General features: G+C 35.3%; 1 protein-coding gene across 2 annotated transcripts; it reads right to left on the reverse strand.

The window, feature by feature from the left end:
- Positions 1-653: 653 nt before the first annotated feature.
- Positions 654-23,701, reverse strand: POU1F1 (POU class 1 homeobox 1). 2 transcript variants are annotated; one of them, XM_037830380.1, is made up of 6 exons: positions 23,560-23,701; positions 20,645-20,716; positions 4,763-4,987; positions 2,538-2,702; positions 1,701-1,761; positions 654-864 (listed from the first exon to the last, which is right to left on the reverse strand). In XM_037830380.1, the coding sequence occupies exons 1-6, from the start codon at positions 23,699-23,701 to the stop codon at positions 654-656; spliced, it is 876 nt and encodes a 291-aa protein (XP_037686308.1). The 2 variants fall into 2 exon arrangements, with proteins under 2 accessions (XP_037686308.1, XP_037686239.1); XM_037830311.1 differs by having other exon boundaries at positions 20,645-20,794.
- Positions 23,702-72,089: the final 48,388 nt, after the last annotated feature.

The following is a 72,089-nucleotide window of genomic DNA, read 5'->3' on the forward strand; positions in this document are numbered from 1 at the left end:
AGCAAATGTCTGGAAAGAACAAAGCAAACAAACAAAAAATTACTGTTTCCACAAATCTCTTAAAAAAACACTTCTTTGGGCTCTGTGCTTTAAATATTGGCGTCAAAGTTGTCAGTTCTGATTGGGATTTATTCTTAAATGCAATAATAAAATTCTAAGGCATCTCTGGCTCTTAAATTCAAATCTTTCAGTTGAAACAAACTACTAGAACTAATGGTAAGCAGGACATTGGTTAATAAAATTTCTAACTGGACCTTCCCTGGTGATATTCCTTAACAATGGGACATTACCAAGATATTAATGAACTAATGAACAGTCTTGCAAAGGACCCTTTATAACTAAAGACGCATGTGCGGGCTCATGTGGGTGTGTATATGAGGGGAGAGGTGTGGGGGAGAATGGTTTATTCTTATTAGCACATTTGGCTTTAAATGTATAATGTGGTTTCCAAACACTATTATTTTAAAGAAAGTAATTCATCCATATAATTTAAATTTTCGGCTTCTTTTTAAAAAGTAGAAAGGAAAAACTTCTGAAAAAGTTATTGGTATAAAATGATCTTTGAAACCAACCAAACAACTAATTCCCATTTTTGTTGGGAAAGAGAAGGGAATGAAATATAGAAAAAATTGCCTACTATACAGTAGGACATCTTATCTGCACTCAAGATGCTCCTTAGAAATAGTAAATAAACTCTGATTCAGACTTGTTTTCACCCGTTTTTCTCTCTGCCTTCGGTTGCAAAACCAAACCCTTACTACTTCTTTCTCAAGATTCAGTTCTTCAGCCATCCGCATGATCTCCTGAGAGGACGGTTTATTCTGTTCTCCAAAGTGTCTCTCCAGAGCATCCTTAGCAGCAATACTAGAGGGCGAGATGGGAATGAAATTCTGTCTTTAGTGACTTTTTTTGCAGATCAAAATTAAATTAGGTTGAATTTCCTAAACATAAATATAAAAGGAAGCTTAAAGACTCTGGAAACACTTGCAAAGCTTATCAACAAAGAAAAATGAATAATTTTGTCAAACATTTAGATGCTTGCCTTCAGTGGAGTAGTGCTAAGAGTCCCAAGGAAGAGCTAAGTAGACCAGGCTTTCTTTGTTTATTCCACTATTTGCCACAAGAGGGCACCAAGTTCTTGGAAAGGAAAGGAATGCTTCTGTAGGCATTTCAAAAAATGTTTAAAAGAAAAACCATCTAGGTTATTGACTATAGATAAAATGTTCCGTGGACCACTAATCAACTAAAACAAAACACATCTTTTAGCATTTACTACGAATGCCTCACAGAAACTTCAAAAAGATCAACTAACACTCTTCCTGGGTTGAAAGGTAAAGGGTGAGTCGTTGGATTTTATAATTAGACGGAAATGTTTAGTACTAGTTTTATTTTTATTAATACACAGATACCATATATCCAGAGCAAGGGCAACATACTCGATCACTCTCTTAGAAGTAATTGTTGAGTTTCTGTCTTTACCCAAAATTGTAGAGCAAAAATATTCTTATATCAAACAACACATACTTTTCCACCAAATGTTAAAAATTACTAGCTCTCTGAGTTATTAAATCATGCTTTTTTTTTACTGCTAAGTTTCTTCATATGTGTATTAGGCTGCATCTATATTATATTCAAATATGCATCCACTTGTAAAATGTCTTTTTCTTCCTTTAATAACCTTTAATACTTCAAAAGGATACCTTATAGTTGTTCTCCGTTTTCTTTTCCTTTCATTTGCTCCCACTTTTTCATTGTATAGAGCTGTAACAGGGAAAAGAGCAGTAACTACTTTTTCTAATTAAGTATTTAAAAAAAAAAAAACTATTAGATTTGGGTTTCAAATTTTCTCTATAAAACAATAAAAATAAAATCACCACAATTTTTAGTTAAAGTTTTTTGCAGTCTAGGTCATTTTATATTAGAAGCCCTAAAGAACAATTTTAATGCAAAATTTTAACTTTTTAAAGACAATTGTCTGTAAATAATACCCCTACATTACTTTGTTGGAGTGTTTCCTCTAAATGCTCTCAAACCTTGTTCTTTATCCATCTTTGTTGCTTATTTAGTGTGATTAGAGAATTTTATCACATTAAATTGATCATCTAGCAATTGCTCATGTTATTCACTTAATAGATGTGTACGGTGATGTATGCAGATGCTCTACATGAATACTAAGTTTTTTAGCGTAATCCATGTGCAGTTACTTACTACAGTATAGCGTAGAGGCCAAAAATTTGGATATGTCATGGAAAAAAATGTTTTCACCATCTCATGCCTATGCCACAAATCTAGAAAGCTTTCTTGATACAGTTTATTTTCTCATTATTTACCTTCCAGTAAACTTATTTCTACATTTTTGGTGGCTATCATTTTTTAAATGTTATATAACAAGATATATTTTTTTCATCTAACAAAAAAAAGAAAAATCAAAAAGCAAAACACCATCAAATCCCTTGATTTAGCATTTATCCTACCAATTGAAGCCATTATCTATAGGTTAAAAAATAGCAGACCCTTCTGATACATAACTTTAGTACCTCCTACTTGCTCTGCTTCTTCCAGCCACTTAGATAATATTGCTTTTAGCTTGCATGCATTTTTAAAGCTGAGCTGCAGGTTTTCAAATCGGCAGATAGTTGTTTGACTGAATTCAGAGCCATGCACAGCTGCCAGAGCCTCCCCGACATTTGTTTGGGTGTATCCTGTGAAAGGACAATAAAGACCTTTACCCCCAATTTCTAAAACATTAATTTGGGCCCATTATCACACAAATTTGTATATTTTTGTCTGCCAGTTATTAACTATTTTTTTTTTAAGCATATCTTTGTTGGTAATTTAGAATTGTTTAATAAGGTCCAATGGAGGATTATCCAGGACTTTAAACAAGATTACGTCTAGCTGATACATGACTTTATCCTAGAAGTCAAAAGATTTCAGATAGGAGCATCTATCATTCATAATATTTAGCAAAACTGGATACATGTGTAATAACCACTTTCCAAAGCACTTAAAAATAATTGCTTGCTTCATCATTATCATTAAATACTTCATGATATATGTTGAGGAATCTTTAGCATATTTGATATAATGCATTAAATTTATGGTTATTTATCATAAAATATTTTATCTCAACTACAGGAGTGAAAAATTCAATTATATTGTTGAAGAATATCAAATAAAACTAAGAATCATGCTAAGTTTTCCTAAAAAACATGTTTATTATGGGGTTATGATCACACAACATTTTATGTATAGCTCCAAGAACATTTATTCTGTCAGTTGATAATGCTTCTATCTTTAGGCAAAAGAGCTTCACTGATTGTCCCAAATATTTTGAGTACAAGTTGATATAAACCATCAATACCTAATTTGAAACATTCACAGCAATATAAAAAACAGAAAATGAATGCTATAAAAATTTGCGGGCTGCTTTGTTTATTATATGTGGTAAACTACATACTATTTCAGCACCTAAGGCAAGAGACATGTATATATAAAATGATTACATATGATGCCCATCAGTGAATATCATTATGAATTTACTATGGTCCATTCTGTAAGTGAGAGGATTGAACTATCATCTTCAATCTATTTAAAACAATACATACTACTACAGAAATTTTAACCAAAGTTAACTGTTACAGTTATTTTATATCAAAAAGTTTTCAATAGAAAGTGAGCAAAGGCTAAGAATAATTCACAGAAAAGGAAACGCAAATGACTGTCAAGCTCATGAAAAAAGGCTCTTACTCTTCACTCATTACAGAAATTTAAAACGAAATTACAGTAAGGTTTTGTTTTAACCTACCCGGTTTGCAAAGATCCAAGGATTAACAGCATATTTTGCTTCTATAACAACTATTTATTTATTCTATGTGCCAGTCACTGTTCTAGGTGCAGGGGATACAACATTAAGTAGAGAAATTTAAAAAGCGAACAAACTAAAAACCTCCTACCTTGGTGGGACTTAACAGTCTGAGGGTAGTGAGACACTCTCATGAACTGCTTATGGTAGTAAAATGTGGTACAACTCTATAAAGACTGATTTAATGTCCATTAAAATTACGAATTCACATATTCCGAGCAAGCAATTCTTCTAACTCTTTTCCTATGAATATATACATATAGGTGCAAAATGACATTTATAAGGTTAATTACTGTAGCATTGTAATAGCATAAGGTTGTAAACAACCAAATTCCATTAGTAGGGAAATGGTTATGTAAATTGTGGTATATGCATAAAACAGAATGCGACAGATCCATAAAAACAAAAATAAAAACAAAATAAAAAAGTGTGTTCCGTATACATACTAATGCTGGAAGCTCTCCAAGATACATAGTTATATGTATGCTTGCATGTGTATAAGATATCTCTGGAAGGATACAAAAGAAACTAACGTTGATAAAGAGGAAAGACAAGCAAAAGTGAGACATTCCACTGTACACACTTTTATATGTTTGATTATGGATATAGTATCTATTTAAAAGTTCAAACAAAATAGAGATTTAAAATCTGCCCTTCAAAACTTATTTTGAGTTGGGAAAATTGGAAAAGGTTGCCAATAGTTTAAAATTCGATGTGTTTAAGCTATTAAGAATTTATAGAGAAATAACGATTTTTGTTGGAGTTTCATAATTCGACTAGCTTAAGTCCACAATAGACATATACAATGAAAACTGCTTGGATATCACAGTATAAAAGTAATAAAGTAAGGTTTCACAGACCAAGTTATTTGCCCCATTGCTCATAACAAGTGCATACCTAACTTAATTCTTCTCACTTTAAATTCATTGGCAAATTTTTCCAGTTCTCGGATTTCCGGAGAATCCATGTCTATTGGCTCTTCAACCAATTTACTTTTTCTTCTGAGTTCCTGCTTGAAGTCAGCGGCGGTGGGGTCCTCTGCCAGGAGGGGCTGGTGCATGGGAGGAAATCCATGACTCAAGGTGTGGTCAGGAAACTTATAGAGGCAAGGGGTTAAGCTACCTGTAAACAAAGAGAGAAAAGGAAAGAGGCATATGTAATTAACCTCATTTCTATACTACAAACAAAGGTTTTGCCGGTCGAGTCCATTATTCTGCTACAGCCAGTCTCAGTTCTTAAAGGCTCCTCCGATTCAGGAGCGGGAGCAGCTATTATTTCTTTTCCACCTTCTCCGGAGAAAGAAAAACAAATAAAATGGCAAAGGAAAGAAGCAGAACATTGGAAAAAATTGAAAGAGAAGTAAGCAAATCCTCTCAGAAGTGTCAATTTTCCATCATTTTTTTCTCTCTTAAAATACACCTATTCGTGGGAATCTGAGGTTCAACCCTAACCAGAATGTACGCGTTTATCTCTGTTTCCTTAAATCATTGAACAAATAATCTGTGATGTCTATTCTAATCAAACAACTGGGTTAAGGACTGTGCCAGGAAGTTGTATTATGCTCCTGACCTTGATTTTACAATATTCAAAAGCCCCACTGTTTTATCAGTAAGTGCCTAATTTCAAGGGGACATAATCATGATTTTAAAAAATCTTTAACAAAAGCAGGTAAAAGAGATTATGAGAACATAAAATAAATTAATCTGGCTAAATGGAGTTGAGAATTAATAGGTATTACCACAAGGTAACTTTAAAAAGTTCTATTAAAAAGTCAGCAGCAAGATTTCTTGAAGAGTATAAAATACAATGGAATCACTTCTTTATTATAATTTAAGGAGAAGCAAAAAAGGAGTGGGGTGCTCAAGGAACGGTGCAATTTTAAATATTATATGTAACTAACCCATAAAAAATGAAGCATTAACTCTATTAAGTGAGTTAATAAATCACAAAGGATGTAAAAGATTCTAAAATACAGCAAAAAAAATGCTTCCAGATTTCTTTCTTCACTAGGAAAGGAGAGTTTATCTCAGTTGGGAAAGATGGGTGAGAGGGTGGTATAAAAGCCAAATTCCAACCCATTTAGTTTATCTTTTCTTCATCAATATATTTTTGTTTTTATTGGTAAATATTTCACTTCAATTTATATTTAATGACACATTGTATAACCAAGACATTTTGATATAAACAATATATTAAGTAATTAATCATTTTGCTAAGTATAAATAAACTAAAAATAAATTACTATAGAATATACATAATAATTATTAGCAACTTATTTAAAAATATATCAAGATTCTGTATTGCCTATAATTTCTCCATAAATGTTTTCATAAATTAAATATGTATGTAATAATGTATTTTGCCTGAATGTATTACTCTTACATTAATATGCAAATATGTAAAGAATAGCATATGTCAGCAAATTGTCCACCTATATTATTCATATGAGAATATGTAATTACAAAGTGCACCCCTACCCAATAGACTGTATTATTTTTCTGAAGCAAAGGAGACATACAAGTGAGAGAGAAAACAAAATAGGATAAAATAAGCAAAGAATAACCAATGTTACTTTTAAAAATATTAGTTAACAATTCAGTTCACATTTTAGTTTTATATTGACCTGACCAGAGAGAAATAAAAAGAGCAATTGTATCAGTTTTTAATTTACTAAATGTTCATTTCTGAAAATGTTTCTTGTTTTTAGGGCTCATTTTTGGCTTTCTATTTTAGATTTTTGTTAGTTGAAACAGAAGACCATTATGTATACAAAGAAAACTGATCAAGTTTATTTTAGCATTTACTTAGTATTTATCTCAACTCTTCTTTTGCTTGTACTTTCAGAATAGTATCTTATATATATGAAAAAAACTTCATTCCTTTCATCATTCAGAAATATCAGGCTTCATTTAATATGCTTAGTGATGAAATACCTTGAGTAACAGAAAAAGCAAAGAGAAAAAAATCAGGTTGCTGATTGATTTTGCTAAGTTAATATATTTAAGACAATTCAGATAACTCATTTAATTTGTGTCAAATCATTTTGCTTTATGTAAGTAATTTTTTGCATATCTTTTACATAGACATACCATAAGGTTGGAATTTGTTAGCAATCTTGATAGTTATTTTTGATTTTCTTGCTGATAATAATCATATACTACTACTACTACAAATCTTCTATGTGACACTTTGTGCTGTGTTCATTTCACAGTTGTTATCTGTTATTCTTACATAAACAAATAAGTTAGGAAAAGTATGTATATTTCTCCATTTACAAGTTAGGAGATTTAAGTAGAAAGAATTTAAAAACTCTCCGAGTGCCCCATGAATTAACCATGCAACTTAAACTAGAACTGACATCAGTAAGCTTCGCATTAAGCCACATCAGAATAATTACTAGATCATTTTTCAGTCAGTCTGAACTCCTATAAATTAAGTCATTTTCCTTTTTAGGTTTTTCCTGCAGTTTAAATACATTTGACTACATTAAAAAATATTTTCAGGCAAGAGTATTATGATAATTTATCAAGATATTAAGTGTGTGCCACCCATAATTCCAGAAAAATTTAAACTTAGTTTACACATTATTAATACACTGGAAAATTCGATGTTTAGAATGTTTTGAACAAAGTTCCCTAAAAGTACCCAGGAAATACTGTGCTCAAAAGTTTAGCATCTGAACCAAAGAGAAAAACATGATGTGTGATGTTAGTTTTATTTTCCATTAAGTGAAAGTATGCCCAATTATCTGCAAGGGCACTGTTTTCCTGGAATTAGCCTTAAACAGAAATTCGTCACAGTAGTTACAAGCATAGACAAACAAACTGCTTTTTGTGTTATATGATTTCTTTTTTTTTTAAGTCTGGGCTAGTTAAAAAGAAAACAAAAGGAAGAAGACAAAAGATTTGACAAGTTATGTGCAGAAAAGGTCTCATAATCATTTCCAAACATTGATAAAACAAAAACCTGTAGGTTGTTGACAAGTGCACACTAACTATGTTTGGAAGTGTTTGCACATTCTGCATAGTACTAAGTATATCTTCAGCATAGCAGATTCATAACCCACATCCTTTCTGTATTGTTCTGTATGTAATTCTGTGTGGCAGAGGTGCGAGAGGAAGAGAGGTAAATCTTTTAAAGCAGGCAATGGAGATGCAATTTTGAGTCTTGCCTTGCTAGACTTCCACCATGGCATGCGGGAAACTCCTATTCTGCAGCATGAACTCTGTGAGATGCTAGCTGCCAACTCTCTGAGGTTGTGGGTTTGATGCCTTAAGAGGACAAAGAGTGGGAGCAGAGGGACACATTAAAATATACCATTTAGCTGTAGACATGATCGGGGACATGCATTTTAATGTCTCCATTTATTTTACTCTTTTTCCCAAGCACCATGGTTTACAAGGTAAATCTGAATTGTGATTTTTTAACCTTCATGCATTGGCAAATCCTATCCATGTAAATAAAACTGGGGTATACTGCTGCCTGTTTTTATAATTAAGATTATGGGAATACAGCCACACTCATTCTTTGATATAATGTCTATGGTGCTTTCCTGCTACAATGGCAGAGTTAACTGATAGTGACAGAGACACTAAAATATAAAATATTTGCTATCTGGCCCTTTACAGAAAAAGTTTGCCAAACCCTAGTCTACAAGGGAAAATCTATCATGTTACTGCTACTGGAAGACTTTTCATGATTCAGAGGCAAAAGATATTCAGAATTACTCCTTCCTTTAGAGTTGACACAACCATGAATAAGTTAGTGCAAAATAAAACCAAGCAAGGCCAGAAGAACGAAAAGGAGGAGAAGAAGGAGGAGGAAGAGAAGAGGAAGAGGAAGGAGAAGGAGGACGAGGAAGAGGAGGAGGAGGAGGACAACACCTTGAGAATCATTGCTGCAAAGTACTGCATTTCTCCACATCAATGTCAAACTGATTTCTGTTACCTTTTGCATTAGCTTAGGTGGGGAGGGCAGTTTCAACCATAAAAACCTCTCCCTTATTAATCACTTCTCATCAAAAAAGAATGAACGCTCACCTTCATGGTTAATTCCCAAACAACAAGGTTGTTTGTTTGTTTGTTTGTTTTGCCTTTCTCTTAAAATTGATTTTTTAAAACATATACTTTGACAACAACTGGCTTGTTCTTGTGTCATAACTATGTTGGTTTTAACATGTATTACCTTGAAGTTGATTTACTCAGTTTCCACAGAACAGTAGACAGGGTGCACAACCTATTGAACTTATTTCCTAATTTCATCCCACTTTAGAAACTGGAGAATAGAATCAAGTCAATTGTCCAAGAATCAGAGTTTTGTTAGTTTTATGTTTATGTAGAAAAGACTTTGAATAACATCCATAATTGCTTATATTTTCTGTTACCTATACTGTGGACTCAATTTATCTAAATTCTAATGAGTGAAGGGACAGAAGGAAGAATTTGGTTGCAAGTGTCTCTGAAAAGAAGATCAAAGGAGAGTGCCAGGTTGAGTCAGAATAAATTTGCCACAACTGCCTATCATAGAGTTGTAGTACCCACCTCAACTTAGACGTGAAGAGACTGAAACTCAGAAGTATTAAGTGACTTGCGCAAGTTCCAAAATTAATTAATGGTGTGTCTGATTCATTGCTCACAATTAGTTATTCTCTTTGGTGTGCCCACACCTGGGCCATGAAGGATACTGGAGTCTCTGATGATTAAAATCCTCCATGCCAACCTTGACAAAAATTAGGTATACAGCCCTTCTCTTCCAGTGGAAGTTAATTTAATGAAACGCTCAAACCAAATATAAGCGTCAGAGTGTGGGTAACAAGATAACCATATTAAATCAAGTAATTTCACATCCTTTGAAATATAGTCCTTTTTGTAGTCTTACTTTCATATAGATTATATAACACCAAACCTGTCTTTGTTGATGGTAAGGCACTACTGTGGGTTGTGTGGAAGTAGCTGATTTGATGAACACCTTGAGATTTCTCAAATGACATAACCATGTTTCTATTTTGTATTTAACGCCTAGTCTCTGTTATTTCTTAAGTCCTTTATCTTTATAACTCAATTTATACAGCTTCTCTGGGATGAAGGCAGGAAGGTTCAGATTCTATGAGAGTTAATTTGCCAGGAAGCAAATGCTAATATTGAATATATTTCAAAAGATAGACATTCTGACAAATTATAAAGCATAGCACATTTTAATGGTATCTCTTTCAAAAATATTTGTATAGAATATCTAATTATGTTTGCCCTGGTGGCTTTTTCTTTAGGCTACAAAAATATATCAAAGTTCATTTTAAGACTACAAGAGATACCTTCAAATCTTAGTATTAACCATTTTGTCTTTGATGGTCACTAAGCCAGGCTATAAATCATTTAAAGGGCTCTTCCAAGGGCCTTTCCTTTTTAACTGTCTTGAGGTCAAAGTTAATTGAATAGTGTTTGCTGAGTGCCTGTTTGAGGGACCTTGTGCCAGTAAAACGTGAGGTGCCTGATGATTCTCAGGGTGAACGTCAGGAAAAGATATTAATAATTCTCAGGCTTCTAACAAGAAGGACAACTGGAGTACCTCAAATATCCACCAACCACTAACAACTTGTCTAACGTACTTTTCCTTTAAAAACCCTTGCCTGGAATGCCAAGATGAAATGTGATTTGGGTTACTCCCCGAATTGCAATTGTAAGACCTCAAATCAATGCCCTTGTTGCCTTGCAACTCAACAAGGTCTGCCTCAGCTTATCTTGAATTGTTGTGAGGGTGGTGGTAGCTAAAACAATCTTAAAGTATTTTACTGTAAAAAAGAAATAAAACAGAGGCGGGGCAAGATGGAAGACTGGTGAGCTGTATGTTTTAGTTACTCCTCCAGGAAAGTAGGTAGAAAACCAGGAACTGCATGGACTGGACACCACAGAGCAATCTGTCTTTGGACATACTTCATACAACACTCATGAAAATGTCGAACTGCTGAGATCAGCGAAATCTGTAAGTTTTTGCGGCCAGGGGACCCAAGCCCCTCCCTGCCAGGCTCAGTCCCGTGGGAGGAGGGGCTGTCAGCTCCGGGAAGGAGAAGGGAGAACTGCAGTGGCTGCTCTTATCGGAAACTCATTCTACTGATACAGACTCCAACCATAGATAGACAGAGACCAGACACCAGAGAATCTGTGAGCAGCCAGCCCAGCAGAGAGGAGACAGGCATAGAAAAAAAAAAAACAACACGAAAAACTCCAAAATAAAAGCAGAGGAGTTTTAGAGTTCTGGTGAACACAGAAAGGGGAAGGGCGGAGCTCAGACCCTAAGGCGCATATGCAAATCCCGAAGAAAAGCCGATCTCTCTGCCCTGTGGACCTTTCCTTAATGGCTCTGGTTGCTTTGTCTCTTAGCATTTCAATAACCCATTAGATCTCTGAGGAGGGCCCGTTTTTTTTTTTTTTTTTTTTAATCCTTTTTTCTTTTTCTAAAACAATTAATCTAAGAAGCCCAATACAGAAAGCTTCAAAGACTTTCAATTTGGGCATGTCAAGTCAAGAGCAGAACTAAGAGAGCTCTGAGACAAAAGGAAATAATTCAGTGGCTGAGAAAATTCACTAAACACCACAACTTCCCAAGAAAACGGGGGTGTCCGCTCACAGCCACCATCCTGGTGGACAGGAAACACTCCTGCCCATCGCCAGCCCCATAGCCCAGAGCTGCCCCAGACAACCCAGTGTGACGGAAGGGCTTCAAATAACAGGCACACACCACAAAACGGGGCGTGGACATTAGCCTTCCCTGAAACCTCAGCTGATTGTCCCAGAGTTGGGAAGGTGGAGCAGTGTGAATTAACAAAGCCCCATTCAGCAATCATTTGAGCAGACTGGGAGCCTCCCTACACAGCCCAGAAGCCCAGAACTGCCCTGAGGGGACGGCACTCACCTGTGACATAGCACAGTCACCCCTCAACAGAGGACCCGGGGTGCACAGCCTGGAAGAGGGGCCCACTTGCAAGTCTCAGGAGCCATACGCCAATACCAAGGACTTGTGGGTCAGTGGCAGAGACAAACTGTGGCAGGACTGAACTGAAGGATTAGACTATTGCACCAGCTTTAAAACTCTAGGATCACCAGGGAGATTTGATTGTTAGGGCCACCCCCCCTCCCCGACTGCCCAGAAACATTCCCCACATACAGGGCAGGCAACACCAACTACACACGCAAGCTTGGTACACCAATTGGGCCCCACAAGACTCACTCCCCCACTCACCAAAAAGGCTAAGCAGGGGAGAACTGGCTTGTGGAGAACAGGTGGCTCGTGGACGCCACCTGCTGGTTAGTTAGAGAAAGTCTACTCCACGAAGCTGTAGATCTGATAAATTAGAGATAAGGACTTCAATAGGTCTACAAACCCTAAAAGAACCCTATCAAGTTCAGCAAATGCCACGAGGCCAAAAACAACAGAAAATTATAAAGCATATGAAAAAACCAGACGATATGGATAACCCAAGCCCAAGCACCCAAATCAAAAGACCAGAAGAGACACAGCACCTAGAGCAGCTACTCAAAGAACTAAAGATGAACAATGAGACCATAGTACGGGATATGAAGGAAATCAAGAAGACTCTAGAAGAGCATAAAGAAGACATTGCAAGACTGAATAAAAAAATGGATGATCTTATGGAAATTAAAGAAACTGTTGACCAAATTAAAAAGATTCTGGACACTCATAGTACAAGACTAGAGGAAGTTGAACAACGAATCAGTGACCTGGAAGATGACAGAATGGAAAATGAAAGCATAAAAGAAAGAATGGGGAAAAAAATTGAAAAAATCGAAATGTACCTCAGGGATATGATAGATAATATGAAACGTCCAAATATAAGACTCATTGGTGTCCCAGAAGGGGAAGAAAAGGGTAAAGGTCTAGGAAGAGTATTCAAAGAAATTGTTGGGGAAAACTTCCCAAATCTTCTAAACAACATAAATACACAAATCATAAATGCTCAGCGAACTCCAAATAGAATAAATCCAAATAAACCCACTCCAAGACATATACTGATCACACTGTCAGACACAGAAGAGAAGGAGCAAGTTCTGAAAGCAGCAAGAGAAAAGCAATTCACCACATACAAAGGAAACAGCATAAGACTAAGTAGTGACTACTCAGCAGCCACCATGGAGGCAAGAAGGCAGTGGAACGATATATTTAAAATTCTGAGTGAGAGGAATTTCCAGCCAAGAATACTTTATCCAGCAAAGCTCTCCTTCAAATTTGAGGGAGAGCTTAAATTTTTCACAGACAAACAAATGCTGAGAGAATTTGCTAACAAGAGACCTGCCCTACTGGAGATACTAAAGGGAGCCCTACAGACAGAGAAACAAAGACAGGACAGAGAGACTTGGAGAAAGGTTCAGTACTAAACAGATTCGGTATGGGTACAATAAAGGATATTAATAGAGAGAGGGGAAAAATATGGCAAACATAAACCAAAGGATAAGATGGCTGATTCAGGAAATGCCTTCACGGTTATAACGTTGAATGTAAATGGATTAAACTCCCGAATTAAAAGATATAGATTCGCAGAATGGATCAAAAAAAATGAACCATCAATATGTTGCATACAAGAGACTAATCTTAGACACAGGGACACAAAGAAACTGAAAGTGAAAGGATGGAAAAAAATATTTCATGCAAGCTACAGCCAAAAGAAAGCAGGTGTAGCAATATTAATCTCAGATAAAATAGACTTCAAATGCAGGGATGTTTTGAGAGACAAAGAAGGCCACTACATACTAATAAAAGGGGCAATTCAGCAAGAAGAAATAACAATCGTAAATGTCTATGCACCCAATCAAGGTGCCACAAAATACATGAGAGAAACACTGGCAAAACTAAAGGAAGCAATTGATGTTTCCACAATAATTGTGGGAGACTTCAACACATCACTCTCTCCTATAGATAGATCAACCAGACAGAAGACCAATAAGGAAATTGAAAACCTAAACAATCTGATAAATGAATTAGATTTAACAGACATATACAAGACATTACATCCCGAATCACCAGGATACACATACTTTTCTAGTGCTCACGGAACTTTCTCCAGAATAGATCATATGCTGGGACATAAAACAAGCCTCAATAAATTTAAAAAGATTGAAATTATTCAAAGCACATTCTCTGACCACAATGGAATACAATTAGAAGTCAATAACCATCAGAGACTTAGAAAATTCACAAATACCTGGAGGTTAAACAACACACTCCTAAACAATCAGTGGGTTAAAGAAGAAATAGCAAGAGAAATTGCTAAATATATAGAGACGAACGAAAATGAGAACACAACATACCAAAACCTATGGGATGCAGCAAAAGCAGTGCTAAGGGGGAAATTTATAGCACTAAACGCATATATTAAAAAGGAAGAAAGAGCCAAAATCAAAGAACTAATGGATCAACTGAAGAAGCTAGAAAATGAACAGCAAACCAATCCTAAACCAAGCACAAGAAAAGAAATAACAAGGATTAAAGCAGAAATAAATGACATAGAGAACAAAAAAACAATAGAGAAGATAAATATCATCAAAAGTTGGTTCTTTGAGAAGATCAACAAGATTGACAAGCCCCTAGCTAGACTGACAAAATCAAAAAGAGAGAAGACCCATATAAACAAAATAATGAATGAAAAAGGTGACATAACTGCAGATCCTGAAGAAATTAAAAAGATTATAAGAGGATATTATGAACAACTGTATGGCAATAAACTGGACAATGTAGAAGAAATGGACAATTTCCTGGAAACATATGAACAACCTAGACTGACCAGAGAAGAAATAGAAGACCTCAACCAACCCATCACAAGCAAAGAGATCCAATCAGTCATCAAAAATCTTCCCACAAATAAATGCCCAGGGCCAGATGGCTTCACAGGGGAATTCTACCAAACTTTCCAGAAAGAACTGACACCAATCTTACTCAAACTCTTTCAAAACATTGAAGAAAATGGAACACTACCTAACTCATTTTATGAAGCTAACATCAATCTAATACCAAAACCAGGCAAAGATGCTACAAAAAAGGAAAACTACCAGCCAATCTCCCTAATGAATATAGATGCAAAAATCCTCAACAAAATACTTGCAATTCGAATCCAAAGACACATTAAAAAAATCATACACCATGACCAAGTGGGGTTCATTCTAGGCATGCAAGGATGGTTCAACATAAGAAAAACAATCAATGTATTACAACACATTAAAAACTCGAAAGGGAAAAATCAATTGATCATCTCAATAGATGCTGAAAAAGCATTTGACAAAATCCAACATCCCTTTTTGATAAAAACACTTCAAAAGGTAGGAATTGAAGGAAACTTCCTCAACATGATAAAGAGCATATATGAAAAACCCACAGCCAGCATAGTACTCAATGGTGAGAGACTGAAAGCCTTCCCTCTAAGATCAGGAACAAGACAAGGATGCCCGCTGTCACCACTGTTATTCAACATTGTGCTGGAAGTGCTAGCCAGGGCAATCCGGCAAGACAAAGAAATAAAAGGCATCCAAATTGGAAAAGAAGAAGTAAAACTGTCATTGTTTGCAGATGATATGATCTTATATCTAGAAAACTCTGAGAAATCGACAATACAGCTACTAGAGCTAATAAACAAATTTAGCAAAGTAGCGGGATACAAGATTAATGCACATAAGTCAGTAATGTTTCTATATGCTAGAAATGAACAAACTGAAGAGACACTCAAGACAAAGATACCATTTTCAATAGCAACTAAAAAAATCAGGTACCTAGGAATAAACTTAACCAAAGATGTAAAAGACCTATACAAAGAAAACTACATAACTCTACTAAAAGAAACAGAAGGGGAACTTAAAAGATGGAAAAATATTCCATGTTCATGGATAGGAAGGCTAAATGTCATTAAGATGTCAATTCTACCCAAACTCATCTACAGATTCAATGCAATCCCAATCAAAATTCCAACAACCTACTTTGCAGACTTGGAAAAGCTAGTTATCAAATTTATTTGGAAAGGGAAGATGCCTCGAATTGCTAAAGACACTCTAAAAAAGAAAAACGAAGTGGGAGGACTTACACTCCCTGACTTTGAAGCTTATTATAAAGCCACAGTTGCCAAAACAGCATGGTACTGGCACAAAGATAGACATATAGATCAATGGAATCGAATTGAGAATTCAGAGATAGACCCTCTGATCTATGGCCAACTGATCTTTGATAAGGCCCCCAAAGTCACTGAACTGAGCCATAATGGTCTTTTCAACAAATGGGGCTGGGAGAGTTGGATATCCATATCCAAAAGAATGAAAGAGGACCCCTACCTCACCCCCTACACAAAAATTAACTCAAAATGGACCAAAGATCTCAATATAAAAGAAAGTACCATAAAACTCCTAGAAGATAATGTAGGAAAACATCTTCAAGACCTTGTATTAGGCGGCCACTTCCTAGACTTTACACCAAAAGTACAAGCAACAAAAGAGAAAATAGATAAATGGGAACTCCTCAAGCTTAGAAGTTTCTGCACCTCAAAGGAATTTCTCAAAAAGGTAAAGAGGCAGCCAACTCAATGGGAAAAAATTTTTGGAAACTATGTATCTGACAAAAGACTGATATCTTGCATATACAAAGAAATCCTACAACTCAATGACAATAGTACAGACAGCCCAATTATAAAATGGGCAAAAGATATGAAAAGACAGTTGTCTGAAGAGGAAATACAAATGGCCAAGAAACACATGAAAAAATGTTCAGCTTCACTAGCTATTAGAGAGATGCAAATTAAGACCACAATGAGATACCATCTAACACCGGTTAGAATGGCTGCCATTAAACAAACAGGAAACTACAAATGCTGGAGGGGATGTGGAGAAATTGGAACTCTTATTCACTGTTGGTGGGACTGTATAATGGTTCAGCCACTCTGGAAGTCAGTCTGGCAGTTCCTTAGAAAACTAGATATAGAGCTACCATTCGATCCGGCGATTGCACTTCTCGGTATATACCCGGAAGATCAGAAAGCAGTGACACGAACAGATATCTGCACGCCAATGTTCATAGCAGCATTATTCACAATTGCCAAGATATGGAAACAACCCAAATGTCCTTCAACAGATAAGTGGATAAATAAAATGTGGTATATACACACGATGGAATACTACGCGTCAGTAAGAAGGAACGATCTCGTGAAACATATGACAACATGGATGAACCTTGAAGACATAATGCTGAGTGAAATAAGCCAGGCACAAAAAGAGAAATATTATATGCTACCACTAATGTGAACTTTCAAAAATGTAAAACAAATGGTTTATAATGTAGAATGTAGGGGAACTAGCAGTAGAGAGTAATTAAGGAAGGGGGAACAATAATCCAAGAAGAACAGATAAGCTTTTTAACATTCTGGGGATGCCCAGAAATGACTATGGTCTGTTAATTTCTGATGGATATAGTAGGAACAAGGTCACAGAAAGGTTGCTATATTATGTAACTTTCTTGGGGTAAAGTAGGAACATGTTGGAAGTTAAGCAGTTATCTTAGGTTAGTTGTCTTTTTCTTACTCCCTTGTTATGGTCTCTTTGAAATGTTCTTTTATTGTATGTTTGTTTTCTTTTTAACTTTTTTTTTCATACAGTTGATTTAAAAAAGAAGGGAAAGTTAAAAAAAAAAAAAAAAGAAAGAAAAACAAGGAAAAAAAATGATGCAGTGCCCCCTTGAGGAGCCTGTGGAGAATGCAGGGGTATTCGCCTACCCCACCTCCATGGTTGCTAACATGACCACAGACATAGGGGACTGGTGGTTTGATGGGTTGAGCCCTCTACCATAAGTTTTACCCTTGGGAAGACGGTTGCTGCAAAGGAGAGGCTAGGCCTCCCTATATTTGTGCCTAAGAGTCTCCTCCTGAATGCCTCTTTGTTGCTGAGATGTCGCCCTCTCTCTCTGGCTAAGCCAACTTGAAAGGTGAAATCACTGCCCTCCCCCCTACATGGGATCAGACACCCAGGGGAGTGAATCTCCCTGGCAACGTGGAATATGACTCCCGGGGAGGAATGTAGACCCAGCATCGTGGGACGGAGAACATCTTCTTGACCAAAAGGGGGATGTGAAAGGAAATGAAATAAGCTTCAGTGGCAGAGAGATTCCAAAAGGAGCCGAGAGGTCACTCTGGTGGACACTCTTACGCATACTTTAGACAACCCTTTTTAGGTTCTAAAGAATTGGGGTAGCTGGTGGTGGATACCTGAAACTATCAAACTACAACCCAGAACCCATGAATCTCGAAGACAGATGTATAAAAATGTAGCTTATGAGGGGTGATAATGGGATTGGGAAAGCCATAAGGACCACACTCCACTTTGTCTAGTTTATGGATGGATGAGTAGAAAAATAGGGGAAGGAAACAAACAGACAAAGGTACCCAGTGTTCTTTTTTACTTCAATTGCTCTTTTTCACTCTAATTATTATTCTTGTTATTTTTGTGTGTGTGCTAATGAAGGTGTCAGGGATTGATTTAGGTGATGAATGTACAACTATGTAATGGTACTGTAAACAATCGAAAGTACGATTTGTTTTGTATGACTGCGTGGTTTGTGAATATATCTCAATAAAATGATTAAAAAAAAAAAAGAAATAAAACAAAATAGAGTTACTATAGCTAAGAGATTTTGAATAGATCTGGGAGGTCATTCTGGAGGCTAATATCAGCCAGATATCACACACTACTGAAGTATGCAAAGCCTCAAGCAACGAAGTTCCTGAAAACCCCAAGGACATCCATACACCATAAAACAAGACACAAGATAAAGAACTCAGCTATCTAACAAGAAGGACAACTGGAGTACCTCAAATATCCACCAACCACTAACAACTTGTCTAATGTACTTTTCCTTTAAAAACCCTTGCCTGGAATGCCAAGATGGGATGTGATTTGGGTTACTCCCCGAATTGCAATTCTAAGACCTCAAATCAATGCCCTTGTTGCCTTGCAGCTTAATTTGTTTATTTCTAGGTTGAGATGGGCAAGAGATTATTGACTCTTGGTCTGTGACTGGTTTAATTTTCATGATAACTCAAATGGTTTGGCAGTAACTGCCTCTGTACAGGGTAAGAGTAAACTTGGATTCATGGAATGGCAGGGAGTGACCAAGCATGCCATTGCTCCCTGAGAGTGCAGTACGTGGCCATGTGCTGGTATGCCTTGTCAACATGAGCAAAAGGTAGAGGCAATGGAAAGCATTACACCTGCACCTCCAGTGGCTAAATACACATCAATTTACTATTTTATTATGAAAGTACTTCATCGAGAAGGGTTGTTCTCATTCACCATGAATACCGAATAACTTCTAAGTATACGGATCACGAACTATCACTTTTCAAGGAAAATGAAAAAAAATATGGCTTTCTTCTTTTTTAATTCTTAAAAAAAGACATGAGGATTTAAAGGTAATCATTAAGATCATCAGTCTTTATTTGAACATGAATGTAGGAAATACTGGTTTATTTAGAATGATGCTTGATGGGGTATAAGATATGTCCATATTTTTCTGGAATGTTATTTTAGTTTAAAGTTTAAAATTTTTTGTTTAGTCTTAAGCTGAGAAATTTTGAGAAAATAAAGATAGATGAAGTAAATTGTTCAATTTTATTCCAAAATTATAGTCATAAGTCAATTTCAATGTTTTCGTTGTTTGTTTTGGACGATAGTGCAACACAAGTCAGAAAAGATTTCCCTTTTTGATTCTTTCATACAAAGTTACAAAGTTTTTCTCTCTCTCTCTCAATATCACATACATGTGCACACACAAATGCACACACTTCTCATATTTACAGTCTCAGACAGTCTTGAGAGTTTATTGTCACTCAGAATAGTTCTCTCCCTACTTAATAAAAATATAAAAGATCAAAGAATTTTTTAAACAATAAAAAAACAAAAAACTGGGCAGTTTATTAAGTCATTAAATCATTTATTTGGCCATACCCTGAATTTAAGCATCACAGGCTTTGGGACGAGTTGTTCCAGTAGGCAGATTTTCCTTTTTCCCTTAATGCCTTCATACAAGTGTCAGTAAATAAGTAGTTATGTTTAAAATAGAGAAGTTTTAATTTTCCAGCAGAGAGAACTATGTAAAGCCAATTGTTTAAATCTCAGTCAAGATTCAGAAGCAACACAGAAAAGTTCACCAAAGCCTCACACAGCTATCGCTAAAGCCCCTGCAAATAACTCCTAGCCCTTAAGTCGTGTCTTATGCTCTCTTTATGGACCAGCTGTGCAAAAGAAATGTTTTGATGATAGAGATGTTCTACAAATCAGTGCTGTTCAATATGATAGCCACTAGCCATATAACATTATTGGGCACCTGAAATGTGGTAGAGCAACTGAGGAACTGAATTTTACATTTTATCTAATTTTAGTTAATTTCCATTTCCATTTAAATACTTACATGTGGTCAATGGCTAGTATATTATATTATTACTGGAGGCAAGCCCACCAACCTCATTAAGAGTGACAAAGAGCAGTTTGACAGTAGTGAACTGGAATAAAAAATCATGCAAAGCAAACACAATAGTTAAGAAACACAGGGTTCAGAGTGGGGAAGAATAGTCTCTGAGGGCATCACAGATCAGGAACACTTCAACAAATGGTGGTTTTACCAGCAAATTCCAAAGCTAAGAGATCAGAATTTCAACACAGACTCTGGTCACAATTCTCACAGGCCCAGGAAATCCATCTAAGTGTCCCCCAATTCAACCTAATGCATAAAGACAATTTTACTTACCTGCCATCACGCCATAGGTCGATGGCTGGTTTCCATAATGACAGGAAGGAACAGAATAGTGAAGTCCCGTCGCTGTGTTTCCCAAGGTTGTCACCGAGAAATATGTGTGCAAACATTTAGGAGTTTGGATCAAAGACAAAATAGGTGGGACTGGTAAGAAAATGTATGAGGATTCAAGACACATTCATTTCATTTCAAAAATATGCACTTATGCTAATCTTAAAATTATATGTCAGTGTTTTTTTCCCATGGGGAGGAGCGTTCTCTAAAGAGCAGATTAAAGCTAGAGCCAAAGATTGTGTCAAGTAATAAGATCAGAAATCATCAGAATGGACTATAACTTTCATTAATAATCATTGTGCTCTGTGCTACAGGTGCCCCATAAAGGGGTGACTGACCAGGGTAGAGCTTGGCTCCTTGAGAATTGCAGAATCCTTGTAGGTTCCATCCAATAAAGACATTGTGACAAACTAACTAGAGGAATAATCTCTTAAATTCCTGTGTAACACAGCATTACAAGCGGTCTTTCTCTGGTAGAATGAATCGAGAAATCAGCTCTTGAACAGTCTTTACTTTTGCGGATTCTCCTATCAAATTTCTGTCAAAGACAAAATAGCAGAGCAACTAATCTCCACTTGGCTACAAGCATAAAAACTCAATAAATTCCTGGTGTTATGAAAAACCCATGGCAATATAGGATGGATTCATGTTTCCAATGTATGATGGATCTTGAGATTGCACGTTTTCTGCATGCACACAATCAATTCAATCTTTCTAATGAAAGAACTGGTCAAAAAATAAGTTCATTGCTTGTAGAGTGACTTAATGTCCATAAAGGCTGAACCTAGTGTATAAACATAACTTCGTTCATAAACAGTTACACACCTTTTGAATCAAGATGTATTTTGAAAGTAAATTTGAATTGCAAACTCTTATCTAACTAGTATTGAACTAATCACCAAGTTGACAAATAGCATGGACTATTAACATATAAAAACACCAGTCAGTGTTCTCTTATGTCTTCTTTTGTGTGTCATTTTTTCTTCACATCCTAAGTATAATGGTGGAATTTCATAAATATGAGTATAAATTTTTAATAAATATAGGACATTATAAATGATAGGATTAGGATCTTTTGAGAATATTTAGATATAGTCTAATGATTAAAGATGAGATCTTTTGAGAAAGTAAAACATTTTCTCTAAATATGGAAAATGTCTTTTCAAAATATCTGCATAAATTTTCATTTTACAACTGACATGTAGAAAGAACTGGTCATTTTGCATTATAATGATTACACATAAAAATCCCTTACTATGCATTCCAAAATTAAACAAATATGCATTAAGCACATTTAATACACGTTTCTATTATAACCAATATTTTAAATTCCTTATTTAGACAATTAGGTGTACATAGTTATAATTTTATGGAAAAATCATAAAAATAATTCTATTATCATTTAAAACATATTTAGCTCATTTTTATTGGTTATGGATTTTGTTTACTTTCAATGATTAAATAACTTTTTTGCTCTGATTTTAGGAAGTTGGACAAAGGATAGGCCAATATACCAAATATGTTTTTATTTGCTTATAAATAAATAAAAATAATTTTGAAGGTAAGCATGCTATATCATTACCTCAGTTCTAAATTTTGTTTCTCTGTTGCCAAAATAGTTTTGGTTGTTAGTTTTAACAAATATTGTTTCAGTTCTCTCATTTCTTAAAAGATAGTATTAGCTATGTCCTGGCTATGTGTTTTAGATTTGTTAATAGGACATATTTTGGGTAAAAATACTTTACTACTTTCCAAAAATTATGTTTGAGGACACTCCCATTATTACCTTTTTAATTAAATTATGAGTATATTTAGCAGATTAACACAAAATCTTATACATTAGTGATTTCACTGAAGTCCAGATACCAATTCTCTAGATTCTTTAAAATTCAGTTTAAGATTGATGCCAAGCTTACATGCGTTTGGAAAGTGCCTAATTAATTATATAGCTTAAGTCCTTTATATCAAAATATAAATATATAACAAATCTTGACTTCTAAATGTATACAATTTTATTTCATTTCTAAATGTGAGATAGATTGTATTTAAAATTAGTGGAAAGTGAATGATACTTTGCTACAATGGAAGAGATTTAGTCAATTCAAGGTTTTGTCCATTTACAAATCAACTTTAAGACACTTTTTACTTTAAGACACATTTGTTTGATTGTGTTGAGACAATATATTTGAATTCTCAGGTCTAAATTTTATTAAGTTATATAAAGTTGTCTAAGTTATTCAGACAAATATTAAAATTTGTTAGATATGGAGTCTCTTTGGAACTCAACCCCATGAGAAAATTTAACTCCATTCATGGGTTCTAAAGGTTATATTGTTTCTAGTTTTCATTTATGAATTTTGTATTATGCTAAAAACATGAGTTTATTTAAACTTATGTAATTATTTTATTCTTTGAAATCCATTATTGATCCTATTGGGCATTATTCAGTTATGTTTACTATAAGATTTATTGCTGTTTTTAGATAACAGATGCAATTGGAATTTAAATATCAAATAAATCTTCAAGATCAGGAAGCAGTACTTTTTAAACATAAAATTAGATTAGACTACTTTTTAGTTTTTCTCATCATCCATAAACATTTCCCTTAAAATGTTATTCTGGTTAAAAATAATTTATAATAAAACAAACAACATTTAAGTTACTATACTTCCTAATATTTCTTGAAAATCTTAGGTATTTTGGTTTATTTAATATCCTCAATATTTAATTTAAAACTAATTAAATTCAAGAGGGAAAATAGAAGGAGCAAAGAAATTCTAAAATAACAAGGTTCAAAGCAGCCTTTCTGAAATCTTTAGGCCCAGCCATATGCAAACTGTTATTAGAGTCAGTACCTGTAGACATCACATTGGTAGCATGGTTGGAGACTGGTAGACACTCAGCAGCACTGTGATGCATTATCAGAGGCAGAGTTGCAGAAGAGTCAGAATTCAGAGGAATAAAGGTATCAGCTGAAGTAAAAGGTTGGCAACTCATTCCCACAAGACAGTATGAAAATAAGGAGGACCACTGCTACCTAAATTAGAGTTTTATTATATTACGCCTCAAAAGGCTGTTTCAGTTCCCACTACCTGCATATATACATCAGGAGGGTTCTGAATCACCAGGAGAGTGCATGCTGGTATTTATACTGCAGGGAAATCCCTTTATACATGTTAATAGTCTTTTCCCAGGGGTATTGCTTTATCAGCCTGAACTGTCTTCCTTCTTACCCAAACATAATCCATGTCCCAGAGAGAAGCCTGGTTCTGGGGTATAGTCACAGGTTGCGGGGAAGGGAGAAATCTGAAACTTTATTTGACAATTTTCAGTAATGGAGGCTTTTTAGAGAGGAATGAACAACTTTGAGAAAAAAAGAAGTATCCCTCAAAGAAATAACACTATAATGAATTGAAAAACAGAAAGTGTCATTTTGCTGCTAACACAATTACAAATTTGTATGTGAGATTTTTTTTTTCTTTTTTTGATAACTACTCATTAAACCTGCAAAGTAACATGAAATAAGAGAGGTGCATATTACTTGTTTTTAAGAAACTATGAATGTTTAACTTTATATTGAGGGAAGCACATAAAACTAAGTATGAAAGTAAAATATTGTCATCTCTTGATTCACACTCAACAATGAACAGCTGGAAAAACTAAGACAAGCTTAAATTTTACAACATTATAAATGTAAAATCAAAAAATATTCAAGAAAATTATAGCTATGTGCATAGAAGATGAATCTATTTGACAGTCATTTTTTTCTTGATTTCAATTAACTGATCAAGAGTTAACATTCAGTAATCTCTTAGTAGATGCTGACACTATTCTAGGCTCTTTCTTCAGTTATGTCATGTAAATCTTATAACACTTCTGTGAGTTAGGTACCATACCATCCTTACTAAGCTGAACTGTGTCAAAGCCTCTGATCTTAGGCATTCAGCTGTAGTAACCACGGTAGGAATGGATGCAAACTTTCTGCATAGAATATATTGACATTATATGAGAATGAAAAAATAATAAAATACAAACAATTGATTAACAAACAAATATCGGCATCAAGATTTTACAGTGATTGTGACATCTGCATATAAATCAGTAAACAAATACTATTTTTAGAATGCATACTTCAGTAATATAGTAAACAGAAGTAACACAATGGGCACAGGCATTACTGACATAACCAGGTCCCATGCTTCATTTGACTCTTTGAAATTTTGTATTATGGAATGTTTCAAGATAGCTCAGAATTGGGTGCTTTGCATTCAACTTAATGTTAATATTAACAAGAATACATTTTCAAAAAAACTTGAAACTTGAACACTGTCTTAGTACCCAACCAATATTTTGTGCAAAGAGATATTCTACGGCTGCCCAAATCATTAGATATTGCATTAAAATATTTATTTTTAAAAATGACATATTTCCCAGCTCCAAACTCTACGTCTTAATTTTCTCTAATGCATGAAAAAGGCTTCAGGTGAACAAATGCATTAATTTTTCCCTTGCAGAAGTGTTCTACTTTTCAAACTTCACATGTACAGAAACAACAACAACAAAACCCAGGCTTTTCAATGTATTTATAAAGAGAATTTGCTAAGGAAATGAAATAAAAATAAAGTTATTGGGCATCACACCTTAAAAGAAATAGCCCAAGTGATATTTAGAGAGAATGGGATTTGAAAATGGCCCTTAATAATTTTGCTGTTGTCATTTAGTCATTGGAAAATGTTGATAAAATACATCAACCAGAGAGGGAATAATGAAAATCTGTCTGAAAAACAATGATGAAAAACCTTTCCCAGGTTTGCCTTCGTGTCTAAAATTTCTTAAATTGCTGTTTAGTCATCTTTTCTTTAATATTGCTTTTAAAAGTTTTAACTATTTATGCTCTGAAATTGAAAACAGAATGTTACAACTAAAATGCTTGGAAATAAATGTTTCCATTATAGTCTTCTCAGTTAAAACTATTAAGTATTCATTTATCAAGTTTTTAATGACTTTTTTTGGTAAAAATTATGATATTTACTTAATGTTGCCTGATACAGGTCTATTACAATGTAACTATTAAAGTGTTGCATATTTGCTTTGTTTCCGGTTTTTCACTTTAGTAAATAACAATGCAATTAATATTTTTGTCTGCAATATGTATTTTATATATTGCATTTTTATAATATATCCCTTGGATATATTTTGAATGTTCCCCCATTAAAATAGATTCTTAGAAGAAGGATTACTGAGCTTGAGGTTTATAAAATGTTTAAGGTTCTAGCAAACACTCCCAAACTGCTTTTTCAAACAATTTGTTCTGTTATGATTTTGGTTGCAAATACCAGGAAGAAGTTGAGCAAAAATAAGGAGTTTTTATCAGGAGACACAGGAATTTCTTGGAATCTACAGAGAGGAAGGAAGTAAGGCCATAAGGAGGGATCTACCCTGATGGGAAATGGAAAGCAATCTGATCTCCTATCTGTTTTTCTCTCTGAATCTCTCCTCTCACCCTCTACAGATCAATGCAGGCTGATTTTCATCCACGGTCAACTCACAGATCTCAGGACCACACCTTAAGCTTTCATCCAGGCAAAGAGACCATTAAGCTGCCTCTCTGTCTACATTTATGAAAGAAAAATTTGTGTTGGCCATGGCTATCAGTGTATTCCAGAAGCACAAACGTGGTCCTTGGTGGTGCATATCTGTGGGTAGATGGGTTAGCCCCAGAGGCATTCAGACATTTGCGAAGAATGAGGAATAGCTTGTTGTCTGGGAAGACATCCTTTTGATATGACAGATACTGTGATATAATTGTACACTAGCACCACAAGTGTAAAATTGACATTTTCCTGCATTCTCAATGACAGTAATACATCTAAATACTTAGGCTTTATTAATTTCATAGGATGATGGCATTAAATTGCTTTGGTTTGCATTTTTACAGCTAATATACTATATTTTCTGATCTATATTAGCTACTCTACTTGGATTTAGCTTTTTGTTAATTAACTGATTTTATATATTTGTCATATCCAGTGCAGTTTAGACATTTCTGGCATTCATTTTTGTGCATTTTAAAAACAAGAATTTATGGATTTTTTGTTTATCATTGAAAATTAAATTGGATTTTATCCAGCAAAAATATAGCTGTAGTTTCCTAGGCTACTTCGAGATACACCATGAAATGGGTAAGTTTAAACAATGAAATTTATTCGCTTATGGTTGAAGTTGGAAAAATTTCCAAATCAAGGCATCATCAAAGCGATGCTTCCTTCCAAAGACCAGCTGCTGGTGATTCTCAGCTCTGCTGCCACATGGGAAGACACATGGCAGTGTCTGCTGGTCTCTCCCATCTCTTCCAGGTTTCATTGCTTCCAGCTTCTTACTTCTGTGACTTCCTTTCTCTCTCCTCTCCATATTCATTCTGTTTATAAAGGACTAAGGTAAAAGGACCATCCTGAATGAGGTGGGTCACATCTTAATTGAAGTAGCCTCATCAAATGATCCTACTTACAATGGGTTCACACCCACAGGAATGGATTAATTTTAAGAACGTGTTTTTCTGGGGTACATACAGCTCCAAACCACCACAATGTTGATCTTTCCTTTTGTGAGTTCTCTAATGATTTTAGGTTTTAAAATTCTTCCTTATCTAGTGGTTTAATTTTTGTTTTCTTTTGTTAATTTGGATCCCTTATAAAGCATTCCTCTTGACATTTTAAGATGTCATATTCATTACTCTCTAGTGCTCATTTATAATTAGGTACTAAAGAAAATTTTAGCACAATTTAAAACTATCAGATAAGTAAGGAGTAAAAATCACTTCATTTTAAAGGCAATAAAAGAGGATAATCAGAAGTTTTGATCAGGCATATTTGTTACCCTGGTTCACTCACTGTACCTTCTTTCCAATTAGGGACAGGATTATCTTTTAAATGCACTGTTTGAGTTTTGAGAGAAAGAAAAAAAAATGTTATTAAGAAGTAGTGTCCAAATCTTTTTATCTCCAGGTAATGGAATTAAAGCCCTTCTTTATTCATATCTATGTTTTCTCATTTTTCTACAATTAGCATGGATAGAGAAGCAGTACAGTTTAATGGTTCAGAGTGCAGATTCTAGAGCAAAATTGCCTGGGCTGGAACCCCAGCTACACCCGTAAAAGTTGTGCAATGTTGGGCAAGTAGCATCACCTTTCAGTTTCTCAGTGTTTCTCATCTGTAAAGTGGAGATAATACTATTACTCCCCTCACTTAGAACAACAAGCTCTCAATAAATGCTAGAATTATTAGCATGTGTTACTTTTATAATAATTGTTTTGGCTTATTGAGTTCTATGTGCTTTATACGATTTAGGTTATTTGATCCTCACATTAACGTGATGAGGATTTTACTGAGGCCTAGAGAGATTAAATATTTACCAAAGGTCATACAGTAAGTGGTGGAGCTAGTATAAAAATCCAAGCAGTTTAAAGCCAAAACAAGTTACATTTTACTGTATATTGAAATTGAGGTTTAGCTAACTCTAGTTCTGTAACTCTATCTAGGAATCTCCATATGTGTATTTTGTTTGTCACATGGCTTCAGAGAGAAAACATGGAAAGAAAGCTAATTCTCTAAAAGACATCGTGTTCTCATATCTTTTTAGTATCTACATCTCTGGATGAACCTGTGTCAGTACCTGGCTATATTACATGAATGATATGGGCATTATTTCTTGTGGGTAGCAACGGATTGGCACTACTGAATAATTTAGCCCTATTCAATTATTGTTGAATTATTATTAATAAATATTTATTCACCAACTTGCAATTTAAATCAGTTGAACTGATGACAGGTTGTGGATAATTTGGAAAAGAAAAAAAAAGAAGAAATTAAGATGGGAACTCCATTGGGATAAGAAAATGAATCTAAATTAATTTATTCAGTTAGCCTAAGTGGTAATAAAATGTAGTGTTCCCCAGCTTGAAACTTTTGAAAAGATGATGAATTGTACTCAAAGTAGTTTTTTAAGAAAAGGATTATGCAGCCATATGGTTTGTAAAGGAACTGTCACAATGGAAGCAGACATTATTTAAAGCACATATCAGTCATGCATGTCATGTTTGGCCCTTTATTGATTGTAAAAGCAGCAATGACTGTGCACATTATGCAGTTATTCTTGCTTAAATTCCTTTATATACAAAAATCAAGGTTCTCCTTAGCCCAAGGAAGAGATAACGTCAATGGCACGCAACCTTGCTGAAGATGAATGTTCTCTTAATGTTGTCTAAAGGGTAAGCTTGTTGCTTATGAAAAATACATGTCTAGGTGAGGAATTAACTCAGGAAAGATGCTCACCATAATGGCCATATCCCTGTTGTGCTATAGCGCAGCAGTAGATTTATCATTTGACTCACTTAAATAGAGCAAGCCTTGCCCAAATGATATACTGATGTGCCTGTGAAAACCTCTTTGCTCTGTTTCACTAGATAGCATTGATAGATGATGCATAGTAGTACTTTTCGGACTGGCTGAATCTTTCACAAGAGACATGTTTGCTACTAGAAGTAGGATTTTCAGTCCTTAAAAAAATAAAATAAAAAGAGTAGTTCCTCAATAATCTTACTGGGTGACACAAGGATATCATATGGTGTAGCAAGAAATGAATACAGACCACAGCAAATTAATTGATATTGTGCTGAGTCTGACTCCTTTTTTCACTTAAGCATCTCCGAAGATGAAAGAAACAGAATCCGTTCCTTAGTTATTGAAATGAGATGATTTAATTATAATCAGCTGGCTCTGGCTTAGTTCATGACACAAAATAATTTAATAGAGGGGTTGTAGAAGGTAGATAAGGTAGACAGGGGTGCAAATTGGGAGAAAGAAAGGTGTTTCATTTCCTCCAGTTGAGATCAAAGGCTACATTTGATTACTTGGGATTGCCCCAGTGTTTTGGTTTGTTTTGCTTTGTTTTATGAGAGGCTTATCAGTATTGTTGAGGTTTAGAGGATAGTAAGTAATTTCTCTGCAATTCACAAGGTTTGGTTAAAAAAAGTCATACAAGTGAAAGGAATCGAGGCTTAGGGATCACCGTGAAGAATTAGAAAGCTTTCAGAAGACAGTTTCATACCAAGTTCTGCTTTTAAGACTATCTTAAAATAAGTTATGTACACCACTTATCTCCTCTTCTGCTTATCCTTGTTTTATTTTTTTATGACCATGTTTAAAAATATAATAATTTATGTTGCTTACATATTTTCTACTTATGCACGAACGTCATGGTCAGGTGAAGTGTGTATGAATTTATGTATAATTATTTGAGAAACAGATGATCTAATATCCCAAACTTTCACAAATCTGCACTATTCTGAATCAAAGACAAAGAGAAGTGGCTAAATCTTACTTACTTTATGAGACAATTGAAAAGAAAATGAATTGCGGTGTATGTGGGAAAACTAAACGTTAGCGTTAATTGCAGGTATTGAAAACATTTCGATAGCTGGAGCTAGAGGGCCGTTTCTAGCAGTAGGTACACTTTCTGTTTAGTGCCCAAATATTAGAAAAGAAGAGTAACTTTTATAACAAAAAATTTACTTCTAAATTCAAATCCAGATTCAGTTAACACTTATTGAACATCTACTCAGTGGCCCATTTATGTTAAGTGCTTCAAAATATATTGTTATTTAATCATGTTATTTAAATAACTGTGATTTTGGTGCTCATCAAGTGATTTTATGATAATCTTTGTCCTTTACTTACCCATCATTATTAGATGCATAGGTGATTAAAATGTAAATTTGTTATTTACATTTCTTTGGTTGAAAAACAGCATGCTTCTTTGCTACTTCTTGTGATGTTATTATCACAGAATAATCCAAATATTCTGACTTGCATTATATTTGAAAATCTCAGTTTCTACAAATATAATTTCATGAAATACTAGAATTTTTTCAGTGTAGTAACTGGACAAGTCTGTGGAGGTGAACAAGTTTACTTCTTTATGTGACAGGCTGAGCAAGTGGAATGTGTTTGTCTTTGCTGGGGAAAATGGAGAGAACAGATTAAGACAATTTATAGAAGATACTTCCCCATTCTCTAAAAATGGCAATTTTTAGACTGTGTGTGTGTGTGTGTGTGTGTGTGTGTGTGTGTATCTTAAGACTCTGAACAGATATATTTATTTCTGTTAATTACTCTTGACAGGAGCCTAGACGTTCAATTAAGAAAAATTGTAGTGTTCAATAAAGAGTAAATAAAATTAGAATTTCTCTCACTGAAACACCTGCCTTGGACTAGATTGATACTTCAACTGAAAACCACTCTATTGTCACTAGAAGCTGTTTTTCCCACGGTTCTCAGAGAACATGTAGAGTAAAAACAAAGTGCTTTGACAGATTTTTTTAGAAACTAGAGTAGCTAAATTCTGAATTTTAAAAATGATAAATAATCAATTGAGTAAAATAATTAACTGACCTAAAATGTTTAGCCAATAAAATTAAACATGTAAAATAAATAAAACCAATGACCCTGATATGCTTAGGATACTACAGAAAAATGAAAATTTCAAAAATGAGTTTTAATAGTCATCTAATGCAATATAAATTGGATCTGACCAGAATCATCTAATTATTTCACTCTATGAAATAAGGTCATTTTAAAATACATTATATACTATACTGAATATGATAATTATATTTCTAATGAAAAATTAAAACAATGGTTTAGAATTTGTGGATTATAAATGGTTAAAATGTTGATAATATTTACCCAATAAAAAACACGACAGTTATTTTGCGAATACATTTTCCTTTAATAAGTGCATGGGTTGACTTAATACACAATGAAATAAACATCTGTCTTACTTGTCTTACTTTAGCTCTACATGTTTTCCAAGAGAAATATCCAAGTTAGGAGAGAGTAAGGAAAGGAGAAGAGGATGGAGGGGGACAAGAGGCAGTGGAAGAGAGGTGGAGGGAGTAGAGAGGATTTTACACGTTCCATGGGTCCAAATGACCTATGCAGGTTCTATTTTAATGGCTGGTAGGAACAGGCAGGCAGGACATATACAGGAGGGAATGATTTTCATGTTTCACGTATTCGCATATTACATATATAAAGGAAAATATATCATGCCAGATAATCCGGTTCAGTGTAAAAGAGATTATAGGTTCAAATGTAATAGATTCCAAATAATTTGTTGTTATCTTAAATTACTCTTCTTAGTCTCTCCTTTACTTGTACTTGATATTCATATTCTGCAGAGAAATTTTAGGGAAATAAAAAGAATGAAAATACAGTGAGCAGAACAAGTTCCTAGAACTAGTCAATTATATAAGCTTATGAAGCTAACTAAAATTATTCTCCTTTAAAAATGATTAGTAATGAGAACAAAAGTGCTTCAGAGTTCATGGGGGCTTTGTAATATTTTAATTGCTTCTTTTATATTGAACAACAAGGTACAAATTATAATAGTATTGAGAAATGATGACCTAATGGAGATTAACATGTAAGCGTCTAGAAAATCCATTTCATTTTTTATTCATGCCTGAACTGTGGGCACATACTTCTTTTTAATAAATATTGGTGTGTCTGGCAGAAAAACATCATCTGTTCAAACACAGTTGGTAGTTTAAGGTTTCATTTTTTTATCAAACATCTTGCAAGCCAAGTGATTTCATCAGCATATACAAATCACCCTCCAGGACTTGTTAAAGGTCACTTGTAACACTGTGGAACACAGTTTAGAGAAGGGAAGATTTATTCCTAATAAAGTAATTTTAATATGTCATATTTACAAAGATTTGGCAAATTCTACTAGTAATTTCAAAATCACTTATGTAAGTTTCAATTTGATGAAAATGTCTTTACAAATATGTAGGGAAAGAGTTATTTAATAAATGCTACTGTGACACTTAGCTTACTTTTGAAAAATAACAAAATAAAGACTTCACTTGTGACCATATATCAAATGCATACACATGGATTAAAGTGTCTGATATAAAAAATGTAGTTATAAAAGTAGAATTTATAGGTGCTTATCAGACCTCATGATGGAAATTGGCTTTTCAAAAAAGAAAAATTAATTCCCTTAGGAAAAGATACAGATTTGAATATATAGAGATATAAGTATAAAAATAATTATATATATAACCTTAAAATTATTATAAATACACTATTTTTAATACTCTCAATTCTCATAAAATAGAAGACTTTAGCAATAATCTAGAAAATTTTCCCATTCACAGAAACACTACATAGGATAAAATCTTTTTATGTAAATAGCTGAGCTAACCAAAAAAAAAAAAAAAAAAGAGAGAGAGAGAGAGATCTCCACATGCAAAGAGTAGTAAGTAGATTCAGGGGAATCTGTAACAGTTCTGGGCTGTTAATGTGGGTACAGTGAATACTGGATTTAATAACAGGTAGGGCCTTGGGTTATGATGCCCACATATTTAAAGAACAGGAGACAAAAGCATGGATCCATAAAATAAAAAGTTGTGTTTGAGACACCTTTACTATTCTGTAATCTTCTAAGGCCTTCAACTTTACTGGAGAAAGGGGACTAGAAAAAAATATCTGCCCATTGGTACAAAATAAGATGACAAAAATGCTTGCATCTGATTGTTTTCTTGGTGAAACACATGTACATGCATACACACAAAACAAAACAAAATCTTCCACAGAGAAATTTAAAAACACAGGGTTTGCATCACTCCAAGAAATGACCATAGAAAACTAGTCCTATGAAAGACATAGTTTCGCCCCTGTGACAGATGGAGGGATGCACCCACAATGCAAGTTGCAGGGGATTCCCACAATAGCATCATTACTATCATCACTGAATAAGCACATGATTAAAAGTTACAAATCCCATGAACAACAACAACAAAAATCCACCATGAGCAAGAGTCTGCAAAATCAATAAACTAAAGACTGATCAGCCCCCAAAACATGATGTAATGTAAATATTATCTGTAATAAACCATAATATAAATATAACAGACTAAGAGAAAGAATTCAAGCTGTAAGAAAAGAACAAGTACTAGAGAAAGAGCAGACAAATTTGAAAAAGAAATTGGAATTCTACAAATGAAAAACTAATTGAAAAAAAAGCTGAAAAAGAGACAACTGTAGAGAGAATTAAAGGAATAGCAGCTATATCTGTGGAAATTACTCTCAGTGGAGTACAGAGAAATAAAGAGATGCTAAATAAGTCAGAAAATTTAAGATACATGGCATAGAGAATGAGAGAGCCTATTATATTACTAATAGGAGTTCTAGAAAAAGTGCATGAAATCTTTAAAAAGATGATAGCTAGAAATTTCTGGAATTTTTAAAAGATATGAATGTAGAGAGATTCAAGAAGCACAATGCGCCCAAGTAGGTAAATACAACAAAACACAAAGCCAGCACCTGAGACAAAGTGATGATCCTAAAAGCAAATAAAAAAGTAAAAATAGGACAGGAAAACAGAAAGGAAACATTTGGACTGAATGGATGCTTCTGAATAGTGACAACAGAACAGCATTTTCAAAGTTTTGAGAAAAATTAAGTAAGTTTCTGTGGCTATATCATTATCAAGGAAAGTAGACTTCAAGAAAATGATTATTACAAGAATAAAGGCAGCTATTTCATAATAATAAAATGGCCAATTGGCATTTTTGACTCCAGGACAATATTGAGTAGACACACTTCTTCCTAGCCCTTCCATTAGTACAGTAAAAACCCTGGACGTTATAAATAACATAATCAGACAAAGACACTGATAGGTGGAGGAAAAAAGGCAGGCTGTCTAGGGACCTCAAGACCCAAGGAATGATAAGTGATTCCCCATTTTGTTTTTGTTGTTTTTGCTTCATATATCCCAGGCTTGGTGCTGGAGAAGCTGAAAACCCAGAAATGCCAATGGGCACAGGCAAAAAGTGCTCCAAGAAAAGCCTGTTCCCTCCTGTCAAAGGACCAGGATGAGAGAGTGGACAGAAAACTTCTAGATAATAACCACGGCCTCTGGGGTTGTGTCAGAGGGGGCCTAATTAAAGCCAGGCTTTGGCTTTTGTCTGTAATGAACCCCTCCCACTGCCCCTCCTCCCAGCCAGGGTGTGTCAGTGAGGCATAGTAGGGAACCTGAACTCACTCCCACCCCAGTAGAAATGGGGTACCCCCTCGGGTCTCAACAAAGGCTGAGTGGGAAATTTGAACTTCTACTCTCTTCTGAAAGCCATAAGCCAGTGGCTCCCATCCTCCATGAGCACATTATCAGAGGAGGATTGCTAAAACACAAGGTTTAAATAAAATCCAGAATCTAATACCCCAAATAATCAGTATGAAATCAAAACTCATGTGCCAAACCGAGAACCAGGAAAATCTATGTACTCCCTTTGTTTCACTTCCACTTCATTTTTAGGGGTTAGATTCTGGTGCAAGTGCATGAGGAACAGATGGGTGCTATGTATGTTGGTTTTAAATGGTCATTTGCAATGCTCTGTTATCCCATTTACTGAAAGCATAGCTTGGAAGAAAGAACACTTACACCTACTTCAATTAATATTTAGTATAAAAATCTAGAAGATTATATTTGAAAATTAAATGAATAATTTCATAAAAAGTTTAAAAAATCAAACTTAGCCCCTTTGGCAAGAAGGAAATCAAGCTTCTTACAAAGATGCAGAATACAATATAATGCCTTCTGAAATTACAAATAAATGAAAAATTAATTTAAGAATGGAAGTAACCAAAATAAGTTTTTTTTTAAAAGAGGCAAATCTTTAAAGAATAAGTTGCCATATTTTCTTTCCAATGAGCTTAAGATACACAATGTATTAAATCATACAATCCACTTTTGGTAAATAGTATGAAAAATATTAGCCCTAATTTAAAGATGAAGAAAACAAGGATAAAAAACTTATTTTCATCAGTGATGAAAATAGAATGAGTAAATGATCACAGTATACAAAGTTGTGTCATTTCTGACACTAAGGCAATAACAGGACTAATCCTACATGAAGGCTAATTAATAGTTGCTTACACGATAGAGCTGAACACAGCTTTCTTATCCCTTAATAATTATCTCAACTGACAGGTCTTGGATGATTTCTACTGTTTATCTCTTTATTAAAATAGTCCCATTCTCTTATAATTAGGATGACTGTATAATTTATCATTCAAAGATCGACAGCCTTTAAAAAGAAAGTGGTTCTATTTAGAAAGAGAGAGGGTACTATTGAAAATTACACCAAGTAGCAATTGTGAACTGGGTCAACTTGCATGTAGGGCTCCATACTTATAATGCATATCTAACATGGTTGGGAAAACATAATTATGAACCACTGTAACCATAACTTGTAAAGATTATATAACCATAACCTGTAAGAATCCCAGGTAGGCATATAACAGGCAAATTTTGACTGGGAGTTTGGGATTGGATGGCTAGAACACTTGATTTGGGCATCCTGATAGGAAACTTTTGACTCTGAGAGTATAGGAGCATGTGCAAAGCATGGAGGAAAGCAATGCTGGCCACCTGAAGGCTAACATTGAAATGAAAATCATATATCCACTATCTGGATTTGATAGGGGTGCCTTGGGCACTGAGTTACTTGTTACCTCATCAAAAAAATGCAAGAATATTTCTCCCTTTTCTTAATTCAATTGCGATAGCTATGTGAAGTTTTGTTGAATTTATTATTTGAGCTCTAAATTAAAATTTACAATACATTTTTAATTACAGCCTATTTTACATGACCAGTAAGGGATGCACACATCCTTAACAGACGCCAACCCCTAGAATTCAAATCTCCTGTTTCTTCTTTGCTGGATATACTTTCTACTCTTGGGGCAAGAGTAGCATAGATTTTTTATATATATATATATATATATATATATATATATATATATATATATGGTATGAATTTTAATATATTGGGTTGTACATGCAAAGTTTATGAAGTCTCTCTAAAAGAAGTAAGGATAAATACGATTATTGCACACAAAAATTGTTACGGATCAAGAAGATGATGACCAATGAAGCTAAAACTCTGTAGTTATTTTTTGACAATCCTAATTGCACTTGGGATCTAATAGGTCAAAACCACTTAACATAATGCCTTGCACAATGGTTTCCTTCTTCTCTTGGCAGGATTAAAAAGTCAGGTGCTAGGTCACAGTGTAAGATCCGTAAAATCCGGCATTGTTAGCAGCAATAGCAACTTCTCCTGCAATCAGAAAAGGTATTTTTAACTTCCTCTTCTATTCTGGTAGGCCCTACCCCAATTTCATAGCTTCCTCATTTTCAAAATACCTTGAATCGATATAAAGAATTCTCTTTTCTAATCAGGTAATGTGTGTTTACAGAGGTCTTCAGAGAAGATAGGTGATAAAATATGGCTTTGCTACACCTAAATGAATATATATGTATTTTGAAACAGTAAATTTTTTTTGCTGTAAAAATTGTGTTAGATTTGTTTTACATTACTAAGGTCCACAAAAGTTTGAGAGATTTTGTTTGTTTCTTTGTTTTTGTAAAAGTGGCTGCTGATGCAAATAAAAATTAAGGTGAAAGTTGTCCTGGCACTTCACTGTTGAATTTCCACAGGATCACCTCTGATTTTGGGAAGCCATCATGATAACTCCGAATAAGGCTTTAAGGATTCCATCTCTGTAGTGTAGGAATCAGTTCTTATGTGGAAAGAGAAACAAATTCATAGATTTCTCAAGTGTTCATTCCATCTAACCAAATATTCCCTTTTTACTGCCCCAGTAAGAATAACTAAGTAAGAAAAAATGAGGGCTACATTTATTGTAATTCATGTCACCACCAGTTCTATTCCCTATATTTGTTTGAGTAATTGATCTTTTAAAGCTTCTGTATTTCAACTTTGTTAAATACTTCTTGTTCTTTCTTTCCACAATGTGTATTTTGCATTCTCAGAGCTTTCCCCCTCCTTATTATCTACTTTTGTCCCAACCAGGTTGTCAACCAAAAAGAAATTATCAATTCATTCTTTAAGGGAGGTAATTTATTTCATCTTAACAAAAGTTTAAGTGTGGTGACATTTTAAAAACCGTAACTCCCGTTGTGACTATAACATTTTCTCCTTTCATTCATGGCTGTGGAAAAAGTAATTGAGAAAAAAATGATAATAAATAGAAATTAAGTTTATTTGCAACTAATTACCAATACACTTCAAGATGAATTTCTAGCTGAATTATTCTTACCTTTAAAAAAATGCTTTGTTCAATGTAATATCTTTAAAACTGAAAGATATAAAATGCACAGGAAATATACAACTCATGAAATTGTGCCAGAATTTTTACATTTTAGAGTTTTAAAAGATTTAAAGTAGATTTTTGAGGTGAAATTATAAATAAAATTCATTAGATACAGATATAAAACTGAGTGTACTAGCTGCATATATTAAATAAATCACAAATTTTATGTTATTGAAGATATGAAACAATTCCACATACTCTGTCCATAAACGGTTTCAAAGTTCATACACTAACATGGGCTAGTGACATATTCCACATGCTTAGATAAGTGATTACTTCTGGTCTTGTGAATCTTATTTAGTATCACAGTCTGGAGAACAGCAAAGTTTATAGTGGAACCAGGCAATAAATAATTCCATGATAAATAAACCTAAACCAAAATATTACTGTGATAAAAGAATTTGAAATAAAAATACCAGGCCATCAGTGTTATCACGATATCCTACAACCTGATGCTACAATATATTACCTAGAATGAAATATTTTATGAAAGTAGCACTTAATCATTTTCCTTATGTAAGTCAGCTATAACTCAATTCCTCTATGCTTGCCTGAAACATTTTTGCAATTTCCTCCCAAATTACAAATGTTGCGAAAACATTGCCATATGTCAGCTATAACCCAAGAAATGTCCATTTTTGGGATACAGAAGAATATTAGAGAAAAAATGAATATACTTACTGAAAACATTGTTATTGTTTCAGGGAAGAATCCATTAATATCGTCACTTTTCTACATCTTGTAAAGTTATATATGAATATGTTTTAAAAATAACTATTAATAAGAAAAATGCCTAAATACATCATATCATAATAAAATAATAATTTTAAATATTCATAATGTGTATATCTATCAAGGTTAACTGTCAGTTTTAAGTGTTATAGACCTAGATCAGCAAACATTAAATCATTTCCAAATCAAGGATTGTTTACCACAACTTCATAACCTGTTTTAATGTTGGATGGAGTCTATATTTGACCATAATATCAATATCAGGTAATATAACTAGTAGTAAATTATATCAGCACTGATCTTGCTTAGATAGGCAAATGGGCTTACACACAATACTCTGCATTTCCTAAAATAGGATCTTCACGACTTGGGATATACTTAATTGTGTTTAATTGTCCACAGGTCCAAATTTCTGGGACTTAGTGGACATTAATGTTCTCTGCTATTACAGACACTATTAGACTTAAGCAATACCCATGCCTTTGAATCTTTTATTAATCTATGGTCACTAGTTCATTAGAATAAACATTAGTAACATATAAGCGGAACATTTGTCATCTTCTTAGAGCAAATAATCTTCTATCATATAAGCAGCTACTTTTCAGTAAATTATCACGTTTTTAATAACTAGCTTATAATCCACACACATTTATAAGGCACCCAATTTACTCCTAAGGAGTGGATTTTCACTAGGAAATTCTGCATTGCAAGTGTCAAGGATAGGCTAGGCAGACTCCAAATGTAGATTTAGAATTTTAAGTGTGATGGAATGTGCTGTAATTTTTTTTATTCAGAATGAAATTACCTCTGGAAACAGTTTTTAGAGAACAAGATACATTAGCAAATTTACATAAACAGATAAGTCATTTTAGGTAATAAAAGAAGGCATCCTCAATATTATGCCAATTCAGATCTTCAACAAATTAGCACCAAATAGAATTAGTCACTTTTCCTGTTGCTCATTCAAGCAGGTAGCCAACATTGACTGTCATTTCATGCAACGCGGAACAGCAGTATGAATCTTCCCATCAAAAGGAAATTAATATTTTGAATCAATATAGAGCATACTCTATTTAGTTCAAGTAGTGTGTTTTTAGATATGTTTCCACAGAGATAGTTGATAAAATATGGCTTTGCTACATCTTAATAATATATATAAGCACTTTGAAACATTAAATATTTTTGCTGTAAAAATTTTGTTAAATTTGTTTTATTTTAGCAAGGCCTGCAAATGTTTTAGAGATTTTGTTTGTTTCTTTTTGAGGATGAAAGAAGGCATCGAATCAAATAGAAACCAAGGTGAGAGTTCTCCTGGAACTTTATTGTTAAATTTCCACAGGATCAGCTCCGATTTGGGGTAGCAAAAGCAATAAACAAACTGTGGACTTCCAAGGGTCCACAAGACCCTGTATTTTCCCTATAACTTATCACTAATGTATGAGGTATATAAAATGTTCACATTCATATTATTCCTTTTGGTTTAAGCAAAGTTTCGGAAAAGGCCAACCATGTAAACTCCTTACCAGGGACAGGTATATATTAAATAATTAGATTGACAGATCACTTTTCAGAAATGATCATCAAGGGGAAAAAAGGCTACAACAGTATTTATTTATTGAATTTGCTTATTCTTTATGCCCAGACAGTTCTTAAAAGAATATGAGGTCACATAATGGCAAAATAAGTTGAAATTTGACAGTTAAATTGAATTAGAAAAAAACAAATTGAAATGCATGTCGTGGAAAGGGGACAGAGAATGGTCCTGGGGTCTTTGATGCAGGAAAGGTGTATCGATGACCACATTAAGGAACACAGAAAGTATTTGGTGGAAGTTGTTGTGTAACTAGGGTATAGTATGAAGATGGGGACACTACAAGGGGTGGGTGGTTGCCAGAGACGATTCTAAAAATGCTCAGAAATTTGAACTGAGGGAACTATCAAACTTATGTAAACTCTGCACAATTTAGCCTTTAGGATGCATCTGCTTTGACACCTTTCTACTGTATTTTCAACTCCAGGAAAAGAGCTGTTATCCAAAAAGCATCCAAAAGATGTTGCAGATATGGGGGGATGGAGGGGGAGTCAGTCAGTTACTGAGAGTTAACAAAGATGGTAAAACTTTTGGTTCATTCATTCATTCATTGAAAGCCAAGTTTCTAAAGCAGATCTGTCTTCCTTACCCTCTAGCCCCACAGTCTAGTATTAAATTACAAGTCTTTTGCAAACAGACACTAATACTTCCCTTTTTAAGTTTTGTTTTAGACTTGGAAAATAACAGCAGCGGAGTGTTGACCGAAGGCATGTTTGTTATCTGTGAGTGTCAGATAAACTGTGTTCTGGATATTCTGTTTAAGAAAGCTGAGGGGCATAAAAAAGATTTTAGAAAATTTTCAAATGAAAAAGTTAAATGAAAACAATTTTAGTACCTACAGTGGTAGACTCCTCATTAGAAATTTGACTATTACAAAAAAGTTTGCCCAGGGTCCTAAATGGGCAGTTTACTATATTTTTAAATGAATCTTTAAAAAAGAAAATCAAAATTAGGCAAAGTAATTTCATGTATTTGAATAATGTTCGACATTATTACGTTTTCTAGCTCCTCACCATTCGCTTTCAGAATGTCCAACATGTTGTAATTCGCATTTTTTAATCCAATGTTGACTTTGCTTTAAGTACACCAGCAGGTGGCACTGTCGTACACCTCGAGCAGGAAAAAACAAAGTGAACTGGTAAAATTTCTCTGAGAGTACTGATTTCCGTCAGAAAAAATAAACTTTTCTCTAGCACAGAGTATAATTTTAAAAAATTTTTTCTTTAATAGCACTTTAAATAAAAATCCAAAGCTGTGACTTCTGACTACTTTCATGAATTACACAGAGATAATCAAAGGTATATAGTTATTTCTTCAGAAAATCTGGAGCCACACTAAGGAGGAACATCTAGGCTGCACATTGTGCATGGAGGTAGACAGCTATGCAACATTTGCTGGGGGCTTCGTATAACCCTTGGAGTGGCATCTGTTTAGGAGATCCTCAGATGTATTTATCAGTTGATAAAAAATTATACCTCATGATGAAATTGTTTAGAATAAAATCTGAATCATGGGTAAATGACAATTATTCATTTCAATTCTTAAGACAAATGCAACAATCATTTATTTTATTGTTTTATTTAAATAATATTACAATGAAATCTTAGATGCATGTAGGTTTGTAAATTTTTTAAAACAAAGAATATTATGCTGTGCTATGATGTATTTTCAAAATGTTCAATACCAAAACCTACATTAAATTTGTTTGTTCATGTAAATTTGCTGAATCTCAGGAAGTATGTGAAAAAAATTATCAGTGAATATTGGTTTATTTAATCTGTATCCTTAAGTGTAAGTGAAATAAGATATTTTTCAGTTTAATATATCCTGCATAACACTCTAGAACAATACTCTAGATTTAGGTGGTCCAAATCCAGTCCTCCATCTGTTTTAGTTTGGCAAATAAAGTTTATTGGAACATAGCCGTACCTGTTTGCATATTGTCTATGGATGTTTTTGCACTACAGCAGCCAAGTTGAGTAGTTGCTACAGAGACTGTAGGACCCACAAAGTTTAAAGTATTTATTATCTGGATAGTTAGAGAAGAAGTTTGCCAACCCAAGTCTAAAATAAATATTTGATTTATCTTTTTTCCTCTCAAATTACATGAAGTTATTTGTATGAATACAAGTATAATTATCATCCCATATATGTTGGCAATTTCCTTCTATCAGTAATCAAGTAGATATTTTAATGAAGCCTCAAAATTCAATACTGACAATTCCTTAGTCTCCTAACAGTCCTAAATAGACACCATATGAAGCCTGGAGGGTATAAGGCTCAGTTCCAAGGACAGGCTTATGAGCTTCTGGGAGAGATGATAGACATATAAAAGATAACTAATAATGCAAATTGACTTGCATTAAGTTACAAAGAGAAGTCACATTAATAAATGCTCTAGGAATTCAGGGACAGAAGAAATAATTGCTTAAGATAACTTAATTTGGAAGCTATATTATTAATAACAAACTTAAAGGTAGAAAATTAGCTTGTTGTTAACTGATAGTAGTCACATACTTGGCAAGACTGAGAAATAACTTTCCGGATAAATGAAATATCTTGAATAATTTTGATGTGGGTACATGTTTTTGTTGTTTAATATACTCTGAATATGTTAATATATTCTTGAGCTTTTGGGCATGTGTTGGCATTCTAACTAACAATGGAAATTTGTCTCTGATTTATGAAGGATAATTCCTGTTTGGGTTTGCTAAAGCTGCTGGAATGCAATGTATACCAAAAATGGGTTGGTTTTTATAATGATGATTTATTAACTTAAAATTTACAGTTCTTAGGCCATGAAAATGTCCCAATTAAGGCATCAACAGAATAATACCTGGACTCTGAAGACAGGTTGCTGGCATCAGGGACACCTATGTCACATGGGAAGGCATATGGCCAGTGTCTGCTGGTCCTTTGCTCCTGGGTTTCATTGCTTTCAGCTTCTGGTTCCAGTGGCTCCCTCTGTGGGTCATCTCTTAGCTTCTCCAGGGCTTTTCCTCTCTAAGCTCTCTGAGCTTTTTCTGTCTTTTATCCTCATAAAAGACTCCAGTAAAAGGATTAAGACACACCCTGAATGGGCTGGATCATATCTCAATTGAAATAACCTAACCAAAAGTTCCCATGTGCAACAGGTCTGCACCCAAAGGAATGGATTAAAAGAACATGATCTTTTCTGGGGTACATAACAGCTTCAAACTAGCACAATTCATATAAGAAATATTATTTTTTATATAGAGAGAACTAATGATGGCATGATGACTATAAAAGCCTATGGTTGAAATCACATTTGTTTCATGTCACTAAGCTTTGAAAAGCAAATGAAACAATACTTAATTAAATTATAATATAAGAGCTTTTCTGGAAATTTCAATTGAAAGGAGTAGGAAAAAGATACAGTGGAGGCAGGAAAGGGCCCAGAATTCTGAGCCCAGAGTATCTGAAGTTGAAATTCACTTTCCTCATGGTTTTCATGGTATTGCTTGGAAGTTTCTTGAGAAGGGGAACTAGTCTGATCCATATCAGCATTTGAGTTTCTGAGCTCTTTATTGTACAATTCAGGTATTCCCAACCCTTGTTCTTTGCTAGAGTATATTTAGTGTCATTTATTCAAATTTCAAATGATGTGAAAACTACAAGAGAGAGGGAACTTAATTTTCTTCAACTTTGCCAGCATCCTACATGAAAGGGGTATGGATAACATCTGATTAGATTTGAATAGGAGAAACTTTGGACTGGAGGGATCTCAATTTTCCAAGGCTCTCATCTTTATACAAACTTCTTGTGCAGAGTATATTGCTGTGAAAGAGAGGAGATGAGTATCTATGGATTTATAAGTGGAACTCAATATAGGATTTGGCATGCCTGTTACCTTATTCTCATTGGGGTTCTGAGAATGTATGTATCAAAAGTTTTTTGGCTACTTGGGCTAAAACTTTATGAGTTTATACACAAACACATTTAAAAAAAGTGAAAGGAACATTGCTTTTAAGAAGACAAATCAAATGTCTACAGATGGCATTCTTTCCATTTTTTTTTATTTTTTATTTTTGAGAAAGTGTTGCTTCAGTATGTATGCATCTGTCTTCCTGAAAACCAAATTGAGTAATATATTTCCTCATAGCAAATAGGGGCATTGGGAATTCGCAAGCATGTTTGACAAGTTCTAAATTTGTTGCCTACCCTATTCTCAGACAAGTTTGCAGTTTGAATTATAAAAAAGACCTTTGCATTCTTTTTGTTGGAAGCATCCAGAATTGAATTACTCTACACTTGTCCCTGAAAAAGCAGAAATTGATGAAAAAGAAAGTGTTATATTTAGTTGAATATATTAACTCTTCATGAATAGCTTTGGTAGGGATCTAAAGAATGACAGTGATACTGCAAAAAGTCATTTAAAAGTTGAAAGGAATCTGTTATACCTCATGAATACTCAGCTACTATTTGCTTTACGTTGGTAACACTGGAAAAGGGGGGAAGCTAATGCAGTGCTGTTAACAAAGGTGATTTAATCTTGTGGCATCCTAAGAGCTATATACGCCACTAGGGGATTTTAGAAGAAGACTGACATGATCATACTTATGCTTCAGAAAGACCATTCTGGGCACAGTGTAAAGAATGGGTTGCAGAAAGGCACAAGTGGAAACAGCCTGCCCCAGGAGTCCAAACAAGAAATGAAGGGACTTCAACTCAGATGGTGGGGATGGAGAGAAGTAGACAGGCAACTTCTGCCTGGGCTGCTATTTCCCAAAATACTAAAAGATTCAACTGCTCTCTTATGCATCTCAGCTCAAGTGTCACTTTATCAGAATTGCCTACCCCTACCACCCCATAAAATAGCTCAACTACCCATCTGTACCCTCCTTGTATTTGACTCCTTTACTCTGCTTTATTTTTTCATAGTACTTATTTTCCCCTGACTTATTATATATTTACTAGTTTGTTTGTTTTTTCCCTCCACTAGAATGTAAGCATCCTGATGACAGGGACTTTCCATCACCATAGCAGCCCTGGCTTCCTAGAAGACCATATCATACCTTGCTGCTCAAAGTGTGGTCTGTGACCCAGCAGCATCGGCATCACTTGGGTGCCGGCAAAAAATGCAGAATCTTGTGCCCTCACCCAGGCTTGCTATATCAGTGTCTGCTTTTTAGCAAGATCTCAGGTGATTTATCTGCATGTTAAGTTCTGAAAAGCACCAGTGCAGCACAATCTTCATTGGATATATGATGAAGGCATAAAGTTAGAATAGATTAAGACATGGCAATTGGCCAAACACAGAAACTAAGATAGAAAGAGAAGTCAAGGATGGGACTTGAGTTTCCAGGTTTCTCCCTTAGGCAATTAGAAGGGCAGTGGAGGGAACACAGGGGATGGGCAAAGGTATGGGTAGAATGATGAAGATTTAATTTTGGAAGTTTTGAATGAGAGTCTCCTATGGAACATTCAGCAGGTACTTGAATACAGCAACCTGAAGTGCAAAAGTGAAATTGAGATTAGAGATACAGATTTTTTATAGATATAAACAATTCAGAGACATTTACCCTTTGTATGACTCCCAGTTTTATCTTGGCTAGATGAAGAGAAGCTTGAGCACTCACGAAAACATCACTACTTGAAGGTTTAAGTAAAACGTAAAGTGTTTGCAGCTGTAAGTCTCATAGACTTAGTTTGCCCAAGTCTGATGCACTTCATGATTTCAAAGGAGTGTGGACTTCCTGTTACTTGCTATCTATCCAACATGTTTAATCATTTTAATGTACCTTTTATATTATCAGTCAAGATTGTCTGATACTGATTAAGCTTAACAGTCATTGTTGTCTAATAAGATTTAGAGTGACTAGTCTGCTTAGGGTGTCATTCTGAATTTTGCCTTAGCTTTCCACACATACTACTCTTGGCAGAATAAACATTTCAACTACACTGAAGCATTTAACTTTATTGATTACTCTTGGATTTTTAGATAATGAAGACTCCTGGTCTATAAATTGTTCATGACCATTTTCATGGATGATGGTATCATTAAGCGATGATTTCTTTATGAAATGAGAATTGTATACAAACAATGGGCTGTTTCCACTTACTTTTAGATAAAATAACTTGGAAAAATTACAGAATCACATACAAAAGAACTGCAAGTGTCAGAGAGGTTGCTAGTTGTCCTGTGACTAGGTTTTCTTTTGTTGTTGTTGTTTGGGTTTTTTTAACTATTAAACCAGCACATGAAAAAAAAAAAAATGCCAGCCCTGAGGAAGAGAAACTGGTGTGTTCAATTAAGGAGTTCAATTTACTGGTATGTATCAAACACAGTACACTTTTTTTAAAACAACTGCTTCAGTTTTTCACTTCTGGGAATCTATCCTAAAGAAACACTAAAATAGGGTAAAATATTCATTACAGGGAAACATGTTCACTACATGAAAAATTGGATTTTTCTTCTATTTTTGGCCATTTTGCCACTGAAGATAGGTAAACAAAAAATTTATAAAATTATTATCTCCTCTCTTTTCAGAGTAAGTATAACCAGTTTTGGGGTCTCATTCTGGAATTCTTTCATAAGCAGCAGTAAATTGAATCAAAGGAAATATCCAGGCTTTCAGAAAAAACAGGCAACACTATACTATTGAAGGTAGAGATGCCCCGATATGCTCCAGGAAAGTGGAGGCCCTTAGATTTTAAGAGACAAAGAAGGGATTAGGGATAAATGAAGTATGCATTTATTATGGAGGACCCCTGACCAAATTTAACATAAAATTAGAGGGGTTCACTAGAGGACACATGCTTCCTTCCCCAGGATTCCTAAAGCCTTGGGCTATGCTGCTCTGATATCCTGAGGGACAGAGACCCTTCCCGCACTTCCTGGGTTGTCCATGATTCTTATAAAATTCCAAGGAAGGTGAGGATCTCCCCATAACAGATAAATAATTTGGAATTGCTTAGAATTATCCCATAAAAAATAATTGGAATTGCTACAGGATCTCTGATATCTGAGGGACATTTGGAATGAGGAGGAACTCTCATTATATGGCTTAGTGCTTAACTTATTGATGCTATATATCTATTAAACATAGTTATTCAAATTTTCCTAAATATTCAATTAAAACCACATGACTAGTATATCAGATTCTCTTAAGTGTTTCAAACCTATGAGTGTGCAAATCACATGTAAATTATCACAGCAAAACCTATCATAAGACCTATGTTTATCTATATATATGTTTACATATAAATGACACATATAAAACGTATAATTTATATTATAATATATAAACATATATTTACAAATTATAAATATAATGCACGTATAAATAATATATATAGAAATATGAATATAAACTGGTCACAAAAATATTAAAATCATCTGATTAGCTTGGGTTCCTCAAAAAGCAGAGCCTGAGACAAAGGATTTCAGGCAGGTAATTTATTTCAGAAATGATGCCAGGAAGCAGGAGTGAGGGATGAGCAGAGTGGAAAAGAGAAGGAGGAAATTTTAACAAGAATGCCTTATGGAGTTGGTCACTATTATTGGCAGTTAGTGCTTTGTTCCAGAGGAGCTTCTGACTCCTCTAACATGCACTGCAGAAGGTCTCATTGACCAAGGTGGCAGCATAAGACATTCCAGGGTACTGTCCCCGTAACATCTTTGAACAATTAGCAAAATCTGGCTGAGCCAGCCTCCTCAGAGCTCTGAAAGGGTTGCAGTAACTTGGAAAGTGCCAACGCAATACAAAACAAAACAAAACAAAACAGCAACAACAAAAAAACCAGCTTAAAAATGGTAAGAGAAGCTTGTGGTGCCCTTTTTAGCCCCTACCCTATCCCCACCCTATGCTCTCATTGTGGGTTCCTGGACCTGTTAGAGAGGGATCAGAATAACTCCTGTGAAAATACTGGGGTGTTTGTGTTTTGGTGCCAGTCTACCAGATGGCACCCTCACGTACTGAACCAGGGTAATCCTCTCTGGCTCTCCCTCCCAGAACTTGCCCTGCAGGCAGATACTGCTTATTCACAGAAAAAGTAATACAAGAACCACTCAAATGAAAGTGGCCTGGGCAAAGGATTACTGGCTTCAAGGCATACAATAGAGCCCCCAGGAGAGGAGGCATTTGGATTCTCAAAAAGAAGGGAATTTCTGAAGCCAGGAGTACATGCTCAGGATAGTCTGCATGCTCAGAAAAGATGGAAAGGACCTGCCCTTTTGCCAAGGGCTGAATTTTTTTGGTATGAAAACTAAAGACTAAAGGAAATCACCAATCATAACAGAGCCAATTTGTGAAAACTATAAAAGGTGTTTTTTTCATTTGCATTAGTTTTTGTGTTTTTGTTAGCTCCTGGGATTCAAGGAAATCTCTGCTTTGCACAGGCTAGACATCAAAAGAACAGAGAGGTAAAGGACAAAATCCCAGAATTAACACTTTGAAATGTTAGAATATACAGCTTGCAACAAAATGTTATAAGAAAAACAAAGAAACAGGAAATGATGGCCCATCCAAAGGAACAAGATAAAACTTCAGAAAACATATATGAAGGATACCAGAGTTCATCACCACTTGATCTGCTCTAGAAGCAAGGCTAAAGGGAGTTCCTGAGACTGAAAGGAAGAGGCACAAAACAGTGGATAGAAACAGCATAAAGAAATAAAGATCTCCAGTAAAAATAATGATATAGTACTTATAAATTCCAGTACTATTGTTTTATATTTCTGATATGTAACTCCATATTTTTTTTACTTCTTACAGGTTCTAAAATGCAAATGTATATAAAATAATGATAAATCTATTGTCTTGGACATATATTGTATAAGGAAATAATTTATAACAAGGAAAATAAAATATGTGTGGGGGCAGAGAGGATTATAGGAAAGGTGCTTGCATAAGCTATGGTTTAGTTGATATCAAATCAAAACCAGCTGTTATACACTGAGTATGTAAAATTTAAGCTCCATTGTAAACAGAAGGAAAATATTTGAAAAAACATACATGGAAAGAAATAAGAACAGCCTCAAAATGTGACTCAAAAGTGCAAGGAAAAATTACAGGGCTTTTCTGAGCCACTCCAGACCCTATTCCAGCCCCATCAGAGCTGGTCTATACCTCCTGTATTTGTATCTGACCCTGTTTTGACTGAGAAATACTGACAATTCAATTGTCAAAGCAGTGGTCTAATACAAGCCCAGGCAATAGCTAAATCCTAGATGGGAGAGAAACTGTCCTCCAGAAGAGACCCAATGAAATAATCAGATGATCAGATATCAACAAAAAATCAGAAGGCATACTAAAACTCAAGAAGAAATGACCAGTCAAAGGAACAAATCAGAAAGTCAGAGGAGACAAAATCTGGAACAACTAATCAAAGATGTGCAAACAAATCTCCTGAATTATTCAAAGAAATGAAGGAATATGTGTATAAAGAGATAAAGGATATTAAGAGACACTAGAAGAGAATAAAGAAGAATTTGAAAGAATACATAGAAAACTAACAGACATTATGGAAATGAAAGGCACTGTAAATGAAATTAAAAACATATTGGATGCAGACAACAGCAGATTTGAAGAGGTAGAAGAAAGAATCAGTGAGCTATAAGACAGATCAACCAAATTCAAGCAGACAGAAAAACAGATCAAGAAAAAGATGTAAAAATTTGAGCAGGTTCTCAGGGAATTGATTGACAACACAAAGTGCACAAACATATGCATCATGGTTGTCCCAGAAGGAGAAGAGAAGGGAAAAGGGTCAGGAAGAATATTAGAGGAAATAATGGCTGAAAATTTCCCCAAACTTATAAATGACATAAATATGCAAATCCAAGAAATCCAATGTACTCCAAACAGAATAAATCCAAATAGACCCACTCCAAGATACATAGTAATCAGAATTTCAAATATCGAAGAGAGGGAGAAAATTCTGAAAGCAGCAAGAGAAAAGTGGTTTGCCACATTCAAGGGAAGCCTGATTTCTCATGGAATACTATGTAGCAGTAAGAAGGAATGAAGTCCTGAAGCAGATGACAACACAGATGAAACTTGAAGACATAATGCTGAGTGAAATGTCAGACACAAAAGGAGAGATATTATATGTTACCACTAATGTGAACTCCCTGAACAATGTATAATGTTGCATATAGGGGACCTAGAGAAAGGCAGTAGCTAGCGAAGGGGCAATGATAACCTAAGATGTATAGACTTCTTAATGGGGGTGAACTTAAAGGTATGGGAATGAACCAAGGGGTGATGATGGGTTTTTAAGTATCAGTGCCACATTGAAGGCAAACATGATTGAAAAGTTTTGTTTAAAGGTATGTATCCCACAAGTGCCTGCATGAACTACTTCTAAGATATGATACTGGTACACAGAATTAACAGAATAGTATATGGGAAAAAATGCATATTCCATATTATAGACTATATTTAATAAGAATGTCTTACCAGTACCACACTAATACCAGTGATAAATAACTAGGTGCTGATAAGAGCTTTGAGGTATATTGGGTAATGATAATTGTTTAAAATTTGAGATTGATAATGATTGTACAACTAAGTGAAGGTAATGTAAGACATTGAATGTTTATCTTGGACAGAATATATGTTATGTGAAATTAGGAAACCCCTACTTAATAAGTCAAGCCCTTGAATTTGAGGCTTGCTCTAGTGAAATTTATGGCTGTAAAGGGGAGGCTAAACTTACCTATAATTATGTCTAGGAGCCATCTCCAAAGAACCTCTTTTGTTGCTAAGATGTGGCCTTTCTCTAAGTCCAACTCTGCAAATAAATTGATTACTCTGACCCCTATGTGGGACATGACCCCCAGGGGAGTGAATCTCCCTGGCAACATGGAACATAACTCCCAGGAATGAGGCTGGCCCTGGTATGGAGGGACTGAGAATGCCTTTTTGCCAAAGGAAGAAAAGAAAGGTAACAAAATAAGGTTTCAGTGTCTAAGAGATTTCAAATACTGTCAAGCAGCTATCCTGGAGGTTTTTGTTAAGCAAGCTTCAGCTAGATATTCCAAATGCCCAAAGTATGCAAAGTTCTGTCTAAAAGTAGTTCCCAAAATACTAAAGAATACCTGGGTCCCTATCTGAGGTTCTATAAAGGCTTCACTCACTAAATTTATTTTTCAGAAACTTAAATCTCCCACAGTGTACCTATGCCAGATAAGGCCCAAAATCCAGAGGCAGCAGCCTCTCTAAGAACATCAACCAGATGCATTCCCTTTCCCCATAATGTCAATACCACTTTTCAATTTGAGCAAGTTAGGTTGGTCACTGCCCAGATATCCCTGAAGATTGAGACAGTGATCAAATGAGAGAGAGTGGTAGCAATTGACAAGATAGGATTTAACAAAGGATTATGAATATTGAATCTTTATATAAATAATTTAAGGTTTAGTTTCTAGAGTACTAGAATAGCTAAAAGGAAATAACAGACATGGTGGAACTGTAACATATAACATTCTTTGAAATTCACTTTATAGCTACTTGTTAAATTATACTGTGAAAATTATCACATTTCTGTATATGTTATATTTCACAATAAGGAAATAACTCAAATTGTGTAACTGTAACCCATAATTTGCTCTCTATTTGTTAAATCATACTTTGAAAGTTATCACTTTTTTGTATACATGCTATATTTCACAATAAATATGTAAAAAAAATAATTTAAAAAGATTGAAATTATACAAAGCAGTCTCTCTGACCATAATAGAATGAAGCTGGAAATCAGTAACAAATGGAGAACTGGAAAATACACAAGTATAGAGAAGTTAAATAACACATTCTTACACAATCAGTGGGTCAAGGAAGAAATTGAAGAAGAAATCACTAAGTATCTTGAGATGAAATAAAATGAGAGCACAACATTTCAAAACTTATGGGATGCAATGAAGGCAGAGCTGAGAGAGAAATTCATAACCCTAAACTCCTACATTAAAAAGGAAGAAAGGGCTAAAACAAGTGACCTAACTGAACAACTGGAGAAACTGGAGAAAGAACAACAAACTAATCTCAACACAAGCAGAAGGAAAGAAATAACAAAGAATAGAGCAAAAATTAATGAAATGGAGAATAAAAACCAATAGAGATAATCAATAAATCCAAAAGTTGTTTCTTTGAGAAGATCAATAAAACCAGCAAACTCATAGCTAGACTGCCAAAAAACAAAAAGAGGGAACTGCAAATTAATAAAATCAGAAAGGAGAGGGTGCATTACCACAGAACCCAAAGAAATAAAAAAGATCACAAAAGGTTACTATGGACAACTATAAGCCAACAAACTAAACAACTTAAATGAAATGAGCAACTTCCTAGAAACACAAGAACCACCAACACTGACTACAGAGAAATTGAAGATTTAAAAAAAAACAATCACAAGTAAAGAGATTGAATCAGTCATTAAAAACGTACCAACAAAGAAAAACCTAGGACTTTTGGATGGCTTCACAGGCAAATTTTAACAAGCATTCCAAGAAGAATTAATACCATTTCTGCTCAAACTGTTCCAAAAAATTGAAGAAGAGGGAACATTACCTAACTCATTCTATGAAGCCAAAATTACCCTAATACCAAAGATGGATAAAGATACTACAAGAAAAGAAAACTTCAGTCCAATCTGTCTAATGAATATAGATGCAAAAATCCTCAGCAAAATGTTTGCAAATCAAATTCAATAGCATATTAAAAGAATTATACATCATGACCAAGTGGGTTTTATACCAGCTATACAAGGGTTATTTAACAAAAGAAAATCAATTGATATGATACACCACATTAAAAAATCAAGATGGGAAAACCCATGATAATCTCAATTGATGCAAAAAAAGGCATTTGACAAAATTCAGCATCCTTTCATTATAAAAACACTGCAAAAAGTAGGAATCAAAGGAAACTTCCTCAACATGATAAGAGGCATATATAAAAACACCACAGCTGACAACATACTCCATGTTGAGGACTGAAAGCTTTCCCTCCAAGATAAGGAACAAGATAAGGATGCCCATTGTCACTACTGCTATTCAATATTGTTCTAGAAGTTCTAGTTAGAGCAATTAGGCAAGAAAAAGAAATAAAAAGGCATCCAAATTGGAAAGAAAGAAGTAAAACTGTCATGATTTGCAGATGACATGATTGTATATTTTAAAAGTCCTGAAAAAAATGACAACAAAGCTACTTAAACTAATAAATAAGTTCAGCAAAGTGAAAGGATACACAATCAACACACAAAAATCAGTGGTGTTTCTATACACTTGTAATGAGCTACCCAAGGAGGTAACCAAGAAAAAAATCCATTTACAATAGCAACTAAAAAATCAAATATCTAAGAATAAACTTAACCAAGTATGTAAAGGATGTGTACACAGTCAACTACAAAACATTGCTAAAAGAAATCAAAGAAGACCTGAGTAAATGGAAAGACATTCTGTGTTCATGGACTGGAAGGCTAAATGTCATTAAGATGTCAATTCTACCTGAATTGATCAATCAAAATTCCAAAACACTACTTTGCAGAAAAGGAAAAGCTAATTTTCAGTTTTATTTTGAACAGTAAGGTGCCTCAAATAGCTAAAAAGCATCTTGACAAAGAAGAATGAAGTGGGACTGCTTTGTGACTTTAAAGCATACGATAAAGCCACAGTGGTCAAAAGAGCATGATATTGGCATAAAGATAGACATATTTATCAATGGAATCGAACTGAGAGTTCAGAAATAGACCCACAGATCTATGGTCAATTTATTTTTGACAAGGCTCCCAAGCCTACTCAACTGGAACAGAACCATCTCTTTAATAAATGGTGTTGGGAAAGTTGATATCCATAACCAAAATAATGAAAGAATACCCATATCTCACACCTCTATACAAAAATCAACTCAAAATGGATCAAAGACCTAAATATAACAACCAGTACCATAAAATTCCTAGAAGAAAATATAGGGAAACATCTCCAAGATCTAGTGATAGGTGGTAGTTTCTTAGACTTTATACCCAAAGCACAAGTAGTAAAAGAAAAAAGATAGATAAAGGGGAACTCCTAAAAATCAAATACTTCAGTGCTTCAAAGGACTTTGTCAAAAGGCTGAAAAGGCAACTGACTCAATGGGAGAAAATATTTAGAAACCACTTATCTAATAAGGGTTTGAAATCCAGAATATATAAAGAAATCCTACAACTCAACAATAAAAAGACAAACAACCCAATTAAAAAATGGGGAAAAGACAAGAATAGACATTTTTCCAAAGAGGAAATACAAATGGCTGAAAAGCACATGAAAAGATGCTCAGTTTCACTATCTGCTTGGGAAATGCAAAACAAAACAACAATAAAATATCATCTCACACAAACTAGAATGGCTGCTATTAAACAAACAGGAAACTATAACTGTTGGAGAGAATGTGGCAAAATTGAAACACTTATTCACTGCTGGTGGGAATGTAAAATGGTATAGCCACTGTAGAGGATGGTTTGGAGGTTCTTTAGGAAGTTAACTATAGAGTTGCCTTACAACCCAGTAATCCCGCTGCTTGGGATATACCCAGAAGATCTGAAAGCAGGGACATGAAAAGACATTTGCACACCGATGATCATAGTGACATTATTCACAATTGCCAAAAGATGGAAACAATCCAGTGTCCATTAATAGATGCATGGATAAACATAATGTGGTATATACATACAATGGAATATTATTCAGCAGGTAGAAGGAATGAAGTCCTGAAGCATGAAACCATATGGTGAATCTTGAGGACATTATGTTACATGAATTAAGCCAGACACAAAAGGACAAGTATTGTATGATCTCACTGATATGAGCAAATTATAAGATGTAAACTCATAGACATAAAATACAGAATATAGGTTACCAGGATATAGAATGAGGGTAAATATTGGGGAGTGGATGTTTAATATGTGCAGAATGTTTAACTAGGTTGAATTAAATGTTTGGAAATGGGTAGACGTGGCAGTAGCACATTATTGTGAGAATAATTAACAGTGCTGAATGGTGTATGAATCTGGTGGAAAGGGCTAGAGTCATATATGTCACCAGAAGGAAAGTTGGAGGTTCAAACATGAGAATATATAACACAGTGAATCTTGTGGTGGACAGCATCCATTATTAACTGTACAAATACAAAAAGGTTCTTCCACAAACTAGAACAAATGTACAACACTCTTACAAGGAGTTAATAATAGAGGGGTATATGGAGAAAATGTACCTAATGCAAACTATAGACTATAGTTAACAGTAATACTTCAATACTCTGTCATCAACAGTAACAAATATTCTAGGTCAGTACTATGGGTCATTGATAGGGCAGTATAAGGGGTATGGGAAGATTTTGGTTTTCTTTTTTATTTTTATTTCTTTTCTGTAGTAATGAAAATGGCCTAAAATTGATCATGGGGTTGTATGCACAACAGTGTGATGATACTGTGAACCAGTGATTGTATACTTCAGATGGTTTGTATGGTATGTGAATATATCTCAAGAAAACTGAATTAAAAAATGTCCTGTCAAAGAAAAGCCCAGGATCAGATAGCTTCACAAGTGAATTTTACCAAACATTTCAAGAAGAAATAACATAAATCCTGCTCAAACTCTTCCAAAAAGTTGAAGAGGAGGGCCCATTTGCTAACTCCTTCTATGAGGCCAGCATCACCCTAATACAAAAGCCAGATAAAGATACCACAAGAAAAGAAAATTATAGACCAATATCCCTCCTACCCAAACTTCCCTAATTTTGAATCCCCTATCATCAAATTTTATCATCACTCTCCCTCCTTGTGTTCTCATAAGTAGGACCGTAGGTTGCCCCCATTCTTTAACCATTTTAGATCCTGGCTCACATCTCCTCTACTCCTCCTTTCCTACCTCAGATGTCTTGCTAGTCCTTGTACAGCCAACTCATCTCTGACCTCAGAATCTGTGAAACAGCCAATTCCTCTATCTGGAGCGCTCTTGCTCTGGATACACAGGCCACTTCATTGCCCTAATATAACCTCTCAGTCATGCTTTCCTGAGCATTCTTCTTAAAATTGAATAATCTTAAAAATGTCTATACATATTTTCTGCTTTATTTTCCCCACAATATTTATCCTTATTAACATACTATGAATCATAGCTATTTTGTTAGTTACCTGCTGGTCCCCCTGACCCAATCACCTCTACCCCTCCCTACTGCTACCCCCAAAGAACACAAGCTCCATAAGGGCAGGGATTTGATTTATGGGTTTGATTTATGATAAATGCTCATAGACTATTGCTTGGCATGCAATACTCACTCAATAAAAATGTGTTAGATAAATGAAAGAAGAAATGAATGAATAAAACTATGTACTTATGCTTCTGAGTTTTCCTTCATAATTAACATAAAGCTGAAATATTTTTAACTTCAATCTGGCTTCTTTATCTTTTAACTGTCATGTTTAGTTCTTTTATACTTATGGTGATATTTTGGATTATTTCTACCATCTTATTATGTGTTTTTGGAAACCCTGTTATTTCTGAGCTTTTTATTTTACTTCTCTCCTTTCCCATTTTCTACTGGATTGCTGAGTTTTCTTTATTCCCAGTTTGTCTCTCTACTGATTTGGAAATTATATATACCAGCCTTGGAATCATAGTTACTTTATTCATAGCTTAATTGGCTAGTCTAAGCAAAAGATTGTTTTTTCTTATATAGATTTACAAGCAGTTTTAAGCACATTCATTTACCACATCCTCCCTTAACAATCTGTAAAGTTCAGATGCACAACAACTAGAACTTTTAAGTGCAACTTTTAAAACTAAATGAACCTTTATTTGCAACCACATCTCTGTACAAATGAACTTTGAAGGTGAAATCTGTTAATTATATTGTTAGAGAATGCCAGTGATTGCTTTAGGACAATCTGACTGCAGAGTGGAATCATTTGGGAACTTTTAAACACATACTGATGCCTGGGCCCCATTCCAATCCAATTAAATCACAATTTTGTGGGATGGGACAGTAAGTGCCTCAGTTGATTCTAATGGGTAGTCAGAGCTGAGTGTCACTGTTTTAGTTCATCCACATAATGGGCCTGGCAACAAATCGCATTCTATCTTCTAAATAATCTCCATGCTACTCTCAATCTCTAACTTTATGCTTACACTAGATAAAAATTTACCACAAAGAATCCCTTCGCACTATTTGACAGTCATTAAAGATTGTTTGGATTAACATATTTTATATTATAATGCAGAAGGCATTTAATAGAAGTATAAACAGCAATCTGCTCTTAAGGGTTTAACAATTAACTTTGTGGGGAGAAAACACCAGATTTACAGTGTTTGCCAATTTTCCTGGTATAAATACTCCCACCATAATCAATTTTGAGCTATTAACCTGCTGTCACTGAAAACAGAGTTGGGAAAAGATGTTCACAATTAACACTGTTCTGCTGGTGTGAGCTGGCTCCAGGACACTATTGAGTGTAAGGTTATCAACCATTCTGTACAGAATGATGGATCCATTTTACACATGAAGAATACAACTTACAGAGAATTTAAGTGACTTGTTGCAAATCAAAACACTAGTTAATAGAACAGTATTTGTAATTTATGCCTAAACAATATATGAGAAGATACTCTGAAATATATGTGTAATTACACAATCAACATAAACACATCTATTAATAAATGTCTCAATAAACATAAAAACATTTATTATTTATTGAATAATTGTTCTTTTTGATGCCAGTTTGTGGGGCTCTTCATTACTTATTAAATTCCTATATTTAGTAAAGTGTGCTCCTAGCTTATCTATTATGTGCCATTTTTTCCTGTCTACTCTTCTGTAGACTAAAATTTATTTTAATATCTGTTATGACGTTTTGCCTTAATATTCTTCTTTTACAAATGTAGCTTGTCTATCTTTAAATATTTTTCCAGATTTCTTTAAATTAAAAAAAAAATTCCCCCAAATCATTGATAATATTGATTGGAATTCACTAATTAAATTTATAATTAATATTATACACAACTGAAATTGAGGACTTGTAACCCACAATATTCTTTGAAATTTGCTCTCTAATTACTTGTTAAATTGCACTTTGAAAGCTATCACTTTTATTATTTATGTTATACTCCACAATAAAAGAAAGATAAAAAAAATGACATTATTGTGACATAAGAAAAAATTGGAAGTAAGCTTTATATCAAAGTTAAATTTCTGAACTTGATACCAGCACTTAAGGTGGAGGCATAAATGAACGTCCTTTTTCTTAGGAAATGTACATGGTAGTATAAAGTGTTCAAGGAGCATGATGTATGCAATCTACATTCAAGTGTTCAGAAAATGGGCTGATAAATATACAGATAGACCGAGAGATGAACTGATAGATTGATGGATAGATAGATTTAATGATACAACCAATATGGCAAGATGTTAAGATGTTAAAATTGCTGTGGGTATTGGAAGAGAGGGGTATGTTGGAATGTCTGTATGGGATTTACATTATTTTTGTAACTGTCCTGTAAGTTTGAAAATATTTCAAGATAAAAAGTTAAAATAATTTGTAATTAAAGAAAAATGAACATTAGTTTAAACATTGAGAATTTGTCCCAGTAGAGTTTTAAAGATTTTGAACAGGAAGGTGCTGCATATTTCTCTTTAAGCCATTCTTAAACAATGTATTATTATTTTTGCTGTTATTTCAAATAGGATTGCTTTCTTCATATACAAGAAAACATTATTTTTATAGATAAAATTATTTTTTCAATTATATTTCTCAGAAAATTTGCTTAAATTTTCTAGGCATAAAAATATGAATACAATAAAATGCCATGTGTATACACATATAAATGCATATATACATATGTGTGTGCATATATATGTATATATATATATGATGGTGTGTGCATATGTGTATGTGTGTTTGAAGGGTAAGAAACATTACCTAGAGTTCCACAATTTTTATACACTTAGGAACAATATTTTTGTATTTATTTCAACTTACATTTTACAGAGTTTTGGTAGCTGATTTTCATTTAGTTTGTAACCAATGTACAGTATATATATGTCTAGGAGTGTGCATGTGTGAGTGCGTGTATACACATAGAATGTACACACATGAATCTTTCATCCAAAATTTTAAGCATTCTCCAATATTGTTTTGAACTGTCTCATCATCACTTTTGATGGCTGCTTATTAAACTATACTTTTTTTTATTTTATTTTATTTTATTAAATTCAGTTTTATTGAAATACATTCACACACCATACAATCATCCATGATATACAATCCACTGTCCACAGTATGATAACATAGTTATGCATTCATCACCACAATCTATCTCTGAACATTTTCCTTACATCAGAAAGAACCAGAACAAGAATAAAAAATAAAAGTGAAAAAAAAACACCCAAATCATCCCCCCATCCCACCCCATTTGTCCTTTACTTTTTATCCCCATTCCTCCACTCATCCATACACTAGATAAAGGGGGTGTGATCCACAAGGTCTTCACAATCACACTGTCACCCCTTGTAATCTACATTATCATATAATTGTCTTCAGAAGTCCAGACTGCTGGGTTGGAGTTTGGTAGTTAAACTATACTTTTGATAAATGTAATTAATTAATGATTTCCCTAGTGTTAAAAAGATTATTTCTAAGTTTTTGCTTCTAAAATAGTATCATACTGAATATCTTTATGTGTTCATTATTTTTTGTACATGGGATTATACCTAGGAACTCTTTCCTGCTCTGTCAAAATACTTCAATATTTCTTTATGAAAAACTTTGAAAATTATGTTTCCACTTTTCTTATAAATACAAGATTAAAACAATAAATTTTAAGATTAGGAAAATAGCACTTTTGCTTCACCTTTTGGCATAGCAATATCTCCATTACCCCTATGACTTTACATAATTTAATGAATTTAATGCAGGATTTAAACCTTATCCAATTTTCTTTTTCTTTTATTTTTTTTAATTTACTTTTGCATGCAAATTTACAATGATTTGGTTTATCTCTATATGTTTATTCAATTTAATGTTCAAAGTCAATCCCTTCCAGTAGTAATAACTTGTATAATCAGTTACTAATTTTGATCCAGTTTTCATTGTTTTTAGTAGTCCTTTTTGAAATTAATCATTAGGATGATTTGACTGCCCTGTTTTCTCTATCTGCACTTCTTCAACACAACTGAATGATGTGTAACTGGGTACTCTGTTTTTATTTTCCTCTACTCTTTTATGTTGTAGAGATATATTTGAAGGTCCATTTTTATTCCATTAAAGATACCCTGTGTATTAGTCAGTGTTCTCTAGGGAAAAAGAATCAACAGCAGATATCTTTAAATATGAGATTTTATAAAAATGTTTTATGCAACTGTGGGGATGCAGAAGTCCAAATTCCATAGGGCAGTCAGTGAGCTGGCAACTCTGATGAAGTTCTTCAAAGAATTCCCCAGGAGAGGCTGGCTGACCGAAGAAGAAAAATTTTGTAGGGTAGGCTGTGAGCTGGCACTCTGATGAAGGTCTTCAATGAATTCCTAAGGAAAGGATGCCTGGCTGAAGAAGTGAAAGTTTTCTCGCTTCTCCCTTAAAAGTCTTCAATTGATTGGATTAAGTCCAACTGAACGAATTCTCTCATTGAGGAAGACACCCCCTTAATTGATCTAATCAGTTGCAGGTACATTCAATTGACTGATGATTCAATAAACAATACCTCTGGTTTATTAACCAGCCACAAATGTCCTTGCAGTAATGGTTAGACCAGTGCTGGCTTGACTGGACACCTGGGCACCATCACCTGGCCAAGTTCACACATGAACCTAACCATCGCATTACACCTCTGGTCAACTTGGCAGCTATACACATCATCATAAACCATACTTAATCTCTAAATAGAACACAATCACAGACATATGTCATGCCTAATGATACTCAGCTGTCCTGCATATAACTGCAAACACACTGAATCTCTCCAGAATAGGGTACAAGTCCTTGGGAAACATTCACTCTCAAACTTGATAACCTATAACTTAAATACTATGAAATGAACAATACAACTTATGTCATATGCTAAGGGGATAAGCTAGAGAAGGAAACAAAGACATTTGCTTTATGTACAAATGCAAACATACTCATAACAAAACAATGAGGAAATCTTCATGCCATCACATCCTTATTTCTGTTAATGGTCATGTGGTCATAGTTCAAATTTATCACTACTGTCTTCCGCTACCCATTCCTTGTTCTCTTTACCCTCAGCAAGCAGTTCAGCTATCTGTGGTCCTTTGCCTGGTGGGGTGACCCAAATTTTCATTCCTGAAATTTCTGGGGCTTTTGTAGTTCTGCCTGGATTGGGTTGCTGCAGTTTTCCATTGACTTTAATCACAGGGCATGGTACTACTAAGAGACACCTAGGGATCTCCTTATTCCAGGAAAATTCTTCTTTACCTCCATTGAGTGGTTACAGTCCTATTTCCCCTGAATAGTCAGGATCAATCACCTCAGCCAGTACAGTAATCCCCTTTCTTGCCTATTGATTCAGAGGCATGAGAAACCAAAAGTGGCCAGGGGTCAGCCTTAACTTCCAGATCAATGGAATCATTGCTGTGTCTCTTGGTGGGAGCACTCCTCCTTTTGGAACTAAGACTTGCAGACTATCAGAGCTTAAGGTTGCAGGGACAGGAAGCAAAAATTTTCCTAGTGGATCACTAGGGGTGATAGTGAGTGGTGCCACTCCCATTTCCACCCTTTGATTCCTGGACCCATGAATCCTGGTTATGGGAGAAACAGCACCATCAAGTGGATGCTGATTCAGAGCATATATAGCCTCCCAAAGAACACTGCTCCAGTCCTGCAAGGTATTGCCATCTAGTTGGCACAATAATTGAGTTTTCAAAAGGCCACTTCACCATTCTATTAACCCAGCTGTCTCTGGATGATGGGAAACATGGTAATATCAGAGAATTCCATGAGCATGTGCCAATCTCCACACTTCATTTTCTTTGAACTGGATTCCTTGATCTGAAGCAATGCTGTGTGGAATACCATGACAGTGGATAAGGCATTCCATAAGTCCATGGATGGTAGTTTTGGCAGAAGCATTGTGGGCAGGGAAGGCAAATCTATATCTGGAGTATATGTCTATTTCAGTTAGATCAAATCACTGCCCCTTCCATGGTGGACATGTTCCAATGTAATCAACCTGCCAGCAGGTAGCAGGCTGATAACCTCAAGAAATGGTGCCTTATCAGGGACTGAGTGTGGGCCTCTGCTGCTGGCAGATTTGGCACTCAGCAATGGCTATGGTCAGGTCAGCTTGGTGAGTGGGAGTCCATGTTGCTGAGCCTATGCATAACCTCCATCCCTACCATCATGACTTCTTTGTTCATGAGCCCATTGGGCAATGACAGGAGTGGCTGAGGAAACAGGTGGACTGGTATACACAGAATGGGTCATCATATCCACTTGAGTATTAAAATCTTCCTTTGTTGAAGTCACTCTCTGGTGAGCATTCACATGTAATACAAATATTTTCGGGTTTTTTGCCCACTCAGAAATGTCTAGCTACATACCTCTTCCCCAGATTTCTCTGCCAAATCATGTCCCTTCCAATTTCCTGACCATTCAGCAAAACCATCACCAACAGCCCATGAATCAGTATACAAATGCACCTCTGGCCGCCAGTTCTTCCAAGCAAAATGAACAAGCAGGTGCACTGCTGGAAGTGCTACCCACTGGGAGTTTTCCCATCACCCCTGTCCTTCAGGTACATCCCAGAAAGGGACTACAGTGCTGCCTCTATCCACTTTCAGGTTGTAATAGCATATAGTGCAGAACCATCTGTAAACCAGGCCCAAGTTTTCTCTTCCTCAGTCAACTGATTATAAGGAACTCCCCAAGAGGCCATATCTATGGACTGGGAAAGAAAAGGTAAGGTGGAGATAGTGGGGGCTCTGGGAATTTGGGCTACTTCCTCATGTAACTTACTTGTGCCTTCAGGACCTGCTTTAGCTCTGTCTCATATACATCATTTCCATTTTATGATGGAGTGTTGCTGTGCACACCCAACTATTTGGCTTGGTGGATCAGACAACACCCAGCTCATGACAGGCAACTCAGTTCTCATGGTAACTTCGTGGCTCATGGTTAAGTGTTCTGTCTCTACTAATGCACAATAATAGGCCAAAAGGTGCTTCTCAAAAGGAAAGTAGTTATCTGCAGAGAATTGTAAGGCTTTACTCCAAACTCCTAAGGGCCTGCATTGTGATTCTCCCATTGGAGCCTGCCAAAGACTCCAAACAGCATCTCTATTTGCTACTGACAGTTCCAGCACCACTGGATCAACTGGATCATATGGTCCAAGTGGTAGAGCAGCTTGCACAGCAGCCTGGACCTCTCACAGAGCATCCTATTTTTCTGGTCCCCCTTCAAAACTAGAAGCTTTTCTGGTCACTCAGTAAATGACCTGTAGCAGCAAACCCAAATGAGGAATATATTGTCTCCAAAATCTGAAGAGGCCAATTAGTTGTTATGTTTCTTTTTTTTTTTTTGGTTCTAGGAAAGGCCAGATGCACCAGCTTATTCTTCACCTTAGAAGGGACATCTCAATGTGCCCCATGCCACTGGACACCTAGAAATTTTACTGAGGTAGAAGACCCCTATATTTTTGTTAGATTTATCTCCCATCCTCTGACACACAAATGCCTTACCAATATGTCTACAGTAGTTGCTACTTCTTGCTCACTAGGTTCAATCAACATGATATCATCAATATAATGGACCAGTGTGATGTCTTGTGGGAGGGAGAAACAATCAAGGTCCCTGTGAACTAGATTATGGCATGGGGCTGGAGAGTAGGGTTGATGTACCCCTGAGATAGGCATTAAAGGTATACTGCTGGCCTTGCAAGATGAAAGCAAACTGTTTCTGGTGGTCATTACTAACAGCTATTGATAAAAAAGCCCTTGCCAGCTCAATAGCTGCATACCAGGGGGTGTGATTATTTGCTTAAGAAATAATACCACATCTGGAACAGCGGCTGCAATTGGAATCATCATCTGGTTTAGTTTATGATAATCCACTGTTATCCTCCAAGACCCACATGTTTTCTGCACAGGTCAAATAGGAGAGTTGAATGGAGATGTGATGGGAATAACCAGCCCTGCATCCTTCAAGTCTTTAAGAGTGACATTAATCTTTGCAATCCTTCCAGGAATCCTGTACTGCTTCTGATTTACTATTTTGCTAGACAGGGGCAGTTGTAGTGGCTTCCATTTAGCCTTTCCTATCATAGTAGCCCTCACTCCATGAGTAAGGTAACCAATGAGGGGATTATTATGCCAGCTGCTAAGTAAGTCTATTCCAATTATGCCTTCTGGAACTGGGGAAATAACCACAGAATGGGTCCAGAGACCCACTGGGCACACTGTGAGACAGACGAGCTAAAACTCCATTGATCACCTGACCTCCATAAGCTCCTACTCTGACTGTTGGACCAGAGTGACTTTTGGATCTCCTGGAATTAATGTCTCTTCTGAGCCAGTGTCTAATAAACCCTGAAATGTCTGATCATTTCCTTTTCCCCAATGCACAGTTACCCTGGTAAAAGGCCATAGGTACCCTTGGAGAAGGCTGGGAGGAAGATTAACAATATAAATTTTTGACAGTGTAACAGGGTCCTTCCCCAAGGGTACCTAGCCTTCCCCTCATTCAAGGCTCACTAGGTCTGCAAATGGTCTCAAATCTGGGAATTGATTAAGAGGCCATGATTCTCTGTTTTTGTAATTCAAGTTAGACTTGTTCACTTGACCTAGAATTATTCTACTTATACAGATAAAACAAGAATTTAGTAGACTGCCCAACTATTTTACTTCTAGGTACCCCACGGTCTACTGGTCAAAGTCATAAGTCTCTGAGAGTCAGATTATTTTGGCTGCTGTTTTCAACCTGCTGTCCATTATGGTGACCATGCCCACCTTGTCTTTGGTGATTAACTGCTGCCATGTGACTTCTGCCACCTTAGGAACAAATTATCTCCATTGTGTTTAAGGATTACAGCTCAGTGACAGCAGTTCCTACAGTAATATCTGACCTACAGAGAAGGGTGACTACAGAGCTCTTCAGGGATGATGGAGCTACTCTCACAAATTTATTCCTTACAGTCCTGGTAAAAGGAGTGTCCTCTGGACATTCCTAGGATATGTGAGTAGGACTTTCAGGATAAATCCCCTCTAACATTCCAATTTCCCTAAGCCTTTAGATCCTATGCTCTAAATTATACCAGGGAAGTTCTGGCATTTGGGACTTACGTAATGTCCGCCACCTTTTGCTCCATGTTTCAGCCAACCATCCAAACTGTTAGTGTCCTTTTTCACCTCTTGAGCTACAACATTGAATGCAGAATATCTGCTTAGTGGGCCCATATCAATAAATTCAGACTGACCTAAAATTTTATCGCTTCCACCATTATCCCACACCCTTAATATCCATTTCCATTTCTATTCCCCTGATTTTTGTCTATATAGATTGGAAAACTCATGCAGTTCTTTTGGAGTATAGCATACTCCCTCATGGGTCACTTTATGTACCTTGCCTTTCAGGGCCTGTCGGGACTTTAATCTAGTTATAGGCATGGAAGAAAAGAGCAGTCCTGGGGGTGGGTCATGAAAAGACTTAGAAGTATACATCAAGCTAATCACCTCAGGGCATTCTGTTGTAATTTCATCTGGTGAAACGGGATTAATCTCTCCAGGCACAGGAGTGAGAGCTGTTCCCCCAGGGGAGGTGATTACAGGTTTAGCAGGCATGGAAGGGTTAATCTCTTTAGAGAGAGATTGGATGGCAGATTCCTTAGGGAAGACTGGAGGTCAGGAAGCTGTTTAAGGCAGAATGGAGGTCTGGTAGCAGTCTCCTCAAGGCAGGCTTGAGATTGGGTGGCTCTTACCTCAGGGCAGGCTGGTGGTAGGAGGGCTGTTTCCTCAGGGCAGACTATTACAGATATATCTAACAAAGACTCAGCAGAATCCAGGGTTCCAGTGCCCCACTACCATCATTATCAATCCATATGTCCCCATCCCAATTTTCAGGATCCCATTCTTTTCCAATCAATTCCTTTATTTTAACAGCAGATACCCTGTGAGGTTGAGAGTTTAGTTTACACTGTAAATCTGTTACTCACAGGATGACACTCTGGATCTGGTTTTCAGAGATCTTGTCTTCAGCTACAGGAAATATGATTTTCTTTCAGGGCACACATAGAAACCTTTATATTTCTCATATTACATTTAAATTGCAAATTTGATGCCTTCAGCTCATCCCTTTCTCTTATAACCATCCAGTTTGTCTAACAACAACCACCCAACATCATTATACCTCTTAATTCCACAAAACTCTGTAAGGTGTCAAAAACACTGTAATACAGAGCCTAGCCTCGTACAAGAGTATGATTAGGAGGCTCAAATGGTGATATTTTGGGTATTTCCATTGTCAACTCATACCATGGACTGCCAGTGCCATCTTGATTATTAAAAATAGAGTCATTAGTGCCTTTGGAATCTAATCAGAGTAGAAAACCTATTGTAAAAGCCCATTTTAAGATTCTGTTTCTCAAGAACCACTCCCAGGAGCAAGTTGCATTAATCAGGCTTCTCTAGAGTAAAAGAATCAATAGGATATATCTGTAAATATGAGAGTTTATAAAAAATGTCTCATGTAACTGTGGGGATGCACAAGTCCAAATTCCTTGATGCAGGACACGTGTCCAAATTCTGTAGGGCAGGCAGTGAGCTGGCAACTCCAATGAAAGTCTTCAATGAACTCCCCAGGAGAGTCCAGCTAGGTGAAGAAGAGAAATTCCACAGGATAGGCTGCTAGCTGGCACTCTGATAAGGGTCTTCAATGAACTCCACAGGAGAGGCTGGCTGGCTGAAGAAAAAGTGAAAATTCTCTCTCTTCTCCCATAAACATCTTCAACTGATTGGATTAAATCCAGCTGATTGAATTCTCTCGTTGTGGAAGACACTCCCTTCATTGAAGTAATCAGCCACAGATGCAATTGACTGATGATTTAATAAGCCATCCTTCTGGTTTATTAAGTAGCCACAAATGTCCTTGCAGGAACAGTTAGGCCAGTGCTTGCTTGACCAGACACCTGGGCACCATCACCTGGCCACATTGACACAGGAACCTAACCATCACACCCTGTTTCATTTTTTGTTGCTCATATGATTGGATCAAATTATTGAGGATGTTGGTGGAATTTCATTGTATATGTTGACATGTGTTTTCCATATATTCTAAGACCTAACTATTTAACAGTGAAAAATTACATATATATATATACACACACACACACACACACACACACATATACATATATTCATTTTTAAAATGCAGAGTTACTTTGTGGGCAAAGATAGCTAACCATAATATTAGACTTATCTCAGTTAGTTTCACTTTCTAAGGAGAAAATAATACTTAAGGCAACTTTCATGTTTCTTACAAAAAACACTTTCAAAGATTCTTCATTTCTACCTGATGTTAAAACTCTAGATGATATTCAGCAGAGTGGTGTGTGATCCTCAAAATGGGATACACAGTATCTTTAGAATGTAATCTTTTTGTTGATTTGTTCAAGTCAGTTGATGCTTTCTTCTCATCAACTCCTTAGAGATTGAGATTTGGCCCTCAGTCATAATGTCTTTCAGCTACTATTCCTGCATTGTTATTCACTTCCTACTAGGCTGTAGTATTCTTTATGTTGCCCTTTATAATATGACTGTGTATAGTAATCCCTAATGAGCTATAGTTGCCATCTGTTTTCTACACCAATTTCTGGAACAATCACCTGCCCTGAGTATCATAAAATTTGCATTTTAACACCCCCTATGACGTATTTCTAGAAACTTTTGATTCCCCTGTAGTACTATTTTTTGCATCTGCTTTCAAAACTGTTTCCCAGAATGCAATATAAAGACCGAGACTAAATTAGAGTGAGAAAGTGTTTAGGAGAAGCCAGTAAGTAAATATAAGTCCAGAACTGAACTCCTTCTCTTGCCTGAGAAAATGTAACATTACTCACCCTCATTATTTGTTGTCAGGTAATAAGAAAAATATATATTGACTGTAATCTTTAGTACAATCTACAATATTTTGGAGACTAACCAAAACTTAGTGGGTTTGTGCTTTTTTTGGACTAATATTAAACTGGTTTAACCAACATTTAAACCTTTTACACTGTGGACCCAACCTGTTTTTCCAGTTTGTTTTCATTGCCTTTTTGTAAGAGGTAGTCTGTTGCAATCAGCAGTATGATGATAAATATTTAACTGGATTTCTAGAAATTAAACAGCAAAGCCATGATTTGCAGTGTTTGCCAATTTTTGTGGTGTAAATGTTCCAATGATGTCTGATTTCAAGCATGTTCTTTGGGGATGAGATATACATAATCAGCCCTTGGGATTTGGTATAAACAGACTCCAGGCCAGGTGTACTGGAATAAGTTTGAAGTTTTGTTCTATTATTTATTACTTATGTGACTGAGATCAAACTACTAAATATTATTGTTTATTATCCTACCTACAAAATAACTCTTATCACACAAGAGTTTTTGAGAAATAGAGATTCTCAATGCAAAGCAATGTGTAATTAGCAAATGAGACCTTGGCATTCATTGAACAGTATGCATTATTATTCTTATCATGTTTGTAACTGAGAAGTTTAGGATTTAACAAATGATTATGATTCCTGAATCATTATTTAGATATTTCTTTTTAATTTTGTGTATATTAGGCTAGCCAGAGGGAAATACCTAAAATTACTGAACTATAATCCAGCTGCGTTGATCTTTGATAATGATTGTATAACTATATATCCTTTATCTTGTGATTGCAAAAACCTTCTGACTGACCCTCACTTATACTCCTTTATCCTGATTTTTCAACTTTAGAGTCTTATAATCACTAAAGTCAGCCCCTAATATTTATTAATGAAGGGCCTTGAGTCAGCCCAGAACTAACCCACCCCAATATCAAAACTATTCTTCGAAAGGGTGCTGGATCTAACCACGACTGGTCCACAGTTGTGTACACTAGCTTAAACTTTAACCTGTAAGTGAAATATACCTCATTATGCTACTAAAAATCATGCCCTTCATCATATTAAGGCTGCCATTTTCTTACTTAGCATCTGTGACTAGGCATTTAATCAATCTGCAAATGCTCAGTAATTAGACCATCTCTACCCTCGCCATCTCCAGTCATTGTGTTCAATATCCTAAAACCTGCCCATCTTTTGGTACTATAAAATTTTCAGTTACTGAAGATTGGGGAGACAGATTTTTGGGCTGATAGGCCATCTAATCTCCTGCTTCTCAGATAGCATTAAACTCTTTCTCTCTTTGAAACCCCAGTGTCTTGGTTTTGCTGTTATGCAAAATTGGGGAGAGAACCAACCCCTTTTGATCTTTACCAATTCTCCTACAACCCTACACATCCTCTAGGTTGTTCCCTACATACTTGCTACTTCCTAAACCTTCCCATGCTTTCTTTGCTTTGTTCTTGCTCTTTTCCTGAATTATATATGTCACATTAGGAGACAAGCATGGATGATTACGTCCCAACTTAGCAAAGCCTATCTCCACTACCACTTCCTCCACAAATATGTTCCTGATCATCCAACAAAAATAAGCTAAACTCCCATGATCCCTCAAAAAACTTTGGCTGTATCATTCTTTATTTTTTAATTCATTTTATTGAGATATATTCACATACCATGCAGTCATACAAAACAAATCTGTTCTAGTTTGCTAATGCTGCTGGAATGCAAAACACCAGAGATGGATTGACTTTTATAAAAGGGGGTTTATTTGATTACACAGTTACAGTCTTAAGGCCATAAAGTGTCCAAGATAACACATCAACAATCAGTACCTTCACTGGAGGATGGCCAATTGCATCCGGAAAACCTCTGTTAGCTGGGAAAGCACACGACTGGCATCTGCTCCAAAGTTCTGATTTCAAAATGGCTTTCTCCCAGGATGTTCCTCTCTAGGCTTCAGCTCCTCAAAAATGTCACTCTTAGTTGCTCTTGGGGCATTTGTCCTCTCAACTTCCCCAGAGCAAAAGTCTGCTTTCAAAGGCCATCTCCAAAATATCTCTATAAGCTGAAGATCCTCTCTCCAATCCAGTGCATTCTTCAAAGTGTCTCTCTTGGCTGTAGCTCCTCTTCAAAAGTTCATTCTCAGCTGCCCTAAAATGTCTGCCCCATAAGAGTGCATCAAAGTACATGGCTTTTTCTGGGGGACAGAATGCCTTGAAACCAGCACAAAAGTGTACATTCAATTGTTTACAGCACCATTATATAGTTGTGCATTCATCACCAAAATTAATTTTTGACATTTTCATTACCACACACACAAAAATAATAAGAGTAAAAATTAAAGTGAAAAAGAACAATTAAAGTAAAAAAGAACACTGGGTGCCTTTTTTTTTTTCCTTCCCCCATTTTTCTGCTCATCCATCCATAAACTAGACAAAGGGGAGTGTGGTCCATATGACTTTCCCAATCACATTGTCACCCCTCATATACTACATTTTTATACAATTGTCTTCAAGATTGGTGGATTCTGGGTTGTAGTTTGATAGTTTCAGGTATTTACTGCTAGCTATTCCAATTCATTAGAACCTTAAAAGGGTTGTTTATGTTGTGCATCAGAGTGCCCACCAGAGTGATGTCTCGGCTCCTTTTGGAATCTCTCTGCCACTGAAGCTTATTTCATTTCCTTTCGCATTCCCCTTTTGGTGAAGAAGATGTTTTCCATCCCATGATGCTGGGTCTAGATTTCTCTCTGGGAGTCATGTTCCACATTGCCAGGGAGATTCACTCCCCTGGGTGTCAGATCCCTCATAGGGCGGAGGGCAGTGATTTCACCTGCCAAATTGGCTTAGCAAGAGAGAGAGAGCCACATCTGAGCAACAAAGGCATTCAGGAGGTGGCTCTTAGGCACAATTACAGGGAGGCCTAGTCTCTCCTTTGCAGCAACAGTCTTCCCAAGGGCAAGCCCTATGGTAAAGGGCTCAGCCCATCAAACCACCAGTCCCCTATGTCTGTGAGCACATCAGCAACCATCAAGGTGGGGAAGCCCAACACCCCTGCATGCTCCACCAGCTCCTCAAGGGGCTCTGCATAGTTTTTCATAGTTTTTTTTTTTTTAATTAAATCTTCATTTTAGAATCAACTATATAAAAAATTGAAAAAACCTACAATAAAAAACATTTCAAGCAGACCATAACGAGAGAGTAAGAAAAAGACAACTAACCTAAGATAACTAGTTTACTTCCAACATGTTCCTACTCTACCCCAAGGAAATAACCTAATATGGCAACATTTCTCTGAACTTGTTCCTACGATACCCATCAAAAAATTTTTTTTCTGGTTGACATCTCTTCTTTTTCTTTTTATTCATTTTATTGAGATATATTCACATACCATGCAGTCATACAAAACAAAATATACATTCAGTTGTTCACAGTACCACCACATAGTTTTTCATTCATCACCAAAATCAATCCCTGACACCTTCATTACCACACACACAAAAATAACAAGAGTAAAAATTAAAAGTGAAAAAGAGCAATTAAAGTAAAAAAGAACACTGGGTGTCTTTTGTTTGTTTGTTTGCTTGTTTCCTTCCCCCATTTTTCTACCCATCCATCCATAAACTAGACAAAGGAGAGTGTGACCCATATGACTTTCCCAATCACATTGTCACCCCTCATATACTACATTTTTATACAATCATCTTCAAGATTAATGGGTTCTGGGTTGTAGTTTGATAGTTTCAGGT

This window comes from Choloepus didactylus, chromosome 1 (assembly GCF_015220235.1).
Source record: "Choloepus didactylus isolate mChoDid1 chromosome 1, mChoDid1.pri, whole genome shotgun sequence".
Lineage (NCBI taxonomy): Eukaryota > Metazoa > Chordata > Mammalia > Pilosa > Megalonychidae > Choloepus > Choloepus didactylus.

Excerpts from the sequence above, each read along its gene's own strand:
- POU1F1 (XM_037830311.1), bottom strand. The coding sequence starts at position 23,701 with ATGAGTTGCCAACCTTTTACTTCAGCTGATACCTTTATTCCTCTGAAT. Across the intron at positions 20,795-23,559 it reads TACCAATGTGATGTCTACAG|TCCCACCTATTTTGTCTTTG; the intron begins GTACTGACTCTA and ends TTTTCTTACCAG. Across the intron at positions 4,988-20,644 it reads GACCTATGGCGTGATGGCAG|GTAGCTTAACCCCTTGCCTC; the intron begins GTAAGTAAAATT and ends CTTTGTTTACAG.